This window comes from Mercenaria mercenaria, chromosome 7 (genome assembly GCF_021730395.1).
Source record: "Mercenaria mercenaria strain notata chromosome 7, MADL_Memer_1, whole genome shotgun sequence".
NCBI classification, from domain to species: Eukaryota; Metazoa; Mollusca; class Bivalvia; order Venerida; family Veneridae; genus Mercenaria; species Mercenaria mercenaria.
Window position 1 is genome coordinate 11,865,673 of NC_069367.1, and position 72,089 is coordinate 11,937,761.

Genomic DNA, 72,089 nt, shown 5'->3' on the forward strand with positions numbered 1-72,089 from the left:
TTCTGTTACGCAATGATACCATCAAAGTGAGCCATAACTTCTTGCAGTCTCGAATGCTGAGATTGGTATTTTTAATTTTTAAATACTGGATTTGTTAGAGACCCTCCAATGAAATATTTTGGGTCAGTATGGTAAAATTGAGGGAAGGGCAAACAGTGAATCAATGCCCGTATATTTTTAGTTTTGCCCTGCATATATTTTTATATGTAACTTTTGGAAGTTATTTAGATGCAAATCGGCATAGAGCTTATTCTCAAGATAACCTTCTGAATAAAGTATTTTGCCAAAACTTTTACACAAGATACTTGAAATTCCGGAATATATTAGATTTTATGAATTCAGAAAATGTCAAGGACTAGTAGCAGACTATATTCGTCTGCTGAACAAAGCCTGAAACTGATATTGAAGGCCGCAACAGAAGTGTGTCAGTCTACAGTTGTTGCTTGGAAGCAAGATATTTATTTTGGCTTTGAACAAATGTCACTTTCTACTGCAAATTATTGACACCTTACTTATCAAAGGCTGAAAAGCATCTGATCAATGTTCCCGAAACGGGACCTGTCTAGATATGAATACACAGGGTAAGGTAAACTTCTTAAATGCGACTAAGCCAGAATGATGCGGCATATGAAAAATTCGTTACCATTTCAAACAAACAAAATTTTCTTCCAAACCTCTTATCTATAGAAAAGTTGATGTTTCTTTCAGAGATCTAGTGATTACTAGTGACGTTCACCAAGTGATCCGAAAGACTGAATTTATCAAACGGACCTCTAAGTCCAAAAGTCAACATTAAGGACAGATGAAATTAAAATGAGCGACCTTTTTGTCTGGCGGAACTTTCGGAAAAACGGGTTTTCGGAGTTATTTATCTTCGAACTACTAACTCCTCGGACTCCTTGGTCTTTGGACCACTGGTTTGTATCAGTTATGAGATAGCTTCTACATATCGGTTTAAAACCGCAGTATTGGAACAAATCAATATCGAAAACTTGTCGGTCGAACAGGTCGCTTGTTAAAGCCTCTCCGAAATAGCACCTACTAACACCCCTACAGTATTTTAGTTTTTACAAACTTGAAAATTTTATGCTTTCTTCTTCGTCGACTAGTAACATAAACTATCACCAAAGTCATCATTGAGACAACATAATACTACAACATAACAAAGGGGGAAATACTGCAATTTTGATATTCGGTGTGTATCAGTTCAAACGTAGTACCAAGAGCGCTGGACAAATACGCGTGTAAAATTCCAAATATCACTATTTTTGTCAGTACCAATCCTTTCGTGATATGTGAACAATTCAACGACTAAGTAACTGTACCACAGACTTTCATTTCAAGCACTACAAAAGACCTATGATTGCCTTGAAATTAAGTTTGTTCTTTGCCTAGCAACTCACAATAATGTTGTTTACAATATATTGCTACTAATGCTTAAAACCAGCAATTTTTTGTCCTCAACTGAACATATGGCATGTGAGAGGCTGTTACACAACGTTGTTTACTGTATTGCTTGATTATGTTTACAAAAGAATTTTTAAAAGTCTCCGATAGACTTAAATTATCAACAAAATGTTAACTCCCTAACAAGACTCAGCAGACTGTTTAACTTGAGATTAAATGTAACTAATTTCCAAGGTTTGTTTTGGCACAAACTTTATGAATGTCATCATTTGACTTGACAAATAATAAAAACATTTGCATTGTAGATTAAAAGTCTTCGATTGCCAAGTCATTGTTCATTTTGATAGAGAACTGGAACAGTATTGGAACACTATTAATTAGAATTCTTCAGATTTTATAACTGTTAGACTGTGGAATTCAAAGATACGTTTCGGATTAACAACAGCATATAATTCTCTCCGTGATTTAAGCCAGAATTCCTGGCTGAAAACGATATTCAAGGGCGCGTAGTGAACATGACAAAAGCTGTTTTATTTCAACAAAGCAACGCATAGTAACGAAAGATGTATAATCTCATTTAATAGGGGCCTCCGTGGCCGAGTAGCTAAGATCGCAGACTTCAAATCACTTGCTCCTCACCGACGTGGGTTCGAGCCTCACTTGGGGCGTAGAATTCTTCATGTGAGGAAGCCATCTAGCGGAAGGCCGGTGGTTCTACCCAGGTACCAACTCGTGATGACATGATGCCCGGGGGTCTTCCTCAACAATGAAAAGCTGAAACTTCGCCATATGACCCATGACTGTGTCGGTGTAACGTTGAACCCAACAAAAACAAAAAATATCCTATTTGATAACATCTTTAAATGGAAACTGACACTGAAATCATGAAGTTTTATATGTAGCCTGATCTCAGTGTCTAATCTTAAATCCAACAAGTACAAATACATAGAGTGGCATAAATTTGTCGAATGCATGCCCACTCATCCCTTAGTGCAACTGCAAACTTATGAATGATTCTATGCATGCCGGGACTTTGACATAGCTAACGGTCTTTATTTTTCTTGGTATTGTTAATCCTAGAATGGCCTGCTTTGTGATGAATGGTTCTGGTTGCGGTTTCTGTACTCAATGCTTCAAGCGATTCCACTCTCAAGTGATTACAGTCAGGAAAACGCTATGGCTATTCCATATCAAGATATTATTACTATTTAAGAAGTTGGCTTGGACCAGGAACTGATCGTGGATTTTTTGTTAAGGGTTTCACAATTTCTAGGGTCCGGAGGTATGCCCGCTCGAAGGAGATGTTGGCAAGTGTATACCCCAATATGGTATAGTCTGATGAACATTTTAGTATATACGTATGTTATTAACACAATATGTTTTTTGATTAGTTAACTTTCAAAAAAATATTGTTGTCTTAGTTTGATTGTCTTCCGGTCCATACGCTACAAGAATTATACTCAGTACAAACTTAACGTAAACGATAGTTCAGTTTTGATCTAGACAATATGTGTGCTTGTCGAGAAGAGGGGAAGGGGTTGCACCACCCCGGAACCGGTCCTTGGGGACTCTGGCACGACGAGGTTGGGCTTTATCGTGTTATAAAATTAAATTATGACATCGTGGGTTGATCACAGATCTCGTTAGTTGATTAATGTATCTGGATGCAGTATTCTAAATACCATTATAATTCTTGGAGGCAGTTAACATTTTTCAGCAGCTTTTAGTGTTGAATCGGCCAGGGTCAAATTTACAAATAAAAGGCTCTTGACATATTTGAGAAATAATATATGCTAGAATTCAAGCTTCAGTGGAAAGATCTGAGTTTCGGATATGGAACAGAAATAAGTAGAACAGGCTAGACCTGGAACAGAAACAAGTAGAATAGGCTAGACCTTGAAATTGTGATGTAGTAACTTGCAGATGCGAATACATGTCTTCGTTGAGCTACCGTAAAATGGAGCTGTCATTTTGTCAAGAGCCTCAGGAAAATTGAAATAGTGAAAGTAACGGCACGTGTAGAACATACATTTGAGTTTATTTTCAGATTTAAGAGTGTTATTGGGGAAAGAAAACCGTGAAGCAGATGGTGCTACCACTTGCAGGGAATTTTAAGTAGCGATTAGAAAATTGGTAAATTTACCTTTTACTTTTAACGTCATCAGATTTCGCGACCGGGAGAGCAAATGATTCAGGGCTTGTAAACTGAAAACTAGATTTCACCTAGTTTCCTTTTTATAGGTTACGGACCGTTCCAAGGCGGTGCCCCTATTTTTCAATTTGTTTTCAGTACGTCTCGTACTTTGTGTTGTATATGTTGTCTTGTTTGTTGTTAGCGTTTATTTCCTCTTTCTCCTCACTACCCCCATTACACCCATCGCCCCATCCCATCCCTTTCCCTTACAATTATGCTCCCTTGAATTTGCTAGCTCTCTCCTTTTACCAAGAGTAAGTTATCGTGTCCGCCATAATTTTGACCGCCGGTCGTCCTAAGGCGGTGCCCTACTGTTGTGTTTCCTGCTTGCGTGTGTGTATTTGTGCGTGTTTGTTATGGATGGTGTCCCACAGTGTTGTTTTGTCTTACTTTTCTGTTTGTTTATCTGGTGTATGTTAGTTGTGGGTGTGCTTTGTACGTGCGTGTCTGCGACGTTGTAGGAATACTGCGTTTAAGGAACGTGGCTTTCCCTGTTGAATATTCATCCTTGCTTCACCTTCCCCCTACATCCGACCCTTTTATCTACCCTTTACCTACCCACCCCAACCTCATTTTTCTGTATTTTACAAATATTTATAATGTACTTATTGTTAAATTTTTGAAGCAACCCGTCTACAATATTTTTCCGTTACAGCTTCTTTTTGTTGTGGGCCTACTTTGCGATGCATGGTTCTATGGCTGTTTGGGTGCTCTGTGCTTCCGGGAAACCTACCCTTACATTTTATCTTTGATATTACAATGCTTTTGTTTTGGTTTGTGGTAATATACTATAGTGTGAGGTTTTGAAAGTCAAGTAGGCGACCCTAAAATATGTTGTATGCAGAAACAGCATTACCACACAATTCTACGTGTTCCATTTGACAAAAACTCCCTTCACATGAAGACAATAACTTGAAAAATAAACAATCTGCGTATATATCTCGTATTTTGTCTCTCTTATATTCTATACTTTTAACAAGGTGATTGAAGGAATGACTGGAGATGGCATCCAAGAGATCGAAATGTTTTTATGCCAATCATAAATCTGTAAGATAAACTGGAACTCCGGAAACCAATGGATTTTATGAATTCAGAAAATTTCAAGCACCAGTTGAAGACCGATTATTTTTTCAAATGATGAACTCGAAAATTCTAATGCCGGAGAGCGTAACAGAATTATCTCAGAAAAAAACGGTTGTTCACATTCTTGTCTTGAATGAAAAATCTATTACTATTTAAATGTAAGTAAGTTGACACCTTAGATTTAGAGTATAGAGAGTGGTCGCCAAATCGGTACATTTTAAAAATAGTTCTACAATGCGACTTAACGAGATGTGACAACTGAAAAACTTTATTCTTAGCAATTTTAAGAGTCGTTTCTCTCCATGTATTCTATAAGTAGGGTAGTTGTTACTATTTGCAAAGGGTTGGCAATTATTTGTGGTGTCCATTCAGTTTTCCAAAGACCTCCTAGTCAAATGGACCTCTGGTCCGAAAGTCAACATTCATTGAATATCAACATTCATTGAATATAAAAGTGAGACTCCTTGTTCGGGGACTATTAGTCTCTAGTTTGCTTTACAAATGTAGTACTTGAGATCCGTATGCATTGTTCGTAGTTAGCGACTTTCAACGTAAATTTCTACTCCGTAGAGTGGGTTTTAACAAAGATAAAATGTCAGTATTGTTTAGTTTATGTACAAACCCAAAAATCAAGACTTATTAGCTGTTCAATCCAAAAGTCTCGTGTTTAAGCCCATCTGTATCCATCTGTATAAGCATCCACACCAGCCCATAAATGAGACACCACCATGTATCGTAGTATTTCTCAAAAATAAAATGCTTGTTTCTTTCTTAATCTGCCGAACATTCTTTCGATGGTCACCTCCGATTCGAGTGGAGAAGTTGACAGTTACATGTAGAGAACAGATAAGTACTAGTACAGTGTTATTCACCGTTATACTAGTAAAATTGAAATTCTGCTGAAAAACAACAACAACAACAACAACAAAAGGTATTGTTCTGTAATACCAGCTTGAACCATCACCAAAACCACCCTAAATCACCCTTAAACCACACAAAATAGCCCGCCCGATTAGCTCGATAGGGCGAGCGCAGATCTACGGATGTCGGGGTTGTGAGTTCGATCCCCATGGCGGGGCGTATGTTCTCCGTAACTATTCTATAAAAGGCATTGTGTCTGAAATCATTCGTCCTCAACTTCTGATTCATGTGGGGAAGTTGGCGGAGAACAGGTTTGGTACAGAATCCATGAACCCATCCCAAAACAACAACAACAGCAGAAGAAAAAGAAGAAAAAAGAAGACAAATACTTTCAATTAATCATATATTCAGTCTGTAATATATCGAACGTACAATGTTCCTTACACCATGAATGTTGTAAGGTCTTAATCGAGCACAGCTTAATACTCATGTAATTCCATCATTCATTTATTGAAAATTCCACATACCCGTCTTCGTTGTCAACTTATAGGCGACATTTTAATTTCAACACCGGTAGGGATTGTCGGTTTATCACATATCTTGATTTTAATATAAATTCGAGTGTAGGTATTAAGTGCTGTCCTCAAATTGTCAACAATGTCCTTAAAAACTTGATAACTAATGTGCCCTCCACAAACATGTTATTGCTTTAAATGGATTTTCCAGATGATAGCGAAAATTTACAGGGTGCTTTTCAACAAACTTTGAAGATAAATGTAATTTACGTCGACGTTAACGCTCGTGAACAAATCATTGAGACACTTTACACAAGTGGCTATTTCTTTTTCACTTTTTTTGCATGTGCTAAGGCCAGAGGAATATCCGGTTCACAGTATCAAACAGTGTCGTCAAATGCACGTGCAGATTGTATACAAAGACGCGAACATCCTGATAAATGTCATTCGGTGATATGGGCAAACCTGAGAGCAGGTTACTTGCTGCCCGAAAAGACACCTTCATACAAAGAAAAAATGTTCAAGAAGAGATATGAACAGATAGTTACAGTTTGAAAAAGGGAAATAATTTGCCTTTCATTAGTAAACGCGGTATATATTGTCCGACTGGCGCAGAACTGCAGTGTTACATCGTAGTCTTGGCCTCGAATTCAGTTGTGGGCGGAATCTGCCGGATGTCTGCATATTCCGTATGTCGAAGATATTGTCTAGGAGATTAGGAAATCGACAACGAGCGCAGGTAACACTAGTTCCTACAAGTTTTTCTAAAGTCCATGTTAAATAAAATACATTTTGTCATAACTATGACTTTACACTGAAACATAAGCTATGATGCCTATGTGAAATTTCTCCCATAATTATGGACGAGTGCAAAACCTGTAGAAGAAAAAGATGTTTCTGTCTGGATCATCTAACTACCTCTACAAAGATTGTATCTTTGATTGAAATATTATTTGCTCTAAACAATGCGGTTTTTTTTTCACTTTCAAACATTCCTGAAATGCGCGATGTTCTTGCATGTCTGCCTGTCTGTTTGCTTTCCTTTTTGTCATATCTTCCGCATATCTGATACGTACAGGTTTTTCTTTAATTAGGTAAAAAGTCACACCGACACAAGTTAATAGAGGTCATATGGTGAATTTCAATATTTTGATGGTGGAGGAAGCTCGCCATAGTGCCTTCAGGCACGAGCGGGTGCCCAGATAGAACCATCGACCTTCCGTAAGCCGGATTCGAACCCATAGCGGCGAGAGGTAAGTGATTTAGAGCCAGCGGCCAAAACCAGGCCACGGAAGCCTCAGAAAGTTACAACGAATTCTAGTGGTAAGCGGTGTTTTGATACATACAAAATGATGTTGAAATTGCATGTGATAACTTTTATTGTTTCGTGGTACCTCAGTTATTCTACTAACAAACCATACTAGAGTAGCATCGTAATAGGTGGACGTTGTCAGAAGTGCGTCTTTTTTTTTTTACTCATTATATCATGTGGTTGAACTTCAATTGCTTTGTCTCTTAAAGTAAAGCTGTACTAAGGTTACCTGTCAATGTTTTTATTTTTCAACGGGAAACGTAGAAGTTTTGTTTTTAAAAAGAATTGCGTTTGAATTTTTAAAACTGTATAATTTTGGAATTAAGCGAATCATTTGCGATAGCTATAGGACAGTGAATGTAAAGTTATCAATATTACAAGTGAAAAGTTTATACCCCGATTATAAAAATACTCTTTTGAGATTTACAATGATAACTTTTTCAATTTTTTGAAGTTCAGATTTCAATATGAATCTTAAAAATAGAATATAATACCCTACTGATTTCTGACATCTTAAATAATTACAGTCTGTCTTTCTGGTGTCGAATTTAAAACTGGCTAAAGGGGGTCTCCACGTTCACAAACGAGCCGCGCCATGAGAAAACCAAAATAGTGCGTTTGCGACCAGCATGGATCCAGACCAGCCTCGATCCATGCTGTTCGCTTTCAAAGCATATTGCAATTAGAGAAACCGTTAGCAAAGAGCATAGATCCTGATCAGACTGCACGGATGCGCAAGCTGGTCTGGATCTATGCTGGTCGCAAACGCACTATGTTGGTTTTCTCATGGTGCGGCTCAAATGCTCTAATTATTGTTATTATATGGAGGCTCATGCACATTCATGTATATACAGACACCTTTATAGATAACGTTAGGAGTATTGTAAATCTTTATACATGCGTCCGAATAGAACGTTTTAAGTTATTTGCTTTAAAGTTTAAATATACACTCATGTAAACAAATAAAGCATTGAAAAGGCAAAGATTATACCTGCCCTTAAAGTAACCTGAAACTCAAAAACTTGATAAGTAAAGAATAAAGTCTTATCTTTGGTTTTTATCAACATGTAATTAAAATTCATATGAACCCTGTTGTAAATAGTTTATACATGTATGATATTTGTTGATTTGAAATTAGGGAATATTTTTCATTTATAAACTCTAATAATTTTCTCATGAAGTAGCTGTCTTATTCTTATCTCATTAAATTCTATTTTGTTCCCGTGACAAATAATTCGCTTAACACTTTTTATCTACCTCGCGGTCTAAAGATATAAGTTTTAAATTCTAGTAGTTTTCCCACAAGACCTGTTCCAGACAACGTGAGATCACGCAAGACTCCTAGGTACCTAAGACCAACTACGACCAGTTTGATCGCCGCCAGGGTTTTAAACTTGACCGGAAAACCTCTGCACGACTGAACTTGGCCGTATGACTACTCAAGATCATTGGGGACCAACCTGGACTTGTTTTCAGGACTTTTCTATGGTTCTTTGAGATGACTAGAGTTAAGAAGAATACGTAGCAACCATAATGCAGACACACATTATTCATAGCGTTATAATGGGAAGTAACTATAGAATGTTTTCTCTGCTTGATCGGAAAACCATTCAGACGTTGTCTACCCTTAACCCTTACCCTGCTAAATTTCTAAAATGGACTGGTCCATCATTCAATTTGGGCAATACCATTTATTATTCCAAGGGGTATTTACTGAAAATTTACTGACTGAATAGCGAACAGTGCAGACCATGATCAGACTGCACGGATGTGCAGGCTGATCTTGGTCTGCACTGGTCGCAAAGGCAAAATCATTTGCCGGCAGCAGGCTAAAGGTTAACTAAAGCCGATATGATAAAATATGATAAAGATGAGAGAGCGAGAAAAAGAAGCTTAAAAAAATAAACTTTGTTGGGAGAAAATGAGACACAACTGTTTGAAATTTTAAATGATTAGCATAAAAGTATCAGTATAATTAATCGAATCAGTCCATTTTGTGTTCACAATGAATGTTAGCTAAAAGGCATTCAATCTTTTTATCTAGTCATCAAAGCGTGATTAAGTGCGTCTTATCGTGGTGTATTCGGATATAAAACATACAAGTGTGATTTACATAAATACTTAAACCCCGTGGCGCTATAACGGTAAAACGGTTTATATGATTACGACACACATAAGTAACCACACTTATCAGTAATGGGGAAAACTTTTTTTTTTTCACTTTAGATTGAAAGTGTTCAATATAATTAAAAGAAATATTTTCAATCTAGTTAAAAGTATGGACTTCGCACACCGCGGGGTGTCTGGGCATTATCTGTTAAAGAAACCGTTCATTATCAAATTACTTAAGTAAATTTGCATAAGTTAAAAAAGGAAATGAAGGTATTCATTACGTATCTTTTCACTACATGTAACAAGATTCCACATATCGGAGTCAGGTTGTCTCCCAAGCTCTGCCAGTTAGTTAATATAGATTGACGTATCGAGGAGTGAGCATAATATTTTATCACTTAGGTCAGTTTTACGTTCAGCCCTTAATATTCTCCCCAACATGAATCAGAGTTGGGTTCTGAAAGACTTAAGACATGCCGTTCTGTGAAATCGTGGCAGGGATATTTTAAAGCCTCGCTCGGGGATCGAACTAGCATTACCTCAGAGCTCACCGGGCGATCTTTCACAGAATAACTGATTTGAAATACCTGTCAACCAACAAACTCCCAATTAGAACGTTCTCATGTTAGTCGAGTTGATATCTTTGATAGATGAAACCAACCCCAGACACAAGCAACCGGCTGTATACCTTACCGGCACAGGGTCAGTTCTTTCTGTTTGGCTAGGTTGTCAGTAGTGCTCTTGGAGACGGGAGCTACCGAGGAATATTTGATTCCTCTTCCATATACACCTACGTACAAGATTTTCTACAACTGCACCCCTCAGCTGAAAGAATACATTTTTGCCATTCAATCAATATGACGAAATATTTGTTTAAGTAGGTGCTTTAGAATTTGGCAAGTTTTGACAGTGACAAAAGTTTGAGGCTAATTACTGACAGCCTTCTGTTCAAAAATAAATTTTCAAATCAAACCAATATTGATCGATGTATGTTTACATTTTATATTAAAATTCAATTACCTATATTGACCTTACAGCGAACATATACATTCACTTTGTACCATTAAATGTAAGCCCACAAATATGTACAAACTTGAGATCGAAATGTGCATAAATTAACGACAAGGTGACTAAATCTTACCAGAATAATTTGCATAAAATCTATAGTCAACAAAAAACATCAAAAGTTTCACGTATCAAGCGATTTCCGCTGAAAACTGATACTTGCCTATACGTTATGTGAGGAAAAATGTGTCGTAAAATATGACCAACATAAATATAAAATATTTTCACCTAAACCAGCTATATTTCGCCCCTGGTCAAATGACAATGACCATTTTAGTGGCTGGACGGTGGATTTATGATACAAAATAATATTTCATATACAAATGATTATGCGACTTTATGAAGACAAAATATGGATTAACGTGTAATTAAATATCTTTATGTGATATACATCTAACTCAAGTGAAGAAACGAAAGTTGTATAGGTATTTAAAAGAGTATTTTGAACGTTTATTCTCTGTTAAGGAGATCTTAGAATATAAAAAAGGATTCATTAATGCAATACAACTCGTGACTTTGATTATAAACTTCAAGTAATGATTCGAAATTCATAGGCATGTTTTAATACCTACATAATAAGTGGTATATATAGGTATAGTTTATTTATAACGTTTGAAATACTGTCGCAATATCAATGATTTCAACTTTTCTATTCTTAAACCTAGGAAATCCCAGTTGTGATTTATTCCATTGTTAAATCGTTCATTAAGTTACAGTTTATCAAACCAGAAGTTTGAATGGTATCTATTAACTTATGTTTGTTTAACGGAGAGAGTAAAATTGATATTTCGGTTAAAGTATACAGGTATTTAACTTTTAAAGTGCCTATCTTATCTTTTAACGATAACAATAATAATAATCATAATAATAATGATAGAAATAATAGTAGTAGTAGTAATAAAGGATTTCTTTACATGTACGTTTATTTTTTTGCAATTCTAAAAAAAAACAAAGTTACAATTAATCTTATTTTGTGTTAAAGGCATTCTGTTTAGAACCTTCCTTACTATTATAAATATTAATTTAATCTACGATTATTAATTCATGACAAATCTGTAATATTACAGCACGCCTTTACATTAACGAATATCGGAAAAATCTTTTTGTAAATAGCGAGTGCTGGTGTTCTGATTGGTTAATGGAGTCACATGGCAAAATACCGGCTATTCAATACACTACGGTGCTATGGGAGGTTACGTTTATGTATAATGCATATCGTAAAACGTTACTTATATTTTGTATAGGTGGAATTTCATTCTATTAAAAGGTCGAGACATGTCTAGATAGGATTAAGTAAAAACGGATTAGTTCCAAGTTCGTTATTTGGTTAAACGTTACGCGGCGGAAGGAAAAAAATAGGTTAAATACACATCTCAGCTGTGTGATACATGTAGTTGATTGACAGTGAGAGCTTCAGATGCTGAATACTTGTGTTTTCTAACAGCGCGTGGGTTTATTTATAGCATCCGCTGTTGATTGTCACTTAATTGAAACAAACATCATTTATGGTATATATTTAGCTCTAATTTTTACAGGAATATTTTGTGTCGTTTTTCAACAAAAGCAAGATGACGGATCAGGAAAAGGAAGGAAAGGCTTTTATTAAGAATGGTAGCGGGAGTAATAATGGAAAAATGAACAATCTACACGCGGATTCTCAAATGGGGATTAAAAGACAAATTCGCCAGTTGAAGAGATACATGATCGGTTTGGCAGCTCTTTTAGCCTTAACTTTTGTTATTCTCGTCATCACATTTTCCGTTTTATTCGCGAATCTCAAATGGGACATTGAAAATCACGATCATCCCCCCAAAATTGGTGCTCAGATGAACAAAGTTTTAGAAAAGGAGGAATTGTGTTTGTTATGCAATGAAGTGCGTTTAGGTCCTAGTGTTGAAGAAGATCAAATGTTGGATTATTTTGTGCGAAAACCTGGAGTTAATGGCAGAAACGATGAGGAATGTTGTGTAGAAACACCAGCACAGTTACTCAAATTACTTCAGATGGTAAGTGTTTTTTCATTATTTCAAGTACCTACAAATATATGATTCAGAAATACATGTACTCTTTGCTTTTAAAGATATAGTAGACTTAGAGTTAGAAAAGTTTTTAGTTCATTTCCCAAGCCATAAGGCTCAGCCACCTAACGTTTAATGATGGACTGCTTAATGAAACCCTAGGTATCTTTAATTAGAAAAGAAGCAACACAGAATCGCAGACGAACCACCTCACGGGATACATGTTGATACAATTAGCGCACGTTATGAATTAGCGCACATTATGAGATTCCTCTCTTCCCCCCATATTAATCTATATGTCTGCAATTTTGTTATATGAATGTTCAAATAGATTCTGACACTTCAAAGAGAACAATTTCAAACACATTTCTTCCATTTATAAGACAATGCACATCTATCAGTGAACGTGGAGAGAGTTTTCTGAATATTTCATCGTGTTTTTACACGTACTTTATTCATCAATCATCGGGTTGTCCGTTTTCTCCCAGAAATATTTGACTTGGTTCTTCGAACGTTTGTCTGGTAATACAAGCACTCGGTTTTCTGTATACATATTTTTATAAATATCGAAGACGTGATGAGGAAACATATTTTGTCCGCAAATTGAAAAATAAGGCAACATATTTTGTCCGTAAATTGATAAATAAACTCTCAGGATATTTAATGTTGGTATATATAACCGGGAAATTGTGCTTTTTTTTTCATTTGAGGAAAATATTAAGTTTGATAAGTTATCAGAACCACTACACACAAAATCACATCAGTGATATTATTTCAAATTTTAATATCTTTATAGTTTTGAACTAGTAATAAAGTTTGTTTTGAACTGTGTTCGCTTCCCAGTACTCTAATTGAATCCCGGACCTTTTATCGTGACGTGGCTTAAATAAGTTATGGCATTCAAATAAGAAATATTAATAAGAATTTTTCCTATTGTTTATTCAACGCACCACTGTAGATATTAATGTTTTGATCAGGCAATGTTTGTCAATATGCCATTTAACAATGTTCAATTGCAAACAAGCGATTCGAGTCATCGGGTACTTATAGAAAGAAATAGATAAACATTAAATATGTATACTAAACGCAAGATACCATTATGTTTTATCCTTTTAAAGCATTAAAATACAGTACCGTATATATGAACATTGATTCTTTGTCCTTTATTTTAATTTGTATAGATCAAAACTTCAAGAGACTTGCCGTATTGTCATAATCCTCGAAACGCAAACTACTCTCAGAGAAAAATGTACAGTAACTGTGCTCTGAGGGGACATAATTCTTCCCTTTTCTTTTCTTCTTTTTTTTTCATTTTAAAGATTGAACAGTAAATGAATATTTCACAGTACGAAAGAGTTACAGTGTCATAAACCTACTCGTTCATTAACTATAGTTTCCATCCCCGACCGTATTTTGGGGGAAATTTTGGGAAAAACGGCGGTAGCTAATTACAGCACTGTTTCGTTGATGAATCGTCTCGGTATTGTTTTAAGTTTAAAACGTTTTCATGGTTATTAATCAAAAGTTCCGCAATCAATAACGGCGGTATTCCATCAAAATGAATTTTCTCAAAAAGTCGGAAATTTTCTCTATTAAGTTAAATATAATGACGAAAATTGAGAAATGACTCAGCAACAGGTTATAACGCTAAATCATAACACTTTTATGTGTGTAATACTAATCTTTCATTAATATCTTTTGTTCACTTTTTGGATGTACCGGTTGTATATATACAGGAGAGTCTGCCGGGCGGTTCCAGCAAAGGTTTCGTGTGCGAACCACACTAGCGCCTCGAATGACTGCCCAGAACCTTATTTATAAGTAAATTGATCGAACTTTCTAGAATATTTAAGTTTGCAAACGATTTCAAGAAAGTTTTACCTTTCTTTTCTCTTGAAAGAACGTATATTACAACATGAAAGTAATAAAATACATTTACGCGCATGCATCAGTAAAAATGCATCCGGTCCCATTCCAGCTTTTCTCATTAAAATGTCAAGATTTTGTAATTAACTTCAGGTAGATAAAACTTATTGAAGTCAATAAAATTTTAGATTGGTTTTATGATGTTCCTACAAGTTCATAAGGCGGTTTTGATTTGAAAAAAGAGCATGCGTGATAACATAAATACCCCCATTAATACGGCGTCAAAGTCTCGTATAAAATCCGTATTTAATCCGTACTGAAATTACATCAATATCTGCAATCAAAGTTTGAGCTTAATTTGATGGTTCCGAAAATTTGTATATTTATAATGAAGAGTGAGACTTCGGCTCGATACTATTCAAACGGTTCCCGAACGGTATTCCCAGCAAGGTCTTTTTAATAGATTGTTTTTGGGGTGGGGTGGGGGTTAACGCCGTTTTTCAACAGACTTTTCAATTATGTAACGACAGTTAACTTAACCAGTGTTTCTGGATTCTGTACCAGTACAAACCTGTTCTCCGCAAGTAACTGCCAACTTCTCCGCATGAATCAGAGGTGGAGGACGAATGATTTCAGGCTCGATCAAATCGTCACGGAGAACACAGGGTCCGCCCGGGGCCCGAACTCGCGACTCCGTGATCCGTAGATCTGCGATCTCCCTATTGAGCTAAAGGGGTGGGTTGTTTTAATAGGTAATCTTACTCTTTGTTACTGCATCGATATACTAGTACATGTCAGAAGCCATTTTTCCTTGGAAGAACGTGTGCTGGGGGAGACATTTAAGAGCTTCTCAGGAAATTCCAGTATCTTGGCTGTGATGGGATTCTGGACCTCTGAAATGACAGCCAAACGTGTTATTTTTGCACCCTTTAAAGGCATGTGATACTGTTTTCAAATATCACAGAAATCTAACTACTGAAAACAGAACTGGGTTACTTTTTTTTTTCTACGGTTACTATGTACGTTTATTTATTTTAGTTCGTCTTAATTCAACCACTGACCGAAAGTGTTTTTGAAAACAAGTTTACATGGTTAAGTCTAACATTATCAACAATCTACCTGACTTATCTGTTCAACCTCTGCCTGAACAAAAGATTTAATTAAAATTTTAATTCAGTACCTATCCATTGTCCAAATATATGTATATACTATTGTTGTATACATTTCCACTTCGAAAACATATCTATACAATGGCACTTAGTCTGTTGGACGGACTTAAGGTATTATCGGAATCCGAAATACCAACATTTTAGTCATTTTCTAGTATGTATGGCGTAGGTGACAAAGGTTTTATTCATTTCTTAATATCTTTATATATTTGAGATATATGTATGTTAAGAGAATCACATTACAGTTTTTATGACTATAATAAAGCCTTCATTGTCATCTTTTGGGTATTTCGACCCCGACTTTGATATAACATTATTATTTTTATATTTAGAAGATTTTGGGCGGAAAGTTATATTTTATAGTGGTTACATTTTCGTAATATTTCTATAAAAAGTAATTTTAGAATATACCTAAGGTAAAGTATTAAGTGAGTCTGATCTCATGATACGTATTAAATCCGTCTGTTTAACCCTAACCCTGCTAAAATTATAGAATGAACTTGTCTGTCTTTCAGTTTGGACAGTACCATTAACTGTTAAAAGGGGTGCTTGACTGAATGGCGAACAGTGAAGATCATGATCAGACTGCACTGATGTGCAGGCTGATCATGATCTACACTGGTCGCAAAGTCAGAATCACTTGCCGCCAGCAGGCTAAAGGTTAAATCCGTATGTTTAACTTGTGAAAAAGAGACAATTTTCATTCTGACATTTAGAATGGAGACATTTTCTTTCGGAGTCTGGCCATGTAACTTCGATTCCTCAGTAAAATTATTTTCGACAGACACAGTCTTACACGTGCTTTATAATATCTTTTTTTTTCGTTCGACAAACCCAGTGTGACAGTTAACAATGCATAAAACGATTTCCACGAAAAACTGTTGCAAGTAAAAACGAACACGAAGTTTCACTGTCGGACATTCTCGTGCGATTGTTTAAAAATGGACGGAAAAACCGCAAACAAGTCATGTATGCGTGATATAATACTTAAAGACCATTCAAATCAAGTGCTCTCAAATTGTCAACATCCTTAACAAATGAACTTAGTAAGGGTCAAAAACACAATGCTTGACCTCTGGGTGTCATCTAAATCAAGGTTAGTCAACAAAATTGGAATTAGTCATGATTCTTTGTAAACATCCAGCGTCCACTTGGGAAAAGAGCAAAGTTGTGGTGTTGTTGAAAATGGCGGTGAAGAACTACGATACTAAATGCTAACACACTGGTACATTTGTTGTTAATGATGACAGTAATAAAAATATGATGATGATGATGATGATATACTAAATGCTAACACACTGGTACATTTGTTGTTAACGATGACAGTAATAGAAATATGATGATGATGAAGATGATGTTGATGATATACTAAATGCTAACATACTGGTACATTTGTTGTTAATGATGACAGTAATAAAAATATGATGATGATGACGATGATGCTGATGATATACTAAATGCTAACATACTGGTACATTTGTTGTTAATGATGACAGTAATAAGAATATTATGATGATGACGATGATGCTGATGATATACTAAATGCTAACACACTGGTACATTTGTTGTTAATGATGACAGTAATAAAAATATGATGATGATGAAGATGATGTTGATGATATACTAAATGCTAACACACTGGTACATTTGTTGTTAATGATGACAGTAATAAAAATATGATGATGATGACGATGATGCTGATGATATACTAAATGCTAACATACTGGTACATTTGTTGTTAATGATGACAGTAATAAAAGTATTATGATGATGACGATGATGCTGATGATATACTAAATGCTAACACACTGGTACATTTGTTGTTAATGATGACAGTAATAAAAATATGATGATGATGAAGATGATGTTGATGATATACTAAATGCTAACACACTGGTACATTTGTTGTTAATGATGACAGTAATAAAAATATGATGATGATGAAGATGATGCTGATGATATACTAAATGCTAACATACTGGTACATTTGTTGTTAATGATGACAGTAATAAAAATATTATGATGATGATGATATACTAAATGCTAACACACTGATACATTTGTTGTTAATGATGACAGTAATAAAAAATATTATGATGATGACGATGAAGATGATGATATACTAGATGCTAACACACTGGTACATTTGTTGTTAATGATGACAGTTATAAAAATATGATGATGATGATGATATACTAAATGCTAACACACTGATACATTTGTTGTTAATGATGACAGTAATAAAAATATTATGATGATGATGATGATATACTAAATGCTAACACACTGGTACATTTGTTGTTAATGATGACAGTAATAAAAATATTATGATGATGACGATGATGATGATGACATACTAAATGCTAACACACTGGCTCATTTGTTGTTAATGATGACAGTAATAAAATACTATGATGATGACGATGATGATGATGACACAGTGGTAGTAAATGGTATATTAATACTTCCTCATGGTTCTATTACTGTTGCTGCTTCTGCTGCTGCTGCTGTTACGTTTGCTGCTGCTTTTGATGATGTGAACGTGAAAGTGATACATAGTAAACCATAAGAAAAATAAGCGACTACTACTGATGTCACTGATGATGACAGTGATGATGATGATGTTGTTGTTGTTGTTGTTGATAGCGAGGACGAAGACAATGATAATGACGACGATTATGATGATAATGCTTTGTTGATGATTACGACGACGAAGACAGTGATGATGATGACGACGAAGATGATGATGGTTGCTATTTTTGTTGATGATGATTACGACGACGACGACGATGATGATGATGATGATAATGATGATGACGACGACGACGACGACTACGATGATGATGAAGAAAGGTGGTGCAAATAACATTAGGAAAAAGTAGCAAATGGTGATAATGCTGAAGATAGCGGTGGTTGTTATCTTGTTTAATGTTCAGTACTTCAACTCCGAATGTGCAACCTTGAAAATTTGACAAAGAACTGCATAATTATGATACCTCATCGGCGCCCCCTGGTGAAAGACATCTGCTGCCTCTCATTATTCCCGAATGTTTTCAAAATCAAAACACAAGCTTCGTTTTGATGATGTTTTTTCTTATTTTTACTTTGTTTTTATTTTATTTTTGTGTCGTCTGCTTATGATATAATGTTGTTTCATTCTTGTCTCCCATAAATCGGTTCAGCTGAGCGTGGTAAACCATTTTATCAATTATCGTCTGCTAAATTGGAGGCTGTTATATCGCATCTGCCTTATCGAAACTATCTGACAATCAAAACTTAAAATTTTCAGTATGAAAAAAAGTTGATCACAAATGATAATTATCAGTAGCAATCAATATTTCAGTAAACAAACGTTTTGATGTTGAAGCAGACGACAGTTTGTAACAGATGAAGGCACGTGCCGTTTAGTTTCATACAATTTACAAACATCTCAAAACAGATGTAACGCTCACAAGTTATCTCTTTTATTCAGCACTAAAGGTGTTTAAAGTGTTCCTCTGATCCAAATTGTAATGTAAATTGTTTGAAAATTAGAAATAAAATTGTGCTTTTAATTTACACATTTCTTGAATTTATGTGCACGCCGAATGTAAATCCCACAGGCTCGCCGTTCCTGTTTTTAGCTAGATATGCAACAGACAACTAGCGTATATACACCTTTGAGCGAGGAAGGTGTTAATTTTACATTTGTATTAGTTTATACTAATTTACTGTAGCTCGATTGTGATGAAAGCTTCAAGCTTATTTGAACCACTCTTGAGTCCGCTTCCTGGAAAAACCAGTACTGGTGTCATATGAGAAGGCATGGTTGTGACCCAGTGGGACTCAAACCCACGACTCACGGGTTGAGCGGCCGACACCTTAACCACAAGGCCACCGCTCCCCATTTGAATTAATTAGAATGTACTTGAACAAACAGCAAATTTAGTCACAGTTTCTCAATTTAGAACTGTTCTGTCGCAAGGTTGGTAGTAGAACCAGCCCACTCGGGACTTGAAACAACGGGCTTGAGTTTAGAAACAACTCAGCCGGAAGTTGAAACAGCACAGTCAATACAATGAAACATTTGCAAGTGAATCGCAAAGTTTAATGAATGTATATATCCAGATTTTATTAGTTTGGACGTTTTTTCTTTTAATTGTGATAAATTGCGAAGGAAAAGGAGAAATTGAGTTTGAAATGACGTATTTCTCATAATTTGGATATTTCATCATTGCGTTTCATTTTATTGTAATTATGATAAATTTTACCCTAAAAGACAGATCTTTAGGTATAATGAAGTAGGCTGTTAAATATATTTATGAAATTATTCATAAAATATCACTTTTATATCACCGTTTTTTATTTTGATTTTACCTTTTTACATGTGCTCATTATAAAGTCATTCGTGCACCTGTCATTTTACTGAAAGCCATTCCTGCGCAACCGTATGAGAAAGTTTGTTTGTAAAATCCTGGTAGAAGCTTCTATCTATCAGTGCTTGTTTAAAGTTGAAGTATATGATATATACTGACAGATATATGAAAAATATACATGCTTATTATATAAACTTACATTTTAGTGAAACATTTGCTTTATTACGTACATTTAGCAAAAGTATGTTGTATATAAGTGAAACATGTATTAACACTTGACATAACTTCATAACTCGACCCTGTTGAAGATGTAAACAAACGATATTCATACCTCTTTAATATGCAAATTCGTCATTTAAGTGGATTAAATAGCATAAAGGACTTTCGGATGAGTAATAATCGGAAAGTTATCTTTTCTGTAGTTCTGATTGTGAAATATTTTGATTCATAATTATTTCCGAGTACATTCATCGGTCGGTAAATAAAAGGTCTCGTTTTTAGGGTATCAAATTAAAAAAAGCAGTGCTAAAAAGTAAATATTTTATGAAATATAAAGCTTGAATAGAAGTAATCGTCGGCACTGCACTAAATATGCATCCAATAGCCGACACGTGCACTACTGATATACTAAAAAGACACTTTTTAAGTCAAATATATAGATGTATTAACATGAAGCCGAAATACGAGTAAAATATTACACCGAACTTGATTTGACACAACGGAACGTTTCATTTGCTTCGTACAATTTTGTACAAAAGAACGTGACGAAAAGAAAGAGAACGAAAAAGTTTTAATAAGAATAGAACAAATTAAATGTTTCTAAAAGTGTTTGAACTTCTGAGAGTTTAAAGTTATTATTTCAAATAAAATGACTGTTTAACTGTCAGTATTCTCGCACACTATGACCTTTAAAGCATTTAAGAACAGATAAAATCTGTTAAAAAGTCGCAGAGGTTTAATAATTGCTGCCGATTTTTTCTTTACATAATCGATAATCAAGGAAAATAAGGAAATTGGAAACTTCAAAATGAATGAAACCCAATCGTACAAGTATACATACATAATAATGCGTTTATATACACCGCTTTTCATATTCTATACAAAACTGTCTTTTCGTTACGCATCATTTGTTTAACCTAGACAACGTATATATACTTATAAAACGTTTGATCAAGCTGACACGCGTAATTTGATTGATTTTCGGTTTTATATTGACAGTTTTTATTTATATCTCAGTTCAGTCATAAAGGTTTGTGTACTTTTTAAAATTCTTTATCGGATACGTGTACATACAATGTATATGAACTGATATACATGTACATACAATGTATAGAACATGCAACGTATATGAATTTATATACATGTACATGTATGTTTATTCTGTACCATTCAGAAATGTAGACCTCGTTTAATGACTATGTTGTATTCATCATCATCAAAATCATCATCATTTACATCACGATCACAATATATATGCAAATTATCATCAAAGTTATCATCATTTACATCATTATCACAGTATATTTGCAGATTATCATCAAAATTATCATCTGATATTTACATCATCACCACAGTAAAGTTGCAAATTATCATCAAATCATCATCATTTACATTATAACCACATTTTATATGCAATTTATCATCATATCATCACCATTTACATCATAACCGCAATTTATATGCAATTTATCATCATATCATCACCATTTGCAATTTATCATCATATCATCACCATTTGCAATTTAACCACATATCATCACCAATTTATCATCATATCATCACCATTTACATCATAACCGCAATTTATATGCAATTTATCATCATATCATCACCATTTACATCATAACCGCAATATATATGCAATTTATCATCATATCATCACCATTTACATCATAACCACAATTTATATGCAATTTATCATCATATCATCACCATTTACATCATAACCGCAATATATATGCAATTTATCATCATATCATCACCATTTACATCACAAACGCAATATATTTGCCAGTTATCATCAAAATCATCATAACAAAATATATATGCAAGTATCATCATTTCCATCATAACAACAATATATATGCAAATTATCATCAAATCATCATCATTTACATCATAACCACATTTTATATGCAAATTATCATCATATCATCGCCATTTACATCATAACCGCAATTTTTATGCAATTTATCATCATATCATCGCCATTTACATCATAACCGCAATTTATATGCAATTTATCATCATATCATCGCCATTTACGTCATAACCGCAATTTATATGCAATTAATCATCATATCATCGCCATTTACATCATAACCGCAATTTATATGCAATTTATCATCATATCATCGCCATTTACATCATAACCACAATTTATATGCAATTTATCATTATATCATCACCATTTACATCATAACCGCAATATATTTGCCAATCATCATCAAAATCATCATAACAACAATATATATGCAAGTATCATCATTTACATCATAACAACAATATATATGCAAATTACCATCAAAATCATCATTTACATCATAACCACTATATATATGCAAGTATCATCATTTACATCATTGCCACAATGTATTTGCTAATTATCATCATCATTTATATCATTATCAAATCCATTTGCAAATTATCATCAAAAGCATCGACATCTACCATTTTACCACATTCCATTTGCAAATCAGTGATGAATAAACTGTCATATTATCATTAATAAAAAAAAAAAACAACAACTGGACAACAACCAATGGTCATAGGATAATTATAAAGTATACCTTTTTATATATTCTGCTATAAATCGCCAGTCCCTAGTTTGTTCTGTTGCCCGGTTAATAGCTCGAGATTGAGACAAGAAAAAGGGTACGCGGAGTGTATTTTTCGTCGTGTGAATCCAAAATAGAAAAGGGGTTCAAATAAGCTTGAAAAATTCATCAGAATCGAGCTAAAATGAATCTTAAAACAAAAGAAAATTCTCGAAATTAGTATTTTGTCACGTGACCATGCATGCCATCAGTACCGCGAGCCTCATATGAGATTTCTCCAGGAAAGTTTCAGCTATGAAATTCAAGGAGAATTATTTATTAATAATGAGCCATGCCATGGAAAACCAACATAGTGGGTTTGCGACCAGCATGGATCCAGACCAGCCTGCGCATCCGCGCAGTCTGGTCAGGATCCATGCTGTTCGCTTTCAAAGACTATTATTATAAGAGAAATCATTAGCGAACAGCATGGATCCTGACCAGACTGCGCGGATGCGCAGGCTGGTCTGGATCCATGCTGGTCGCAAACCCACTATGTTGGTTTTCTCATGGCACGGTTCAATTCATTATGATAGCTCTGTTAATAAAGAGTCTTTTTCGCACAAAAGAATATTTCCCGTTTAATTTGAATTAAAGGGAGACATTATTAAACTAGATAAATTAACGCCGCTGTTTGTTCAAATGTTTTTATACATGAAACGTTTGAATTGCATGGAATCTTATCTCTCTATGCAATTTATTTTGATATATATCTTTAATAATGGTTAAGTTATTAATGAGAATTGTTGTTTAGAATGGTTTATAGACCTATGTCATGGATTTCGTTAAGGTATCAGTTAACCTTTATATTAATTTTCTCTAAACGGCGCGAGACGTTTTAAGGTATTTGAGTGTCACGTACTTGCAGGACAAGGTGTGCAACGGTTATATATATTTTTGTCACCAAAAATTGTGGCTGTTGCATGGAGGCCACATCATTTTGCAAACAGCTGCAGCGGTGAATACTTGGTTTTTACTCTCTGAATCGTTTCTAAAAAACGAACTCTAGCTGTCTCATATTGTTTAAAATTAAGATCTGTTGAAAGTGCTAAAGTATACTTTAGTCACTTTTAGACTGCAGTGACTCCGATTACTTCGAAACATCATAAGCTGCGCTTATACCGTACAGTATTATGCAAGTATCTTTTCTATGATACAGATGGTTTAGTCTTATACATTCTGTCTTGTACATGTTTGTCTAGCGACATAGTAGGTCAGAGTGTGTTATTTTGTTATGCATATCATAAGCAATTACACGATATATCAGTGTTATGAAGGAATTTCTGCCAGCGTGTACTAGATTAGTTTATATACAAGACTAATATCAACTCAAGATGTAGCGATACAAAAAATCTATATTTTCCCTGTTTCTTTATTGCTTTATTCTCAGTACCGTCAAACATTTGAAGTTTTTTACTAGCTGACAAGTAACAGAGCGGCGGAAAAAAACAAAAGTCATTTCGATGTGATGCACATATACCGGAGAAACAGCTTGTGGTCTGGAAACGATCAATATTTTCTAAAGTCACCATCTGTTTCACTATCAAAACTGTCAGGTCTATGAATACACAATATTTGTTCAGCAATACATAATTATCTCGGTGATTAATCAATAAAACACGAATTATTCTCAGACAAAAATCGTATAATTGCCGGTAATTAATCCCGTCCGAAGAATGCTACACTTTTATGTCTAAATTATATACATTTCATACGGCATTATTTCTTCTCGTTTGAAGATAGCAAATTGTTCCCTCTTGGCTTACGACAGTTTATGTACAATTTATTTATCTCGAAGTGGATGAGTTAGTACGTTCTATAAGTTTTGTTGTAATGATAGAATAATAAAAGGTAAAACACCTAAAGGAAAAAAGTCGTATTTAATAGCTCCCGTATTATTCTGTAGCTAATGACACTTCGTTATAAGTTCATAGGGAACTCCTTGTACTTAGTTCATGTAAATACAGAAAATTACGTTTTCATTCTTTCATAAAGAGGAGAATAAGATTATCTTTTAGAGTCTCCATATGTTAGACTGTTGTATGTGTCTAATAATGTCTAATGACTGTGTATGAAATCACAAGAAATAAAGCAATGTCGATCGCTTCTTTTTCACATGTAAAACGCCCATGATGTTGCGAAGCTATATGAAAGTGTAAATAAAAGAAACCATCGCCAGGTGATTTGCTTACACAGGAATTTCATAAAAGAACACAATCATCATCATCATCATCATCATCATCATCGTTACACCTACCACCACCACCACCACCATCATCATCATCATCATCATCATCGTTACACCTACCACCACCACCACCACCATCATCATCATCATCATCATCATCATCATCGTTACACCTACCACCGCCACCACCACCATCATCATCATCATCATCATCGTTACACCTACCACCGCCAGCACCACCATCATCATCATCATCATCGCCCACATCCTCATTACCACCATCGTCATCATCATTTGCGCTTGGTTTGACTGTCCTGGGTCCTTGCTAATTTGGCCCGCCCGCTTAGGTTAATAGGGAGAGCGCAGATCTACGGATCGCGGGGTCGCGAGTTCCAGCCCTGGGCGAGGCATATGTTCTCCTTCACGATTTGATAAAAGACATTGTGTCTGAAATCATTCGTCCTCCACCTGTGATTCATGTGGGGAAGTTGGCAGTTACTTGCGGAGAACAGGTTTGTACTGGTACAGAATCCAGGAACACTGGTTAGATTAATTGCCCGCCGTTACATAACTGAAATACTGTTGAAACACGGCGTTAAACCCAAAGCAACCAACCAACCTTGCTAATTTGGTTATCAGGGAATTACTAATGGAATAGACAAATTAATATTTATGAAATTGATAAAAGCATTTCTTAGTCTACAAATGGATTTTAACACTTTCTTAATGACCCGTATCAAGTTTGAATGTATAATATACACAGCATGTATGAAGAGTCGTGAGTTGATGGAAAACTCTTGTCAAAGATTACAGTGGGTGTAGGGCACTCAAGAAAAGCACAAGAAGATTCTCGAATTTACTCGATAAATAATTCAGAACATGAGAGATAAATTGACATTAAGAATCAAGTATTTCTGGTCCTTGTGTTTGTTTAGTTCAATCACTGTCATCGGTGGTTGACGCCGGCTTTATTTCACTGCTTGTCTGGAAATAAAAACAAACGAAAATCGTTAAAATGCATTAGTAAAGTCGATCGATGTAGTTAAAAGAGGGATTTCTAGGCTAAGGAAAGACTCGAGTGTTTCTCATGCAGTATCAATACTTTTACAAGTATAAATTTAGCTAGTGTGGCTCCGTGGTCAAGTGGTTAAGGCCGTTGCCTTCGAATCACTTGTCCCGCACCGGTATTGGTGTGAAACCTGACCCGGGGTGTAGATTTCACATGAGGAGCTGGCTTACGGAAGGTCGATGGCCCTACCCGTTTGCCCGACCATGCCTGAAACGGCACCTAGTGCCTCTTCTCCACCGTCAAAAGCTGGAACTGTCGCCGTATGACCTCAATTGTGTCTGTGTTAAACCAAATAAAATGAGTTTATCTGATTGGAGTAGTAAAGGAACGTGTAAATTGCGCTTCATTTATTGAAGTTGAACCACGTTGTCGATTTTAACGTTTTAGCAATTTCATAAAGTGTGTCACGCTGTATGTCATTATAAAGTCAAGGTTTTAAACGTCAGACATTTGTTAGTGCCATTTTCATTGATTTGATGCAGTTCGATGCTTTACACACCGGATTCATATCAAAATATATTCTTATATCCTCACAGACACCGACCCCGCAACTGTAATGAATTTCACAATTGACTTTTTCGCTTGCACATGTTCTCTTTACATTGAACTGGATATACAAACAAATGGACCATTAGCGGAATCTCTCTACATTGATCCTTTCTAAACTATCAATACATTTAACAAAACGCCGTTCTTTGATTTGTTGACAATGCATATTGATGTTACATTTTAAAGTGGTCTTATTCAATATCGATCTTTATTATTGTACATGTTAACAGTAAGCGATTAAGTATTGCTGACTGAATGACGTACCTGACTAATTATTACCGCTCCTGATATTTTTAAGTGATACGTTATAAAGATTTGAATGTGATAATATTTTTTATGACGATGCGAGGAAAGCAGCCATTTTATACCATTTTAATGGTCTTTTGTATTTAACTGTGAGGATATTATGTATGAAATCACCTTTTTGACAATTATAACTTATAATAATCGTTTTACTGTGTAACAAGTTTTACATGGATGATTACAAACATTTTGTAAAAAACTTTCAAGGTTATAAACCTTATCTTAAAAAGCTGAAGACTGTTTATACGATTTCGATCATGATTTATAACCAGTTTATGTGGTGTAATAATGTTTGTACATGTCAGTACTTCCGTATAAGACCTTTTTAAAAAATCATAGCGGGAAAAGGAGGTAAATGCAGATTATAGAGAAACATTGTTATAAGGGAGATAATCACATACACATGCACTTATACATTGGGCTTGCTTTCGGATCCCATATTGCATTTATTTGCCTATCTAGGACCCTCCTCCAGGCTGTGTTTCATCGGTTGTCTGTTTGAAACCTTTGTTATTGTTTCATTAAGTACATGTCCTGCAGACATTTATTTCTCATGTGTATGTATTTTGTCTTCATGTCTGCTGCGGTTAGGTCGTCAAACGAAATGCTTATACCAATGCATGCTAGCCAGATCCTATGGTCAGGAGGTGACAGAAACATTACGTGACAACAGTTTTTGTCCCTGTAAGAACTCAAGATAGAAAAAAAGCATTGCGAGTTCATGATCCACTCACCGATGTAGGCCGCCAATATAGTTTTTCTTTACACTGAAATATAGATACATGCTGTCTTCATAAAGTGTTTACGGCATTTCCCTACAAAGAAAATTTGTCAAAATTGAATCGATTTTCAAATGTCTGTTTAAACATTTTTATAATCAGATAAAAAAGTAAATGCTTTTAACGACCGCCTAATTACGTTAAATCAAGTGCCGTGGCGTGGCGACATTGTGGCGCTGTGACATAGTCTCCGTGGTACATTTTTTTTATGTTGTCGTATATTTTGACTGAAAGAGCCAATTATGTTTTGGCACCTTACGTTAATATGAAATTGACCGCTTTGAGTTTTGAAAAGCAAACTCTAATTTCATAATGTTACAGCATATGCAGTTCCGCATTTGTTTTCCCAAACACTGTTAAATATTATTTTCCTATATGCAATTAAAGAAATCATAGAAAAATGAAGTCAGTTCTGTTTTATTTCTCGTATCGGTTCTCTTCTATTCCATTCTAATCTTTTCTGTTTTGTTACTTCATTTTTCGTCTTTTGACACTGTTCCATTCTGTTCTGTTCTCTTTAATTTCTTTCCATTGAATTGCAAAGAAACAAATATTTTTCTAGAAACACACATTTGAAACTCACAAATTACCGTGTTCGTACAAATGCATTCTCCGATTTAATATTAAAAGACATCTGATTCCTTATTTGACGGCAAACTTCCGTTGTATGGCAGAAAATTAATAAGTATGCTTTACGACCTGAAATTTACCTCTGTACATATTAAGAACAGTTGGTGTCATATTCTAGTTATGTATGTCTTTCCGCTGTCAAATAGATATTGTCTTGCGAGAGGGAGAAATTCTATAAACGCAACATGACTTAAATTTCTATATTCATTTAAAAGAATAAACGTAATATCCTCTTGAAACGTGATTATGAAATTAAAGGAATTCTTTCTTTCACTAATTACATTTTTGAGCCGCCGCTCTAATCAAAAACGGATCGTAATTAAAACGGATCGTGTCGTATTCCGGGCAACATTTTCGCTTTGGTATGACGTTAAAATTTAGTTGAAATCATAGATTTCTTTTGTTTAGGGGAGATACTGTTTTGGTTTTAGTTAACATACATAAGCTTTGAGTATACCCGAGGATATGATTTGGGGACGGAATAAGAATTGAATTTTAAGATTTAGTAAAAGTCGAGCTTTTCAAAAATCCAACCATTTAATCTTTAAGTTCATTACTCACACATTCAAATATATGCCAAAATAAACGCCTTTCTTGTTCCACAGTCCAGATTGACTCCAAAACCCAATTATGGTCTGTAATATTATTGTCGAGGAACTCACAACGCTGTTTGGACAAAGATTCGCCGACAATATGTTAATCAATGCGAATAATGCGCGTCGCATGATGTAGATGGTGAAGTCCATTATCTAAAACGATTTTAGTTGTCAGTTACCGCTAAAACTTGTCAAGCTGATTTCATTAACAGCCTAAACAATGACCGGTTTATCTCATAAAGCATTGTCATAAACTTGAACGGTATTTTAAACAAAATGAGACTTTCTGCTGTGATAGGCCAATCAAATTATGTGCGTTTATTGTCTCGCTTGTTCAGAAAATGTTTGGTCACAAACTTTACGGTTTTAAAAGCCATTTAAACTGGACATTTTGTGATGCTACGTCTTAAGCATATTATATAAAAACATTCTGTTTGGTTGTGATTTACAAACTCTGTAATTTCTTTGAATCCTTCCATCTCCACAGACGTCTTTCTTGCTATCTGTTTGATAAGACGTATCTGGTGCTTCTGACTGGAACTATAGGGTTTTAATTGATACGGCAATATGTTTTGGAATCTTGTTGGATTATTTGGTAGTTAGAATACATGTAGTACTTAAAATGCAAAAAAAAAAAAGAAAAAAAAAATCTGTATTGCATATCTATAAATTGGTATAATGTGGGTACATTGATCCCGGGTTAATTATCTTCCCACGCATTGGCATTAGCAATAAATACATGATAAAAATAAAGTCATGTACATGATGATCAGAATCCTCGTGGTTTCATATCTAATAAAAGGCCCGTCTTATCTCGTATCTATACATTAACGACGACACTGATGGACCAAATTGACAAGTTCTATCGTGTTTTCTCGCAGCCAACTCGTGGCAAACTTGGCGCTGCGAACAGCAAAAATCACCGGGGTGCACTGAGAAAAAACATAAGGTTAACATCAATTCTGAGATAATTCAATGGTTCGCGACGTGATTGTTTTACTGTAGCACTCGATCATTCTGATGATAAAATGGAATTTCGTTCAGGTTTTGTATTAAAGAGAAATGACTGAACCTGTATCTTTAATCTATCAGTATGTTATTCCATTTTATTTTAACAGGAAATTTTATTTCTGTAAATATAATAAATCATCTGCTTATCTTTGGACAGGCGCTAATAGCTCTACTTTGTAATTTTTGTACCGTTTTATGAGCGCCACAAGGGCGTTTACTCGTGTATAAATTCAAAGGGAGGTAATACCGCGTATTCTGAAAATAGTCAAATATTTGTATTTACGTAAGACTGACGGAAGTGTTACGTTGATCCACATTAAAGGGGCATTTGCTTTTATTGTTTGTGAAGGGATTTAAGTTTTATTAAAATATGACATATTCATATTCATACCTGCAATTAGATGTAATACCTATGTATTTAAGCCGACAGTGTCCTAAATCATTTTAATAGAGTTATACACTCTCAGGAAAAGATTAGGTCGATAGGTTCTTGAACCTGTCCCAATGTTTGTTTGGCAGTGTCATTGAAATATTTAAACAGTGGCAGAGTGTTTGTTTATAAGCCATAGATTGTTTACTTCTTTGAGTTGATTTAAGATTGCAGAAGTACGTATGACTTTTCATTTTGATAACGTGAATATCATCTCTCGTGAATGTCTGCACTTTCATAATGCGGAGAGAGAATCTCTCCTGCATGTCTTTAAGTCGTTATGTAGAATATATATTTTCCAGAAATCCCCTATGCATCGTTATAATCATATAATATTCTGTCATAGAAATATATGTAATAATCAGACATGCGTTTATGTTTGTTTTTGCGTTTTTACCTATATTCCGCCGAGTCTGCATGTTTAAAAGGTATAACGTAGAGGAATAAATAGTTTCCTACAAACCAGGTTTGTTTCCCCTTAAAATATATATCTTTTGGAAAGACCATGTGACAACGTAAATTCTGAATTTTCAGCCTCCAGACAAATCTGTATATAGCGAAGAATATTTTATGGTGTCTCCGTTTATTCTGAAGGTATAAAACTGTTCCTTTTCATGATGGAATAATGAAAAAAAAAGGTGTTTCTTATTTTGATCTATACTATGTTACGTTTTTATATCAATTAATATTTTATGACATTTCCTTCTTTTTCAGTTTGTTGAAAAGAAATACAGGGAAGAAATGGCTCACGGTAAAAACCTTTACATTATTTTTCTTTTAATAATCATTAATAGTTGGATGTCTGGATGCTAATTCCTGTACATTTTGATTTGAGGAACCTTCATCATCATTTCCATATAAGCAGCAAATTACCACATGATCTCCTTCACGCCCACAAGAAGTAAATTTGTGAAAAAGTAGCACAAAGTTTTAGTCAGTGTAATCTTTCAGGGTAAGAGCCTATCGCACAGATGTATCCACAAAGTCAGAGGCCTATCTTCCCATATTCATGAACGTTTAAAAACAGAACCTTAGGCGTATGAACGCTAAATGTTCAAATTTGCCAGAAACTCGTAAGGTAACGAGATTTTGCTGAGGTATCTGTAGCTACCGAGGGAATATTCATGCAAAGTTTCTTAGCAGTATGTGGTATTGTGACAATCGCAGAGAAAAAAACATTTTAAAGTTTAAGTGCAGATTTCAGGCTTGAAACGTTGATGAATAAAAGCCTTATAGGACTATTGAATGTTCCATGAATATTTTAAATCCCTGGAGCTCTATGGCAGTTTCTATATTTTTATACAGTAAGGTATATGCTGTCAGGTGCATACACTCGATATCTGTTAGAGAAATAAAAACCTGTTTATACATTCATGTAAATGAGAAAAAAATATGAGGCAGTACAGTGATTATTGGTAACATATACACTCTAGTTCTCACTCTAGCTATCAGGCAACTACACTAATGTCTGTATTTGTAATAAGCATACAGTAATTTGCTGCCGAAATATCAAAACAATTATTTGCAAATAACATAGATGTTTTTATAGGGCAGTGTACTTAGCTGCCAAGAGAAAATATTGGTATGATTATATATACGCGTGTTGTATAGCGCTGATTTCACCGTACATGTATCATTCCCGTTGTAAGACGGAATTTTAGCTTATCCCAAAGGACGAGTTTTATACATATTTCCTCGCATTTTGTCCTGTTTTTGCCCGTCATCGTGTTCGTTATTTAGAATAGGGAGAAGTAATGAATATAACAGCCGTGTTACAAGATTTTCACTTGTATATTAGGACTTACATGTGACTAGTTATGCGACCTTGTCATCAGTATTCACGAGAACAACGTGCAATCCAATTAAGTTGCATGTTTGTACGTCAGTTTTGGTGTAGGAACATTTTTTTTAGGGATCATTTCTAAAGTAAATAGACAGGAACGATTCCAGTAAATAGTTTTGTCATAGAAAGGCGTTTTGTACATATCTTATATTCTAGCGGCGTTCAGAAAATGCGTTCACAAAACGAAAAAAAAAAAGGTTTCTCATTTTTGTAAGGGGAGAGGAATGCGTTTTTTCCTCATTTCTAAACATTTTGACACACACATGTAAACATCAGACAATTACGCCTTGAAATTTTGCTCACAGCTTTTTTCGCAACATTTCACGGATATACAATATTGACATTTGAAATATCTTGAATGTGAGATCACTAAAGTCATGTCGAAATCAAAACAAAACCAGAAGTGTTTCATTTTTAGTTTGTTTTTAAGTATTCAAGCAATACTCTGTGCCTTCCGTAATAATGTAAGCTTAAATAACAAGATTCAAATGTTCTTTGTTATGTTTATAGTAGTCCAGATAATACGACGTTTCGGGACAGCGTGATAACTTTTGACTGTCGCCTTATGGCAACTATAAAATATCAGATCATAAAATAAGTCATCCCGATAAGCCAAATGACTAAGGCCATGTTTATAGGTACAGAAATTCTGGGGATCTTTAGGACTAAAATGAGTTATGAATTTAGCTTTCTGAATAAACACTGTCTCTGGAAAAGATGTAACACATTTTGGACACTTCGTAAAATTTCATTATCAAGTTTGTATTCTTGTGGCAAAAAACGTCGTGTGTTTCCATTAACGTTATTAGTTTTACCGCCATGTGGTTTCCATAATGTCACAAGTTTTTTTGTAGAGTTTATTCGATTACTGTGGAATTGTATTTTTACATTTTATTACAAGCAAAAATCAAGTTTTTTTTTATTCATGCTGTCGCGTTTAATTGGATGACGAACGAGTTGCACTTGCCAATGCTAAAATCACAAAAATTAAACATTCCATCCATTAAATACTCTTGATCAATTATATATATTCTGGCAACATTTTCTAAAACGGTTTCGGACGGAGTATTCGTGAGCCGCCGAAAGATGGCCATGTGCCGTCACTTTGACAGCTATTTTACTGAATCTGTACAATTTATGCTGCATATACGTACACTTATGATAAGCCCATTATTTATCTTACCTTTTCAAAAGTGTTTATATCTTACAACCAATAACAACAATGTTAAATATTGCTAATTCAGTTTACCCTCTTGCCTGGTCATATATTTATGTAAAATATAAATGCACATATTATTCATAAGTGTGTTCGTTAAGCGGAGAAAACACGTACTTTTTTGTTATGAATTGAGCAAGCATAAACGACAGCAAGATGCTTTTTGGATTATTCAGGAACTTGACAAAATGCCTTTCTATTATTGTACTGGCAGTAAACTCGCCGCACACTGAAGTGTCCATGTCATGATTTGGGAGAAGTCTGGGTAGGGAAGATGAACCAATTGTCCGATAATTCAGTACCATCATTAGTTATGAATTAGTATTATAAGTTATAAATGCCGTGTCAATATGATTATAATAAAACGTTTTAAAGTCCCAAAAGGCTTTTATTTTTCATGTTAAAAACAGATAAAGCAGCTTTCGTAATTGATGTTATGTATAATTACATGTAAATGGTTACAAAAACAACAACACTATTATAGATAGTACAAATGAACTCAAACATTTAGAGCAATAAAGGGAGGTAATCAAACCAAAGAGTTCTGAAATATTTCCTATGATATTAATCAATATTCAAACCTTTGGCAAATACTTGAGGAAACAAATACCAAAAAATAGGATTTAGCAAGAAACAGAGATATTTTATGTTCAAAACAAAAAATATGAGAGCCTTATCATAGAATGTAATTAATGATAGTGTGGTTCGTGAGAGTGATTCATTTCTCCTCTCTAACCTTGTTCGTATTTCTCGGCACTTTTTAATGTAATTGATCATTATTTTTGGTTACTGAATTCATCACATTTCCTGGTTTAATTTTAGATTTAATTAAATCAAATCTCTGCAAATTTCTCTTGGTGTATCAACAGAAACATCCATCATTTCAAGACTCGGTGCGAAAATGCGTTAAGTTGGTATTTGAAGATTAATTAGCTAAAGCAGTCTGTCGATAAACCCATCATTTTCTTGTTAACTTTTTCTCCCAGAATATTGATAAAAATCAGAAATAAGAAGACAAATATCGGCCTCGATCTGATTTTTGTCTCGTCAAAACCAACAGATAATAAAAACGAAAAATGTACGTATTTGTCGATGTTAACAGTGGCTTCTTGTTTCGGAAAAAAACGGAATAATGTTTTGCAAATTCTATGAACCGTGTGTGTTTAGATTTCTGTATAAAAGCATTATATATTTGTGCTCTAATAATTTGGTGCAAAACTTGCCTATCTGTACGCGCGAAAAATAGTTATACCAAGATAGATTGTTGAAACTAGTTCTAACGTATATTCTCCTTACTTTTTTTTTTTTTTTGAATATTTAGCCGTAAAGTCATTTTAAAATTGGACACAAAACTTGGCAATTCGTAAAGGAAAGAACGGGCTAAATCCATGATAGGGAACGGTTAAGATGTCAGTCAGCGAGAAAGGGTTAATTTGTCAACTTATTAGGGGGTCATCGTTTAACCCCGTGAACTTTACATTTGATAAATTTTCGTGCACTTCAAATATGATGTGTCTTTTGTCATTACTTTTATTTGAACAGACAATGACAATAGAAAAATCCACCCATTACCTCGTGTCAGGACCTCAAAAAGATATAATAGAATTTTATCTCTATTAATGAACACTGCCTAAGAGCATTTCGAACGAGTTATCAAGGGCCCATCTTTAATCCCCTAAAATTTGTCGAAAACACAAAGAACAAAAAAAAGAGCCAAGACTAAATAGAAATGTATTGATGTGAATAGATCCGATGACAACCAGTACGAATATTTAATCAGCTGATGGGCCAGATAAGTGATGAATAAATGAATAATTTTCTACCTTTTCTGCATGCATTTGGATACCGACAAAAACACACACACAACAAGACAGAAATAACAGTCAATATTTGTACTGTTTTAAGTACTGATGTTTTGCCCACATTGTAAACTTATATGCAGAATTTTATGGCTCTGTGTACTTTATAATTCTTATTTAAAAGCACCATTTAAAGCCAATTGCCATCCAGTGTCTCACACATCCATGGAATCGCCATCCCATTATGACAGTGGGTTTAAAAATCAGAGCTTAGGTAAGATAATAAACTAAAGTCGTCAAGTCTTTAAAACGCCTGACAGAAAGCTAGCGAAAATACGGAAGCAGTGCACGCCACCAACGAGCCTGATTCGTTTACTTGGTCAGTATAGCCAAGATATATTAATTGCTAAAATATACCACACTTCCTTTCGTCACAATGGAATGGCTTATTTAAGTATACGCGAAATATATGTAATAATTACATTATAATAATGATTAAGGTCTTAGTTTCTAAGACATAAGCAGAGGCTATCCGACTGAAATCTTATTACCCTGAAGCAGAATAGTCGCTATAATGACAAACAAGTTCAAGGGAAATGAATGTGTTCGATTAGAAAAGCGTTTCACAACTAGAATTTTGTTCATGTTACATCCGATTTTACCGTGTTTACTAAAGAAATTCCATTGCCAAGCTATTCATAATAATGATTTTAATTTCTATTTCCACCACTGACGTACGAACATAAAAGATGGATTTTCAAGAACGCAGTTAATGCAAGCAGTACAAACAGCGCTTGACGCTTGACAGGGAGCTTGAGGGAGATCGCCTTTCCATTACCCCTCATGAACAAACCCAGTCAAACCGAATCTGCTGTTATTCAGCTTGTCCGCATTCTGTGCCTCCAAAAGATCTTTCATTAACTATCACTCTAGCAGTTTTTAGGTGCGTAGCAGTTTTAAAAATTCTCCTGGCTCCTGGGCTCCCTGTTTTTATGTGTTGACCTTTTGATCATGGGGTCCTTTAAGTTATAATGTAATAGACTTTCACTTAATGCGGTGCTGGGAGATAAGGGTGTCAGGTATGTATGTGCAATTTCGTTACATCATGAACAGACCAGTCAAACCAAGTCTTAATTAAATTAAAACGTTGCGTTCTATGTCAAAACCATTTAAGCTAGAAATTGTTCGTCATGGACCAACCTTTATAGCAGCAATAATCACATCCTGGGATGACTTGGGCGGAACTATGTTTCAAGTTTCGCCAGTTATGCTTAGTATATACATGATTATACAATGTTAGACATAAAGTATCACACTAAGCCTGAATTTGAAACACAAGTGGAAAATTTGTCGGCGAAAAGTGTGAATTATTGACATTTATATCAGGTTATGTTATCACAAACGTTAATAAAATCCAGAACTAGTATTTTGGTGCGGCATTTTAAAGAAATAACGATTCAGAAATGCTCTATTTAAATTCAGTTTTCATCGCGACATTTTTAGGAGTTTTTAACATGTGAAATAGAAATTGCGAATCATCCGGTATCTATATATTTGTTTTCAATGACAACTGACAGATGTATACTATATTGTGGTTATACTGCCTAAAGAATATAACGTATCGGTAAGCTGAAGCTTCCACGTAATACGTACAACGGGTATATTGTTACGCACAACGGGTAGATCATTACGTACAACGGGTTGATTCCCGAAGGAGCTACTGTAATTATCACCAATTCGCTGCAGACGGTTATCGTATACTTTCTATTGATTAACCGTGTGTTAATTGTCGCATCACGCGCTATAGGTAATAAGCAAACATTGTTTTATCATACAATTAGTGAACGTATTCTGTTATTAGCGCCCACTGGGTGATTATTAGAGATATTGCACGAGTCAATAGAATACAACTATCTTCATCAGTATTTATAAATCTACCCTCGACTGGTTAATATGGACGTTTGCCTGAGCATTTACCAAAGTTGTTACAGGCTGGCCCTACTGGAAAATGAACACATTGTGGCGGGTACCAACTTGATAGTCAAGAAATTTTGCGGTGTCAACGATTGACGTTGCTGTATTTATAACATAACTCAATTTTACTAAATGAAATCGTACAGATTTTATGTATGTTAAAAAGTAATAAGAAAAAAAAAAACAAACTGTTTTTGGAGCAACTTTTCTAATTAAGACTGCAAAGGAACAACTCGATTTCTGTCAGACTGTTATCATCTAGCGGTCCTTTATTAGCCTTTTTGTTGCCTGTCCGATTATTTGAGGCATTATGAAGAGCGCTGCAAAAAGCTTCAGTAAAAACAAATATACCCATTTCAATCTTCATAGAAAACACTGGAATGCACAAAAAACCTAGGCTCTACATGATATCTGAATTTCAAATTCAGAAGATAACGGTTAAAATCGATCGGGGATCATTACCGCGTGAGTGACAGTTCAGCATGCACCTGTCAGGAAAGGGCGAAGACAAATTACTTTGAATGCATGCTCGTGCACTCTGAATGCACAGGTGGTTTGTTTCTTTATTTATTTCCTGGATGCCGTTCTTCAACATGCCTTACATACAGGAGATAGACTAGATGAAAACAACGTCACAAATGCGGATGTTAATTCATGCACGTTCACACAAATGATAATTCATGTATACTTAAATACAAGAAAATATAGATATTTAATCTATCATTCTAGCTTTTAGAGTTTAAAAATATTTAGATATCACAATATCGTTAAATATACATGTTGATTTTATGCTTTATCAGGTATCCCTAATGTTGTCAAACCATTGAAGTCAGCACCGTAATTTTAACACTCTTTAGTGTCCAAAATGTATGAAATTTACAATGCAAAAAGGCTTCAGAATGATTTTTCATGATTAATTAAAAAACTAATAAGTCTGTCTTAGTAAGTTCCTATTACCACCGTTTGTATTCTTCTAAATGATGAATAACATAGACAACATTTCCACCATTTTGACAAAAATATGTGATTAATGATTAACTGGTGGTCTTATATTGAATCTATAGGCAAATGAGACAAGTGTCTACAACGCCCGAACGTAAAAGCATCGATCTTGACATCTTACGCCAGTAACTTCTATTAATTTTCAGAATTTCTGATACATATCAAAACTAAGGGTTGAAACTTCAAATGCAATTAATTGTAAATTTCTGTTTTTGTCTTGGAATAAAGAACACACCCTGCATCTTGAAAGAATACAGAAATGGGCTGATAGAATTCTGAACTTTAAAAATAAAATTTATATGAATTTTGCTGTGATTTAAATTGTCTGTTACAATTCTGAAGTTAAAAACAAGTCAAATTTATATAAAATTTTGCTATAATCTAAAATGATACGAGAGCGATCAGAGGTTCAAGGCAGGTTTTATTCTAAAAAGTATTTATTGTATCTGAGTTTTGACAGTGACAGAATTTTGGTTCAGTTGGAAAAGGTTTTTTATGATAACAATAATACTCAAACGTGATTCGTCATATTAAAATAAAATGATGCCAGCCAAGGCATTAAAAAGTTTAACTGGTAAGCACATGACAAATGGAAAATATGATATACATGTATGTTGATACAAATAGAAAACTAAATGCTGCCAAAATTTCAGTGTTCAGAAAAGATAACTTTCAAAGGCTCTTAGAGTGTTAGACTGTGTCTTTTATAGTCTAATCTTAAGTAGTTTTAAAAAGTTAACTGTATCCCAAATATTCCGAAGTCGTAAACGAAATTTGCGTTATCATAAACTGTATTGAAAATTTTAAGCGTTTGTCTGTTCTAATAATGGCAATTCGTATATCTACATGCGAGATAAAACTGACATAATTCCACAGAAATAGAAAAGGCAGGCTGCAGAAGTAATCAAGTAAGCACTTCCTGGTCGCATTTCAGTTTTCATACTTTTAACAGAGATAGTTTTATTCATGTATGTGGAACAAAACAAACAGAAGACTTTCCTCTCTACACTAAAATGTCTAAATATAATTGAGACGCGCCATGAGAAAACCAACATAGTGCGTTTGCGACCAGCATGGATCCAGACCAGCTGCGCATCCGCGTCTGGTCAGGATCCATACTGTTTGCTAACAGTTTCTCTAATTGCAATAGGCTTTGAAAGCGAACAGCATGTATCCTGACCAGACTTCGCGGACGTGCAGGCTGGTCTGGATCCATGCTGGTCACAAACGCACTATGTTGATTTTCACATGGCGCGGCTCATTTATAGTAATCAGTCAAACGAAACTGACTAAGGTAAGAAGGACTATATTGCCTTGGATGGAGCGAACTATCGTTAGACTCGGTTGGCACCATGGTAGAACCACCGACCTCATGTAAGCCAGCTTGAGGATCCTCATATGAAACGTTTCTACAACCTAAGCGTAATTTCGACCCCACAGCGGTGATAGACAAGTGATTCTGTCGAAAATTTTTATTCGCAAAGCTGACTTAAAAGGAATGCTTTTAATAAAAAAAAAATATTCACCTATTCACTGGTCCACAACATGGTCTGTTAAACAATGCTAGTTTCTGTAGAGATAAAGCTATAGTGTGAATTCCTGGCAAGAATTTCTTCTATTATGTTACATTTCTTATTATGACATGACTCTGGGAGAAGAACTGTATAATCTTAGGACAAAACTGTATGCTATATCGATATATGACATTATAAATCAATAATGGCTAATCAATACAAATACAAGAAGCTAATGTTCGGGTTAATGCACGTAATTACAGCCACTTAGACTAGCAAATCCATTAAATGAAAGTAACTACAGATTATTCCCAGCATTTTATCGATAATCAACAACAGAAAATATTCCAGTCCAGCTTTATTGGTGTAATTACTAAAGAAGTGTTTTGATTGCAAGAACTACGTCACAAGTGTCTTGAACGCAGAGAAGTCTGTTTTTATATGTTTTACCGTAATAACATAATAATTAAGATGCACTAACACAGTAATTAAGATGCACAACAGGACAAGAAACAAGACCATTATACTTGTAGTTGTCTTTAAAGTTGGATAGATTACGTGACTACATGTGCAAGACACCAGTCGTAGAATCATCAATTTTCTAAAATTCACGTGTGTAATCAGTATCCATGTACAAACATAAATACAAGTGGGTGAAAAAGACATACAGAAATTTTGTTTGATGATGACAAATGTGTTTTCTAGTTCCAAATGAGTAAAGCACGGCTAAATCATTTCGATATTTCGTACGTTATTGAAATAAATCTAAACTGGTAGCACGGAGAAAAATGTATTAATTGAAATCTGAGTGTAATCAGAGATATAAGAACTGGAAATCCGTGCCTTTATTTCACTTTGACAACATTTTGGTAGCACAATTCTATACCATATATATTTAAAGCAAATTTTCCCTCACCTCGTTTAAGCAAATGGAAATCTTTTGTTTCTTCCTTGTCTGTGAATATGTGTGAACTAATTATTTGTGTGAGTCTCAAACATGAAACAATTCTATCCATAACCGCATATTTCACTTCATATCAGACTCCCCTACTGGATTAGTGAAAAAAGGAAAGAATTGTAGTGTAAAACCTAACCAGTACTAACAAAGCTGGTTCCAAAAGAGTTAGAATAATTCAACCAACACGATTGATTCTGCCTTTGCGACCAGTGCAGATCATGATCAGCCTGCACGTCCATGCAGTCTGATCATGATCTGCACTGTTCGCCATTCAGTCAGTAACTTTTTGGTATGCACCCATTTTAACAGTTAATTTTACTGTTCAAATTGAAAGATGGACAAGTTCATTATAGAAACTTATCAGGGTATGTAGGGTTGAGTGCAAACAGATTGCTACTTAGCTAAGTGTGCTCTTTTACATACATTCAAGACGGTATTTTACCTTCCCCTACTTTTACATACATTCAAGAAGATGTTTTACAGACCCTTACATTTTCTCGTCTCCCTCATACAAAATTCAAAGCAATTCATATCAATAGAAAGTTAAGAGCATATTCCACATTGAACGTTACAGCTGATGGATATTGATTGGAGAATTATCAAAGCTCTGTGTCTCACAGTTTATTGAACTCAGTAAAATTGTCATTGTGCATATGATTGCATTTTCCTCCTCAAATGTGATAAAGCAACCCTAATGAACCCATTAAACCATCGCAAGTTTTCACTTAAATTAACTTTTACATGCGTAACTAGTTACACACGAACCAACGGAAGACAAAACAGAAATTTGTAGCGCAAACAACTCTAGTACTTTTTATGAAAATCAATCGCTGGCCTATATTAATTGTGTTCATGAACTGTTTTATTGAATTTTGAGATACGTTTTTTCTCCAGTGACGTTTTGGGGAATAGAAAAAAATATAATTTTTCTCTTTACCACCAGTAGTGTTCCTTTAATATTGAACTGCCAGGACTTGGCTTGATTTCGCCAACATATCTGATTTAATTCCTTATATCGTGAGTAAAAATGCTATGTCTCTTTCTGGTAACAGTTCTTGCCCATTCAATAAGACATGATCAATTTGTGCCTAAAATTATTTTCTGTGTGTTTAGCAATTAACGTTTCGCGGAGAGTTCTACAATAATTTACGACTTACCGCCAATGGTTTCCTCGAATTGGCTTTTTCTGCTCGCGATGGAAAATCTGTTATTTAGAGGGAAGATCGATGGCAATTTCCCCACTCAATTATGCCTCAATTAGGAAATGGCACGTGAAACTTATCTATAAGACCACAAATTTGTCATCCGTTGTGTGTTGCTACGACCTTATTCCTGATACAATTCTTAAGAAATATTTCAGTCGATAGACTGGATTTTAAACTGAATAATATAAACAAAATTTCTCGAGAACAGAAAATATACTTCATTTGGGGCTAGGTGGACGTTCCCAATATTGGCCCAAGGAATGGATGTCGATAATTTTGAGAGCTGCGATAGTTGGGTAATACATGTATTGTACTGAATGAAAGATTCGAACCAGACTGGTGTTGACGGTTAGTAAAGGCCACCAGTCTCATAAAACTTAACATACAAACAAGTGTGTGGAACTAGTGTTCTATTAGTTTATGGTTTTGCATGAACCCTTTTCTGTAGCAAGAATTGTCGAAGGTAAAATCATCCAACCATATCAGAACCTGTTACATGTGAGGAAGTTGTCACTTAATGGTACCGGTTTAAATTCAAGACGCACTGGTTGCAGTGTACTCTAAATTAAAGTACAGTTACTTGCTGAACGAAACTGTTAAGAGTATTCTTATTCATCTAGCCTGTATTTTAAAACTTCCTTATGTATCTTTTTTATACTTATAAACTAATGTGTTTAGAGTAATTCCCATATTAACGCTTTAAATCCTGTTTAATAATATACTAAACCGGATGTTGGTGTAATAGAGATTTGATATTTCCTGTGCTCTATGACCTTACTGATATTTTAAACATTTACGTACAGTAAATTGTAACAAAATTTATATACATCATAAGTGGAAACAAGATATCGTGTTTGAATAAATTATTTTTTTATGTATTTGCATCAGTAAAAAACCGTTTCCTGTGTTTTGTATTATTTATGGCTAATGATAAAATTAAATATGTAAAACATATATAGCATATATACTTAGTTTCTAGTTGTTTAGAAAGTAAATATCCATTACTACAAGCTACGTTCCAGGAGCCCAGTCCCCTCAAAGCGTAACGCTATAGCTGCTTACGTGTAACATGGACAACGTTTGTTTGTTTGTTTGTTTTGGGTTTAACGCCGTTTTTCAACAGTATTTCAGTCATGTAACGGCGGGCAGTTAACCTAACCAGTGTTCCTGGATTCTGTACCAGTACAAACCTGTTCTCCGCAAGTAACTGCCAACTTCCCCACATGAATCAGAGGTGGAGGACTAATGATTTCAGGCACAATGTCGTTTATCAAATAGTCACGGAGAACATACGCCCCGCCCGAGGATCGAACTCACGACCCCGCGATCCGTAGACCGACGCTCTACCTACTGAGCTAAGCGGGCGGGCTAACATGGACAACGTAAGCGAAACTAGTATTAACGTGAACAGTCAGTGACAGACGTTTACGCAGGTTAAATAAAAGCCCCCACTGTTCCAACGTTACCGACAGTGTAAATAAAAGCTATCCCGTCCAGTTGAATCCCTTAAACGGTTACTGGTAACAAACGTCACGCGATGTGACACACAGAAATGTTCCAATAGAAAACCGAACGAACCGCATTCGTACGGGTTCCATGACTTTGCAGAAGGCAAGACAACAAAAGAAACGCTATTTAGGGCCCAACGAAAATGTCACCATATCTCATAGATTACGCGGCAAAATAGTTCTGTTAATAACCCCTATTTCACATACTTTTCAAGATATCAGAAGAAATATGCAATGCTGTTATATAGTTATTTTATTCGATATACCGAACAATGTCACCCTGTGTGTTTTTCTTCTGAGTAATTTAATGGTTTCTCTTTTATTTTGATGGACGTCATATTTTGAATAATGTGAATAACTTTAAAAATATACATCTCACATTTTAGGGGGTATAGGACATGTCTGTGTGGTATCAGATGACCGTATGTATCATATTTCTTCATTAAATATGCCCCTACCGCTTTCATCATAATAATCATATTCTGAATTGAAATAAGATAATCTCATTAATATTCATTAAGGTACAAAACTTACTGGCTTTGAAAATTTCGAAATTTGTATGATTTTGATGATTACGGATCAGTTTTCTGTAATGATATTCTTTGTATAATACTCCCACCTGTTAAAAATCTTTTGAAAGTGAAATAACAGGTTTTGATATACTGATGCGTTCATAAAAAATTAGTAAATTTGTTATGGCTTTTTATTTATTTGCAAGGTCTTATTTCAAAAACGAATTGACTTTTTTATGTTTTTAAGCTAGATAGGTATTTGGCGTTAATTTAGCTCCCCTAGTATTTGAAATAAATGAAAGGACAGTACTGTTGTAATTCTTATATTTATGTATGTAGAAAAATCTGCCGTTTGGTCTTAACTTTGCTTCCCAAGGGAACGACACTGATAGGTGCCATGATTACACGCGTATACAATTACGAAGTGATATTTTTAAAATGATAGAAAAATAGCACAATTATGCGCCTTTATTACAAATATAATGTCACGAGACACAAAAAATATAAACGGTCTTTTGTTTGCTTTGTAAAAATATGTCAAGCCGATGTTCTAGTATACATTAACATAAACTAGCAAGAAAATGGGAACCATACAGATCTGATAAAGGAATGGCATTAATCAGAAAACAGGTTAGACAAAAAGAATAAAAATGTCTTAAGTGATTGTCGACGTTAAAATCGGCAATAACTCGACCGGCACTGGACTGACTCGGCCAATGTCGTATTTCTTTAATTTGATTGTTTAATCCACTCGGCCAGAATCAGGATCTTTTTATCTTGACCAGTACAGTAGTCCAAATAAAAAAGTCAATATGAAGTAACATAATAGCATTATAATAATATCTTAATATATAGAGAGTTATTACATCTTAATGACCGCTGTGACGCGAAAACAAAACTATTTAGAGATTCCTGAATAAACTTTATGTAAGAAAAAAAAAAGAAATTCAGTTTCATGATTTGATATCAAACATGTATAAAGCAAATAAATACAAAATTCCATACACATCTGTACGTATAAGATAGATAAACCAATTTTCTTGTATTCCCTAAGGTCATAATATGCTCCCATACAAAGACAGAATAACAAATAGCGATTTAATTATTTGTCAATATTTATGTACAGCAGTTTTTATCAGGAATGTGTTACCCCTTTGAAAATGCGTTGATCTTTCTATCGACGAGATCAAATAAATTGGATATTGCCTACATGTGACAATATTTGCATAAGATTGGAATAAATCCTGGTGAACTTAAAGGGATACAATGACTATAAAAAGAAGAATAAACTGGACGTCATTGAAAAAATGGCCAACCGTAATCATGCATTTCTGAAGAGGCCGTACTTAAGATTATATTAATGAAATAAAGAAATTATTTTACCATTAAAGCAATAGATCGTAATGACAATCGTCAAATTACGTATTCCTCGTATTAGATTTCGGCAGTCTCCGGTATGTGCGCGTTGAGGAACAATAGTACTAAATAGGTAATCAAGCAGCACTTCGGATAATGGCGGAAAGAAAAAATCCTCAATCTTTTCCCAGCTAAAGTGGCATTTTCATGTTTTACATAAGTCAGTCCCTGTTTTAATTTCATTGTGGACCTATACTTGACATTTTGGTAGCATTTTCAAGGAGATTTTATGCATTTATAGAAATGTTCATACCCACATTTTAGCTGTCAGTTTGAATGATATTCCATAGCGGTGACATGTCAGACAAAAAATCTCTCTTAGAAGACACATGACCCCTACTTTTCTTGGTGTTTTGGGTGGTTTATAGGTCATTTAAGAAGATAAGGCTAGTAATTCTTTTTTTTTAAAATGGGCCTGGCTATGTGTTACAGCTCTCAGAAGTTTGTTAATTTTATATAGAACGTATAGCAAATTTATTTACTACTGTATAACCTTGAGCTGCTTTTTTGCCCGAAGAACTCCGAATTGCCTGTCGAGAATACGCAATCGCACGGAAGTTGCCGAGTGTCATTCCGTGTCCACTCCTTTAAAATAAAACTCAGATGTTGTATTCAAGAGGTCAGTGTGCTGTATTTATTTCTAACTGTTTACTTTGTTATGAAACTGGATAAGAGTAATGTTTCACAAACACAGTGTTAAGTGCATCTTCCGCACTTGAATATTTGTTTTATATAATCATTTTTCGGTTTTCGTTTCAAGAACGTAGGAAACCGACATTGAACATCACTATAGAGACAAATATCTGAAGTAGGTCACTTTACATATTACTTAAGCAAATGACCGTACAATCAAAATGTTATGAAGTCTTAAATTCGATTTGACCGGACGTGCATTTTAGGCGGAATTTGACTTTTGTGTGTGTGTGTGTGTGTGAAAATAAGTATTAATGAACTATACTGTTTTAAAGCCGATACACGACCAACATTCGATACTGTATAGACAGGTGTATTCATCTTATATGATGAAATATTACGTATTTTCTCATTAATCAATTCTTTCCCTGAATCATTCATTGTAGAATTAATGTTATTTTAGGGCTAATTTGACAAAAGTATTGCCAAAATGATGTTCAAATTTGACAGTATCATCAGTAAAGGCGTTGTCAGATTTTATCAATTGTTTCTTACATGTTTTTTTTTATATTGACTGTAGAAGTAATGTCAAACATCTTTAATACCCGATAAATTAGTATCTGTTCTTTTATTGTCTCTCACCTGTTCTATGTCGGTGCGACTTTCGGCATATCTACCAGTCTGTTAGCACCACCTGCTCAAAGAATGCAAAGACAAAAACAAAGTTTGTTGTCTGCTTCGTCTGTCAAGCTTTTGTTCAAAAGATCTTTCGGCACTTTTGACGGTTCTGTATGATATAAAAAGCCTGTTTTTTATGTCAAAAAGGAAACCTATTTGTAGACTGGTATAAATCAAGCATGCATAGTAACGTTTGAATGTAAAAAAAGCAGTGGTTAAACTTTATTCTAAAATTTTAGAGTACTCGTATATAATAATCAAATTAATGTATGAAATCTATAAAGGTCCTCCGGAAGCATGGAACGTAACCAAGCAAAATTAAAGCAGAGTCAATTCATGTGCGGTAGATGGATGTGCCAAATCTCTAAGGCACGTAGCTGCGGCGCGTGATTGCATTATGCGTAAAATATTTAGTAGACGCCATGATCCCAAAGGACTAGAATATTTTTTATCAACATTGCATGTCGTATAACAGATTTTGCAGTTGGAGAGATCATATTTTGTTTTGTCTTCGGATAGAGAAGTTTGGTAAACTGTCTGTAACTTATTCTATGAGTACTTTCTATATAATGACGTTGATTGTAGGTCTTCACCAAACTTAAACATTCGATTTAAATTAATGTCAGAAAGTGGCATATGTTAGAAATGCTTTGCTTGATATGGTATTTTGGATTGCTTCAACCTTCTCTCCTATTTTGAATGAAGTTTTTGCCTCTCAGTAACAGTACAGAATCGTCATTACTCATAGGTTTTATCTACATTAGTATATAATCTTCTGTAAACATTATCTGGAAGACACATTCTATATGTCATCATTAGAGAGGAGTTCAAAGTTACCGTTTAATTGATATTAATTTACACAAATTCTGGATTCGTTACCTCATTAGAGATGTCAGTGAACTACCGGTAATACTTTTTTCTCAAGGTATGGTTCATCATTACTCATTTAGATATCAGTAGGTTAATTCACTAACAAAGATTTGCGTGAAACAGTAGATAAAGTAGGCCTTCTGTAACAAAATTAAATTGCAGTCTTCTGTATAAAAAAAGGACAGCGATGTTCGAAGGACGCAGTCTCTCTATTTCAAAATATCTAAACAATGTATGTATTTTGAATTTTAAAATGTTAAACGAAGGACATGATTATACATAAAATAAACTAACAAAGTATTATTAAACAGATAATAACAATGACAAAACAACGCAGTAGGGCGCCTTGGACCAGTCCTTGGCGAGTTTGAACCAGTTTATTGCAACAAACACTCTCTTCATCGCCACAATGTGCAAAGTTACAACACACGCAAAGCCGACAAAGGTAACGAAAGAGATCGTATATTTATTAAAACTGTCTCATGTAAAAATGTAAAGAACACATACGAACTACATACACATGTACGCCCTTGATGTGCACATGAGGTCAGCCGTGTTATCAGATTGGCGATTTCGGCCGCTTGTCAGTCCGTGCCTAAGGATGTACATCAAAGTGATTTATTCCGAAACATGCTATATGACCAGGTCAATTATAATTTATCTACATCTACTCACTGGCCAAAAGGTTGGGAACGTGTATGACCGGTATGAAGAAATGAACATTTATGGGAAAGGAATGATAAAATGCTTACTATATCGTTATATTGTACATCAAGGTAAATGAGTACGGGAAATATCTATTTGTCGTTTTTGCTATTAATTAAGTCTCAAGTTTGATACTTGCTTCCCTGAAACATATGGGGCTGTGGAGAAGACGAGCTTTGAGAATTGTGGAAGCAAATCAGTTTAAAGAAAAGATTTGACTGAAATAACGAATGTAAAATTGGAGGGAGTCGTATTATAAAATATAAAATGTTTTACATTCATCAAAAGTTCAGACACTCGGGGTCAGGACCCCCACTCTCCTCCATCCCTGCCAACTGCTAGCCAGTATTTTTAGCAATATAACACGTACTCCGCGTAAGTGACGATCAAAAAATGGATTTTGTTACAATTTCAGCAGGTTTTAAAAATGCAGTCGTTTTTTTCGTACTATGATTCATATTTCAGGACGTGTGTATATTAGTATATTATATAAGAGATTTTTCTGCTCTTAAAATAACCAACAGAATCTGTACTTTGGTACATGTTATTATTATAAAGAGGTCAAAGAAATATTTCTATTAAACATATAGTAACATTTTACTGAAGTAATAACAATGTGTTTGCTACATGCTGCTTTTATGCTGAAGTAATTTAAGAAATATGTTCTGAGTGTGTTTTGTGATAATAATAATATAGGCACATTAAACAACTCATTATATCTGTATAAACAAACACATTTTCTCTCTTTGTATTGGTTGTGTTTATTTATAATTTGTATCAATTCTTTACAGTCTAACATCAAAGGTGTATTTATTCCAGAATAATTCCTTCATTATCGTAATGCAACCGGTACAATTTCTAAATATTTGTTTATGTTAGGAAATCACAGGGTATCAAGTTTGTAACATTTTAGGAGTACATCTAAAATCAAGGTATATCCATCTGTTCTAGCTGAGCGGGAGTTGATAAAAAAACATGCTGTTCAGTGTTTATAGAGCCACCGCTATTACGGTGATAGTATCAGAAGAAAGGTTTTACAACGCCTCTGTTTTTGTTCCCTTTGAAATAGGTCTTTAATACATATAACAAAAGACGAAATGTGGTGTTCATTAGGCATTGCACAAAGGCTGTAGTCTACTAAATCGTATTCTTCATAGAGTAGGGAGAAATGGGTGTTCTTTAAAGCTGCAAGGTTCCGGATTTATGTCAATTTTTCCGAAATTTAGAAAATGCTTTCAATAGAAAGGAAATATAAAGTGATTCAGTGAATTTTAGGAACTTTTTATATATAAAAAAACTCTTTTAATTATTGAAATTTGTTGAAAACTCTCTAAAGCGTTAGTCACACTATTGAAATTTGATGACATTATGATGTCATGTTAACTGACGTCATGACGTCATACAAATGTTTAATTTATAATAAGAAACGCGTTGCAAACTTGAGTTGTAATCTTTCTTTAACCATATTAAGCAAGGTAGAAGGAATTTATATTATACTCATTAAACTATCTACTTAATACAGTACTGGTTTATCAATTACGGTAATTAATATCAATTCATAGATGTTTTATTTTATTGAAAGATTGAAATTTTATTTTTCATTTGAAGGCATGTGCCTTTAATGTTGTAGATTTTCCAATATTTGTCCCTTAAATATACTGAATCAGTTTTAAGCGTAACTTGCTGTGAACATTACTTTGTTTTGAGTCTAATAACCTTAACTATTTTTTTTTTGTAATTTCAAATGATCAACTGGACTTAAAGGAAATTGCAGAATTTGTAATATCTTAGTATTGGAGGCGTGTATTGCAAGACAATAGACATACAGTTAAATCAGTATTGATGGAAATAAAGCAGACTGAATGTAAAATGTATTTGTTCCCCATTCCTTTTATTCCCATCTAACATTTCAGTTTTGAAGCAAGTTTAATGTTCCAGAAATATTATTAAATAAGTGTTCAGTATATACAACAAAACACATTCTACGAAGATCATACCAAACACCTGACAAAACCCAGACATTTCTAGTTCCAGGCAGTATCAGAAATAATTTCTTGAGGTACGAAAGAAGAAATATTAATTTGTTTCAGTGTATAATCTTGCCTGTAAGCTCTCACAGTTTGATTACACAGGTGGAAGACACGGAAACATGCATACACGTGTTAAATACATGTATAATGAGAAATACATTCTCTGTTTGAGTGCAGATTGTAAAATTGATGCTTAGAAAAAAACTTGTCTTAATACGTATCTTTCCATCTCTATTTCCTTGTAACAAACTGTTCGTATTTTTTTAGCGTTGTTCAAGTCATACCATAGTCAATGACATGATTGTATTGAAAAAATGATTCAGTGACTTTCAGGCACGATGTTGATTAATAAAGAAATAATAAGTTCTCAAACGTGGTTTGTCGTAGAATAACCTGAGTTTTGAGTTCTTATGCGTAAGAATATATCACGAAGCCGTAGGCCTGAGTGATATATTGTTTCGCATAAGAACGAAAAACTCGGGTTATTCTACGATAAATCACACTTGGGAACTTATTATTTCGATTCTAACACGACATACTAGTATCAAAAATGTTAGAAAAAAGTGGTAACTACTTTTTACGACCGTACTACGCACCTGGATCCGATGACGTCATTGCACGCGAGTGGTATATTGCAGAATAACCCGAGATGGATTTTGCTCTACATGTATATAGGTTATTTGCTGGTCGTGTTAGAATTTTTAACTCGTGCTGCACGAAGTTTCAGTGTACCATGCATATATTCAAGCCACAGGAGAATGACTTGGTGCCACTACGGCCATCTTATTTTCTATTTTTCAAAGCACTATAACGGAAGACGGGAAAATCAATGAATGTCACGTAGTCATCATTTGCGGGACAAGAAAGAAGTTAAGTTGACTTTTTGTATAATTTCAGGAAACATCAAGATAGACTCGAGTACAGATACAGGTCCTGGCGAGATGAAACCGGCAGCACACTTAATGGGATCAGTCCGTAAACCAGAGCAACCAACAGGTGTGTTCTAAAATAAAACATGTTATTGTTTATATATGATTTAGTTAACATCAGCTGCTTGCAGTTGTTTGCTCTTCACCCTGGGTTAAGAAACTCTTAGTGTATACTATATTAGTCGTGTGAGGTTTTCTATCGACTTAACAACAGTCCGATGGACAATTTTTTAAGATGTTTTTAAACGTTGCAAACTACCATAAACTCGTTATCGAAACTGATACATTGATACAACGCAATGTATATTTATTAATTTTATTTTGTTGGGTTTAACGTCGCACCGACACAATTATGGGTAATATGGTGACTTTCAAGCTTTGATGGTGGAGGAAGACCCCTAGTGCCCCTCCGTGCATTATTTCGTCACACGCTGGCACCTTAGTAGAGCCGCCGACCTTCTGTAAGCCAGCTGGGTAGCTTCCTCACAAGAAGAATTAACGCTCCGAGTGAGGCTCGAACCCACATCGATGAGGGGAAGTTATTTGAAGTCAGCGACCTTAACCACTCGACCATGGAGGTCCCGCAATGTATATGAAAAGAAAAGAAAACATATGACTAACATTATCATAATATCAGTTATCCAGGTTGCTGGAATTGAGTAAGAAAATATCATACCCCGTTTATATACCTGGACTCCTGCTGTAACAGACGACTCGAATATGTCAGTCAAATTAATATTTGTAAATATTTATTTTCAGTTCCTGGACGACAGTTCCCTATCTCACACTGGATCAGCCAGGAAGACCTTGCCTTTACAAGCAAGGTACAATACCGACATGGCCGAATTGTCATTCTGGAAGAGGGCCTGTACTATGTCTACAGCCAGTTATCCTTCTTGGAAGTGTTTGATAATCCGAATAGTATCGAGACTGGTTCCCAGTCTCTCTCGCATTACATATACCGATATAACATAATATATCCACACGGCGGAGAAGAAGCTATGATACAAAATAGTATCACAAAGTGCTGGGGCCAGAACAAAGCCTTTGGGGAGTACACGAGTTATCTAGGTGCCGTATTCCATCTAAGACAGGGCGATGAATTGTTTGTTAAGGTTTCAAACTTGACATTGATTGTCAGGGAGCCAAAATTAAATTATTTTGGTCTATTTAAAGTGAACTAATCAAAGTGCTTCGATTTTATTCCACAGAAATTATTCCAAGTGTACGAAAGTTCCAAAATTGGCGTTTAGGATGGTGTTCCCGTTACAAAAAAAAATCATGCCAAAACAGTATAACTGAGATGATTAATGCAGTAAATAAAACATAAGTAATTTTGATAATTTAAAGCACATTGTTGGCAAAACACCTTCATTCCTTAAGGTTGTAGAAGCATTTGTAACGCCAGAGAGTGAGCATGTTTGATTAAAGCCATTGTTAAAGCCTTTAAAATTACATGTAATCGTTACATCAGTCATTTTATATTCAGTATCTTAAGATCTCATGTATAACATGTTCTAGAGAGAATGTTTACAATTGTGATTTGGTTCCAGTATGTCTCATGGATATATTCTTTATTATTCCCTCATATTCAAATGACCTTCAGTGATCAAGATGAAGCATGTGAAACAATCTGCCTGAAACTCTGCCTGGGATTGTTTATAATGGGACTGTTATGCTCCGGAACATATAAAACTATGCTTTTTATGATTTACTGTAAACAAGGTGGTTATAATTTTGAAATCTAGGTACTAAATGGTTGCCATTATTATTGAATGAAATACCCAGTTTGGTAGATATTAAAGTTGTTGACTTTAGGTTCAATGTATTCAGTGTCATTTAACAAGATGGGCCTGTTTTTCGAATCAGGATAATTTCAACAGTATCAATTTGTAGGTTTAACTACGGTATCATTTTTGTGTGTGGTGTACCTGTACGTTTAGTTGGCATAGGAAATGGAACCAAATAACATTTTGTTTTATACTTGTGAAATGCGATGTGTAAGTGGTATCTCTAGATAAACTAGATGATACATAAATGTTACATTTTGGTCATACAAAGGCTTAAAAAGTCACATACCTTCATAAACACAATTACTATGTCTAGAAAGGGATTAATGTAACAATATTTTGTAAAGTTGTATTTTGTATTTTCATGATTTTAGATGATTACATTTCCGTTTTAAAACAAGTTATTATGAAAGTGAAGTTTTCTGTATTTCTAACCGCAAACATGTGGTATTTCTGTTTTAAAAAGCTGTACAGTTCTTTAAACACAACAGCAAGCGTGTCACCCTTACTTATTGTCAATAAACATTCCTACTTTTGTGTAAACCAAACACCCATGATTATTGATTACATAATATTATGTGTAAACTTCGTATTTATAAAAGTGTACATATGTGTATAGATTCAACACGCAGTTTGTGTCACAGAGAGCAAGTGGATTCTACAAAACTATAGATTGTCCAACCTTCGTGGTTCCTAAGTTGTGGGAAATGTTCGATACGTTTGCGGCATTTTATGTGGTACATTGTATTTTAAACTATTATTTGTGCGTTTTATCTGATAGTTGTACAGATCATTTGATCCTTTGGAACGGTCGAAAGTGTCTTCACCAGAGTCTGTCAAATCTATTTATAGTTTCAGTATCAAAATTATCTATTATGACCGCATGTTTCCACATACATCATGTAAAGGAAGACTTTCGAAATTCAGCTACAGTAAATAGGCTCGATTACTATCACTGAATTTGCCGGCATAATTGTTTTTGAACTTAAAAAAAAGCATTGTTTAACTTTTATTTTGTGTTGTACATATTTGTAAGTAGATTATTATTATATTCCAATTTTTACCCGTTGTTATATAATCGTTAAAATGTGCTTATTATTTAAGTTCGTTTTTGTTCTTAATTGCCAAATGTTACATAGTAAATGTGCTCTTAAATGAAATCTCATAGTTTCAAATTGTTAAATTGTTATATGATTACATATTTCTACCATGTGCTTAGTTTTGTACATTTAAAATCATATGGCATATGCATTTCCAGTCCGAGATAAACAAGAACCAATTGAAGGCTTAGAGCGAAACTGGTCTATCTATAAGCCCTCGAAATCGTATTCCATCTGTACATGCCTAAAGACCGCCCATCATATGCTGCATTTTTTTCTTACTATAAACGTTCTTGATATAAGTGAGTGCAGATTTTAACATTTTGGGCGTCTTTCCATTGAATGTTAATTCATATTCCAAGTTGTATTTATTCAAGAAAATGACATATATGATCATTGTTCTGAAATGTTGTTTTGTTCAGTTAATCAGTTTGTATAATTGCCCTGCCATATGCCACCATTCTACTTATCATTATTGTAACATCAGGAAAATGCTTTAAAGTAGCCAGGGCTTTTCTGTTTTACTGCATTTGAAATATGTAAAATATCATTTGTGAAAAGAACATTTAAGGCAGAGCGAGTAGAAGATTTTAACTTTCACTAGTTCGGAGTTAGTTGTTTATTTTGAAATTGTTGGTCGTGATTTCTTTAAATTTATCGGTATAAAAGGTATGAGTAATCTTTAAATTTACATTCATTCATCGTATACAATGTCATTTCTTTGTACGGTTCGAAATTGCTGCCAATGTATTATGTAAAATAATTTTGGAAGGAATGTTAAAAAATTGAAAAATGACGATTATGCGTTTTAAAGCGTTTCTTTTCAGAAGAGCCGTTAATGTTTTCAATTCCTGCGGATATAGCAATGGGTATTTTTAAGTTTTCACTGAGTCTTGTTCTAGTACATGTAGCCTGAAGTACCATTAAAATGTTTTGCGTGCTTAACCTATGTAATTGGAAAATGGCGCTTTACAATTCAGCTAGAAAGTCATTGCATATTCGCTCTGCTGCTAAAAGGTGTTGATTTCCCACCTGGGTTAAATAGGTTGCTTTTATTGTATTGAACATTGGTAAAAAAAAAAGTGAATTTGTTGAAGGTTGCTGGGAAACGTGATTTCAAATAATATTATAGATTATAGAGCGGTGTATTAGGAAACTTTCATACTAATATAATACTTAATTGTTTGAAAAGCATGGTATGTCAATTTGATTGTAATGAAACTACAAATTAGAAAAAAAGGAACACACTTGTGCTGATTTATGTTTTTAATTATTTTTAAGTTATATTTAAAAGTTTGTTGTATTTTTATTGATGTTTTGTTGCTATGTTGGTAATGCTGCGAATTTTGTATTATAGAAAATGTTTTAGTTAGCGAGTCCGTTTGAACAAATGCACAGTTTTAGTTTAGTTAGGAGTAGCAAAGTTGTCAGTTCTTGACCTGATTGTGTCCATGTTTGTTCAGCACAATGTTTTATACTGCATGGGCGTAGGAACAGGGTGTAGGGGGTGGGGCGAGGGTGGAGGAACAGCAACTTTCGACCCCATAAAACTGACTTTTCACAGAAATAAGACCGTACTAAGAGGAAAGTTGCCAATGTGAGGGAGTATTTAGATGTACAAATATGTCTTTTATCAATCATGGGAAGAACAAAAACTTTGGTTGTCCAAAAAAAAAAAATCAGGATAAAAATGGATAGGTTTGAGGGGTTACCCACCCTTCCGTCCAGCTCGTTTGCCCCCCCCCCCCCCCCACCCCGCCCACGTAAAACTGTTTTCTGTTTTTGTTTTGATATTTAACAAATGAAAATTAATGGTTATATAGTATAATAAGTCTACAAATATTTTGTCTCGGATTACATATTTTTACACTTTGCCAAACAATTGAAAATACACTTTGAAGTATTAATATCTGTAAAATAGTCAGAATACATGTGTTCCAAATCATGTCATTTTCAGCTAATTATTCATGGTTGGCATCAATAACATGCATGAATTTCCATGTTCAACATTTAGCACAACATTCATAATATTATATTCATTTATTCATTGTGAAAAATTAGTCTGCCTTTTTCAATAAATTGCGGAAATTGATATATGTTGCTGTAGAAGGATGCTTTAACCTTTACCCTGCTATTTTTCTAAAATGGATTGGTCCATCTTTCAATTTGGGCGGTACCACTTGTTTATCAAAGGGGTGTTCATTTAAACCTTACTGACTGAATAGCGAACAGTGCAGACCATGATCAGACTGCCCGGATGTGCAGGCTGATCTTGGTCTGCACTGGACGCAAAGGCAGAATCGCTTGCCGCCAGCAGGCTAACGGTTCATGTATTTACACATTATTGTGGACTAAAGGTGGTTATATCATACTACATGTAATGTCTTACTCTTTCTTAAAATAATTTTGTTTAAATGAGAAGAATGAAAATGCTTTTTTGTGTTTGCATTTTGTTTTGATATAACATTCGATGTGCACATTTTTGTGCGTTTCATGTTTATCTTTGCTAGTATGATTAAATTGTTTTCTTGTATGAAAGTTAATTTGGAATCAGTAAACTCAATCTTTTACTAGATTTGACCGTTCCGAAATTGTCATTTTAACCGAAGTGAAATTATTTCAGGTCATTTATTAAGCATTTTTAAAATTTATTTTTATGTTTTTCTGTCAATAGAGTAAAAGTTATAAAACTGAAAGCATGCAGTTGGAATATTTTGACATTTTTGCACGCTTGTAAAATAACTCAGTTCCGAAACATTACAAAAGTAGTTATTCATAACCTGTAGTTGGTTTTCGTTTACTTTATTCAGTTAGAACTTGGTTAGAATCTCAGTTTAATCTCAGATAGAGATTGCAGTGCAGATGTACTCATGATTTACTTAAGAAATAATATACTCATCCAGTGATTTGTCGTTGAATAAATCATTGTTTGGAGTTCAGATGCGAAGGAATTATATCACAAGGGCGCAGTCCGAGTGATATAATAATACGCATCTGAACGACAAACAATGATTTATTCAAGAGCAAATCACTAATTGAGATATGTTATTTCGATTCTAACACGTTACCAAGGATTTTAAAGTACATCCTTGACGACATTCGTTAAATATTTGCCCGTTTTCAATCGGTTTCTTTTCCAGCGCACCGCTATGCCGTTTGACGCCATGACGTAATAATTGTGACGTCAGAACAGTGATTTGTTGTATAATAATTCACTGTTTTCTGCTTTCTTTGTTTAATAGGAAAATAAATCGGATCGTGTTAGAACGTTTTTTAGTTTCAGTAGATAATCATTTGTCAGAATTTGAATTTGATCACTCACGGAAGCAAGCTTAAAGTACATTTTTGAACATCAGTATGAAATATATGTTAGAAGCGGTAAAATTTGACTGAATTATTTAGTTTTGGTTTATAGTATATTTTAGTTATTGGTGGAGTCGGTTTTTGTGTTACTAAATTTGCTAACATTACATAGGGAGTCATCTTGTATAATTTAGTTTCTGTGAAATGACGATTACATTAACAGTGTGATTATTTTTGAATGTTTGTTTATTGTTACTTGATTGCTTGCAAAAATTTTAGCACATCGGGAGCGAATATCTTCTAAATCAAGATTTTAATGCTAGAGCAGAAACATGTTTTTTTTTTAAAGGAAGCAGATGTCGCGCAACTTGACGTATTTTATTCAGTAGATTAAACACTAGACGGACTTTCTGAATTCTTTTACTCTGTCTAAATAAAAAGCTTTTCATTTTGTAAAATTAAATTTCACTTCTGTTAAACTCCCAACATTAGTCTTGACATTTTAAAAAAGGGATATTTGTATAAATATAGTCCAACATTTTCTATATTTCCTTCTCTTAACATCAATGTTTTTCTCGCATCTTCCGATCATGTGTGCTGTGCTTACCAATTCAGTTCTTTTATGATGTTTAAGAAAATTGTACATTGCGCTTTTCATGAAGCAATGTGATATTTTTGTAACAAAAATGTGATACATCGACTTAATAAAGTTGATTCAATTGATATTTACAGTGTTTGTCTTCACTTTTATCGTAAATCTTTTACCCTGTGGTACCAAAGCTACGCCAGCGGTAGGTGGGTACTGACATCCTTCAACGTTCGTGGTGTACGAAGGTGCTTCAAAACGTTTTGTTACTGATACGCTTCAGTATATAAGTACATGGTTTTCATGTTTAATACTCTGCTCGAAAAGCCCGTGGAAATCGGGGAAGAAATGAAGCAAGTTACACGCATTTGAAATAGTGACAATTGTATACACTGCCTATTATCTGTATGTTGACACGGCCAAGACAGTGAAAAGTGAAATACGGGCCTGTATCAAAGGGCGTGTTGCTTTCGCTTAGAATTCCAGCAAAACAAATTTTTAATGAACTGAATATGTCGTAAAGGTCGACCTCAGACATCGTTATCATCTAAGAATATTGATGCTGTCAAATATATGCCGCCAGCTTCTGGCCGCTCGGTCGCCAACTTCAGCAACATTAACATTTTTTGTTGCGACAGATAGGAGGTATTCTGTGGAAGAGAAAGCGAGAAGGGCGGAAATAACAGTTCACACTATTCTGACTAAACAAACAGGTCTCCAAAATGTCTGTGCCAGGCGGACCTCTCTCATTTATTGACCCCTGATCAGCAGAAGACTAGATTACAATTTTTCAGAAACCTGCTTAAACAATTAAAAAAAGTGACGGAAGAAAACTAATTTACGAATAGGAGAAGAAACTTGGGTAGATATGAGCCGTGCCATGAGAAAACCAACATAGTGGCTTTGCGACCAGCATGGATCCAGACCAGCCTGCGCATCCGGGATCCATGCTGTTCGCTTTCAAAGTATATTGCAATTAGAGAAACTGTTAGCGAACGGCATGGATCCTGACCAGACAGCGCGGATGCGCAGGCTGGTCTGGATCCATGCTGGTCGCAAAGCCACTATGTTGGTTTTCTCATGGCGCGGCTCATATTTTTGAACCTCAAAGGCGATCTGAAAACAAGCAACTGAGGAGAAAATATGAAAAACGCCAGGCAGTAGCACGTCAAAACGTTTCGTAATACAAATCTCTTTAATTCTTGTGGCCCAGTTGTGCAGATTCCCGGTCAAACAAGAAAATCTCTTCAAGAGCACAGTGCTAGCATGTAGTTCCATCAAGTAATTCTATCAGAAAAAGCGCCCGTGTACTGGTTTGAAAGGCAATTCCTCCTTCACGGAAATACGCCAGTACAAAAAAGTAGAGTCGTCATCAACTTTCTGCACAACGAAAAAGGTTAAAATTCTTCAACACCCACCATATTCTCTAGATTTAAGTCAGTTGGATTTTTTTCTATTTCCTTGCCTCAAGAAAATGTTGTTTGGCGACGAATGACAGTGAAAGTGGCCTTGGAAGCACAATCTACCAGTGCTTGAAACAGTTACCAAAGGCAGACTTCCATGACGCTTTCAGGCAATGGCTATCGTGTCTACAAAAATGCATTTCATTTAATGGGGAACACTTTGAAGAGTTTGTATAGGTCTTGTTTACATAAATTTTCTCTTTTACATTTTTGGGCCCAGTAACAGACATTTTTGAAGCACCTTCGTATCATTGGCTGATATGACCAGGTTTGTTGTGTCCGTCGAGCATATTCTTTTTGTATGCGTACAAGCCACATTGCTAGAAGATATTGAAGACATCGTTGTATGGAAAACATTGCACCAGTAACACTGAAGTTATGAAACAGAAAAAGTGGAATACAAAGATCAACAACACGACATAAACGAAAATGTTGCAGACTCGGTTTGATTGAACCTGTTCACGGACGGTAGTGGAAATGCAAGCTACCGTTCACGCCCTCTAGCCCCGGATTGAGCAGAACTCAACATTTACACATGTTATACGTACAGGAATATAATTTAGAGACGCCCGCGAATGTATTCATTCAACCTTCAACGGTACACGGAGTTCAATTCCATGAAAAGCGGCGTATGTTCCTCATTTAAAATAAAGGTGTTGCCCTAAACGAGATTCTTTTATGGTCGATCAATGAAATTTTATTTTGTAACTTAGCTATGTTTTCAAAAAATCAACGTACCCAATTCCTTTGGACCTCTGTTTTATAGTTTCCTTTACTTATGAACATGATTATGCATTTATGTGATTGTAACGAAAATGTATTCATCTTTGCGATAAATATAATCAGAGGTACGAAATTAGCAAGGGAAGAATTTACAAGAGTATTTTTTGGATCAGGTTCCAGGATCACATTTTCTATAATTAAAAGTCATTGTTTTCTTTCAGCATTTTTAAAAAGTCGTAATATTTTATGTCAGTTATCGTTAAGCGATCTGAGAATTACTTTTGTTTCATCCGAACAAAAGATGGACTTGAAGTAGTTGATTGTATCTTAAATTTAAGTGCAAGGTAAATGCGTCGCTTGTTGAATGTCTAAAGAACATGCAAAACGCGATCGGATTGATTAAAATGCTTTAAGTGTTCGTAATTAAAGTTTCTGTTCTCTACATATATCAACAATACAAGAAATAATGCATTATAACTGTTATTATTGTAAATGCTTGCTGTTTGGTATGGAAGAATCGTTATTTTCAACATTTAAACGCCCGCCTTAGATGCTCTGATTTTTGACAAAATAATATGCTGAAATGTACCAGTCATGTTGTTTATAATCCTGAAGAAAAAATCATAACTATTTTTTAATAGTTCGGGTAACAATCTTAGATTCTATTATTCAAATTAATTTTAGTGACACTAGAACATATACCTTTTATTGTTTACTTAAATAATGCGGCTTGTATCATATAATATTCTGAGATACAGATACCCTTAGCTTTGTGTGCGTTTAATTTATGATAAACTACAGTATCATTAACTAACAAATGTATACAAACCACAATTCATCCACAACAATGTGTACCATTGTCTTTTTTTTTCTTTTCATACTAATATGATGTCATGTTCACGTGGTATGAAGTTCCTAAGCAAAGAAAACTCAAGCTCCTGGTACAAAGAGGACTTTGGCGAACGACAGGATACTTTTCGATTATTCTGAAAATGATTAAAACACAGTTTCTGTCGCACTAATCGCGTCGCACCGAAGCGCCCATTTGGGAGAAATTTGCGAGAGAAAATTCGTATTCGTAGACAAATCAGTTATTTGCAACTCATAGAGGCACCGTCAGTAAAGTTTTCATAAAATGTTAGAAGAAGAACGAAAATTTGTGATATTTGTCTCGATACATTGCAGGATTTAGACAAATCAAACTTCTTTTTTTCTCTCGGACTCGCCCTTAAATGGCTCCAAGTTTGTAATAAAAATGATTCGGTAAGGAAGTATGCAGAAAACTCAATCATTCTCTAACTAACATTTCCAATCAGGATATTGATACCTTAAATATAGTGATGCAATTGTCATTTTTTATTGCTTTTTATCATGTCAAATCGAATGAAAGACGCATGCATTTTTGCTTCTTCTTTAGAAGTAACAAACTACTGTTTGGCAGATTCTGCAAATTTTGGGTATTTATATTAATACTTTAATATTAAGATTAAATGTATATATTTAGTGGTTCGGAATTCAATACGATATCAACTTGACACGTATTAAAATAGGGATTTCGCGATTTGTGCGCCAAAAGGAAAGGGAAAAATTAAGATGTCAGGTATCGAGAAAGCGTTTAGTTCCGCCGCAATTTGTCAGTTTATTAGGGGTCATAGTTTAACCATGTGAACATTCAATTTACACATGTTCACTCACTTCCAACCAGATATGCCCTTTGTCATTACTTTCTTTTTTGAACAAGCAAGGACAATAGCAAAATCTTTCCATTATCTCGGGTCAAGACCTTGAAAGTTATAAAAGAATTTAATCGCTATTTATGAACACAGCAAAAAAGCATTTCGAGCAATAATACATCTAAAATCCCTTAAAATTGATATAAAGGCAAATCACAAATCCAAGTCCGAATAGGGACAAAATGATGTTAAGAGGCCGAATGACAATCCTTTTTAACGCGGTATGAATATGTTATCAGCTGAATGACCTGATAAGTGATGAGTAAAGGAAAGAAAATTTACTTAGCTGGTAAGTATGCAACTCAAAAGGTGCTTATCAATTAAAAAAAAAAAAAAAAAGAAAGAAATAACACCCATTTACTTTTTTACTTTTGGTATTGTTTGAAGGAATTTTAACTTTAACGTTGAGTTCAATGGTACATAATACTAAAATTTAAGAGTCAAATCCTTTAAAACAGAGACTAAAACCAATTACAATGGAACCATCAACATTGGAATGTGCAAATTTCCGTAGTCTTGGCCGAAGCTAAAGAATTCAGGGACATAATTCAGCTAAACACATACACCACTGAAGTCGGAAAGTCATTAAAACGCTTGAGAGAAAGCTTTCAAGTGACAGGAAGAGTAAATACGGAACCAGTGCACGCGATCAGCGAGCGAGACTTATTTATCTGCTTGATCAATATATCCAACATATAGTCTGTTGGTCTAAAACATCGCTAGTCTTTACAGCACTGTCTACTCTTTATCTTAGCTCGAAAAGTTGAAGAACATGTAGCCTATGCATCCAACCAATTCATCCGCATCGGAGTTCGCGTCCGCGTCCGCGTCCACGTCCCGATTTGGTTAAGTTTTGTATGTAAGCTGGTATCTCGATAACCACTAATGGGAATATTTTGAAACTCCTCACAGTTGTTGACTGTGAAAATAGTGATATTCTAACACGCAGTGCACAGGTTCCATAACTATATTTTGCATTTTTACAAAATTATTCCCCTTTTCGACATAACAATTGTATGGAAGCTGATACCTCAGTATTTTCTGATGGGAATGGACCGAAACTTCACACACTGGTTGACACATTCAGAAAAAGACCAAAGATGTTCCGACCAAAATTCTAAGGCGTTGTAGAATTTTATAATTCTTTAATCAAATTCCTATTAAAACATCTCTCTTTCATTGAAAATGTTGTTTGTGTTGAACATTACTTTTTTACTGCAAAACGTTTTTCTGCATTAATTTGTTTTTCATTATTGTCAGCATTCGTTTTAATCTGATTTGCCACTACTTAAAATCTTAAGATTTCAAAGATTTAATGAAATCCAAAATTCAAAAGCAGTTTGTTTTTCAAATTGATTTAACAAAACCCTTTCCTTAGTCCAAGGTTTCTTTCGGGATTTCACATATTTCTATGCTACGAGATGCCTACGTTTGATGTAAATGTCAACTTTGAGCAGGCCATATATTTACGAACATACATAAAAACTGGAGTAGAATTTACAGCGACACAAAAACATGACTGCACTTTCGGTTCTGAAGTACATTTTCATAACCATTCAAATACAACGTATGAGCCAAATCAGCTGGCAAATCAAACTACATTTTATTGCTAGTGCAACAGCAATCTAACAAAGAAATTCATTATTTTATTCCGTCGCTTTTTTCTGAACATAACTACAATGATAATATTTACAATTTTTGAGTTCCAGCCCTTTTTCTTCAACTCAGTTGAAGAACAAATGCCAAGATTAGATGCATTTCTTTTCAAACATCCCTCGTATAAGCAGAGAATATCCGGCTAAAATGTTGTTACCCCGAAGCAAAATAGTCGCTTTAATGACGAGCAGTCTCAAAGGAAACGAATATGTTAGATTAGAAAAACGTTTCACAGCTAAAATATCGGTCTTTTTTTTTCATGAAGCGATTTTACCATGTTTACCCATCTAATAAAACAGTACTGTTGCTAGCCTCATAAAATGTAATTTTGATTCTAATTTCAATCAAAGACGTACGAATGAGAAAAGGCGGAATGCAGGCTTATTTATTAACTTGATCAATATGTTAAGACCATGGATGTAATCATTAGTCATTTTAAAAAGTACTCATCGTAGTATACATTAAAGTCTTAACCCTTATCATGCGACCAGTGCAGTGCAGATCAGATCACGATCAGCATGATCTACACTGTTCGCCATTATTTCAGTATATTTTTGGTATGTACCCCTTTTAACAGTTAAACGGTACTGTCCAAACTGAAAGATGAACAAGTTATTTGCAAGTTATACGCAGAGGATATCCGACTTAAGTCTTTTTACCCTCAAGCAAAAGAGGCACTATAATGACAAAGCAATCTCAGGGGAAGTGAATGTGTTTGATATGGAACACCGTTTCACAGCTAGAATACTGTTTATGTAGCTACAGATTTTACCACGTTTACTGACCTGAAAAAAATATACTGTTTTGATTTTTCTTTCTTTTTTTTTCTTTCTCACTACTGAAGTACACATTAGGAAGACCACAATGATTGCCAAGGCCAAAGATAAGAAAGACAACACTAACACTGTTTAGTGAGAGGCGGTGTAAGTTTCATTATCTCACATGAACAGAGAAATGAACATGCATTTTTTTGTAAACTTTCTTGAAAATGCAATTTAGTTGTCTTATCAGTTATATACATACGATCCTAATCCGCAGAGTTTCGGAAATTAATGCTCCTTGCATTTTTGATCGTACATAATAGGAAAGCCAGACTTTCGGATAAATGAGATAAGAAACTATACAGTCTAAATTGTCCAATTTTGTCTGAAATGTTCAATATATGAATTATTGTACATTTACAAGACATTAAATAACACATGACGATGATCTGAATGCATGAATGTGAAAATTTGTCGGCGGAATTTGTGAATTATTGACATTCATATCAGGTTATATTATCATATACATTTATCAAGTCTGCTACTTTTCTGGTGTTTTAGTGTGGCATGTTTAAGCATATAAGCAATATGGAGAAAATCTGCTCTATCCATTTTGTAAATTCAATTTTCATAGCGACATTATAAATGAAATTATTTTATATGTCAGCTGGGAGTTTATGTTAATTTTTTGTATAATGGTTATCAATGCTTGTGTTTTCAGTGACAGCTGGCAGACGACAGACCACGGACGCAAAGTTTTGCTTATACTGGCTAAAGCATATATCAACTTCAATGTAAAGTCAAACATAAAGCTTCGCCGACTCAGAGTAACAATAACAAAAATTGGTAATTTGAAGCATTCTGTATGATAGAAATTACATTGAACGTGCAGATTCCCTAAGGAACTATTTTGATTTCTACACTAATTATCACCTCTTCTAAGCAGACGGTTATCGTATACTTACTATCGATTAATCGGCTGCTAAGTGTCGCAGCACACGCTATAGATAATAATTAGCAGCGACTGTATTAGAGGTACAAATGTTCTTCAATAGAATACAGCGATCTTTATCGGTATTTATCATTTTATGGAACAACACTGGGTTGATTAATCTATGGAAAAAGAAACTCTTTAAACACATTTCCAGCATAGATCTACGCATTTTAACCTACTTTCTAACGCCACCCGATTTATTTTCCTATTAAAACAAAGAAGGTTGAAAGTTGTGTGTTATTATACAACAAAACATTTTTCTGACATCACAACTATTGCGTCATAGCATCAAACGGCAAAGCAGCGGGTTAGAAAAGAACCCAACAGAAAATAAGATAATATTTGGTGGATGTCATCAAGGATGTACTAAAAATCCTTGTCGTTGGGATGCGTATCTTATCACTCAGGCTACGCCCTCTTGATATAATTCTTTCGCATCTGAACTCCTAGTCTGGCTACCGACTAGATAATCTTTTTTTTAGAAAAAAAAAAATAATTCTTTTAGGCCTATATATTTTGACTTCATCAGTCTTGGCTCTGATTATAAAAGGGACATAATGATACAAAATTTGTATTGCCTCAGGAGTTATCTCCTGTGAACAAAACATATGGTCTGAACACAGACTACTGAACTCCGAACAATGATTTTATTCATTTTTTTTTTTTTTTTTTTTTTTTTGGATTTAACGTCGCACCGACACATGATAGGTCATATGGCGACTTTCCAGCTTTAATGGTGGAGGAAGACCCCAGGTGCCCCTCCGTGCATTATTTCATCACGAGCGGGCACCTGGGTAGAACCACCGACCTTCCGTAAGCCAGCTGGATGGCTTCCTCACATGAAGAATTCAACGCCCCGAGTGAGGCTCGAACCCACATCGATGAGTGATTTTATTCAACGACAAATCACAAAATGAGATATTGTATTTGTGACTGTTTTAAACCTGATGGTCACACGCCTTGCCTAATACAATGTACCTCGTATCTTACTAAACAGGTAGGTTATTATATTAGATACTGTAGTACTTCGTAAGAATTTTTGACCAGCATAAACTTAGATATGACATGCTGTATTACGTATTAATGCGCCTGTCAAAATACTCTTTTTGCATGCAGTGTGTTTTACACTTCCAGAGATCTAACGATTGCTGCAAAAGCTTCTAAAAGGTAGACTTCATAAAAAGGATTGACTAGCTCAAAAACAGGTACGGCATGTTTATCAATTTAATATTTAGAAGATGGCGGCTACAACCGATATGAGATAATAAACTTGACTTCCCAAATGCGGATGATATTTTGTGGACTTTCAAACAAATACTTACGTCTGTATACTTGTACAAAATGTTTTAAGAACGGTTGATTTTTCTCTACACCATCGATAAACTTCTGGCCGATATAAATTTCCAAAAACTTGAAAAATAAATTGTAACAGTATCATTACATAAGCATGCTGATTTTATGCTTATAAAACAGGTGAATTAAACAAAAATCTTGTGCTGAATCTGTGCAAAATGAGTTATGTGTCTACAGCGCTCAAATCAAAAGCATATCATTCATAATCTTATTCCTTTAAATTCAATTAATTTTTTCCTAATTTCTGATTCATATCAAAACTAAGGTTCAGAACTTCTGCAAGTAATTACAAAGTTCTGTTATTTTCTTAGACTGAAGAACACACGCTAGTTTTGAAACATCTTGAAAGAATATAGAACGCCCAGGCTGATAATGATTCTGAAATTCAAAAATAAAAGTAATATTAAGTTTTGCTATAATTTAAATGGATACAAAGCAACGCGCCTAAAAGCTACCTTAGGCTCAATGAAACGTTTACTCCAAATCTGGACAAGTTATTTTAGTAAAAGTATCCGTAAAGCAATCATGCTAGATATCTTTATGTAGCTATAATTATTTTTGATACAAGTATTTAGTATATCTACCTGTAAAGTATGACTGAATTTGGTTTAATTAAAAAGGGAATAAGATGATGCAAACCAAGGAATTTTTACAGTTTAAAAAGATTATTTAGGAACGACAAATGACAAAGGGAACATATGATATACAAATTTGGTAGAAAGAGAAAACTAAATGATGCAAGTTATTAAGTGATCACAAACGATAGCATTTAACAAGTAATGTTTTTTTTTTTAAAAATTGCTTTCTAAATACTGCATACGTTCAAATATCCATTTTTCATCAGTTTTGTGAAAATGTCCTTAAGAAACTAAACGTGCGACCTCTACCAGGTTTGATTCCTTCAAACAGCTAACATATTACCAATGCAATGAATCTCGATAGAGAAAGAACTAAAGATAAATATAATAACAAGAAATATCTTTAAAAAAAAGATGGTCGGCAAGTTGTAATAAGACATATCATTTGTCTATCTAACATTTTGCAAATAGCGAAACTAATCAAGACACTTTAACAATTTAAATGGGTCTCTTTTAATTTTTCACACACAAAAGGTTTCGTAGGGGTGCAATTTTGTTTCGTTTTATTTTTACGACAATGGTCTGGAAGACACGACTTTAATCGATCGGCTAATCACACCCTTATTCATGTGATACGCAGACCGTATTCAGCTCTCTCTGTCAATTGATATCTGTTGGTATTTGAATAGGTTTTTATTACATTTACTAAACTCACTTATCACTTTAGATATAACAACATTCTTGCTAAATATACTGAGCCAAACGTAGCTTTAAAACTGAAAACAGCGGCATTAAGGGTAAACGCTTTGACTGACATTTCACTCAGCGTTGTACATTCAGCAGAGTGAAAAAACACTTTCATTTTGATAAATTATCTATAATGCATTATCAAGTAATCTGATTTGCAAACAACTTAAGTAACGTGGCATGAGTTAGTCCAGGTCACGAATCCGTTCTTAGACGGCGTTCGCCGAAAAAAGATCAAGTTACTCAAGACTGGAACATTCCAAGAAAGCGCTCTCCTAAAGCACAATACTAAATCAATGCATGTATTGGTGTGTACTAAAGAAATATGTACATGGAAATCCATAGAGAATATGGATTTTCTATTATAACTCCTAGTTTTGATACAGTTGAAAAATTGTAATGACCTGAATTGTTTAATGTTGGTAAGTAACACTACCATAATAGCCCAGTTTTCAGTTATCTTGTCGCAAACATATCTTTCTTTTCTACATGCTCTAGCAAAAATATATGATTATAGATAACATTCTGAAAAGGTATATCACATTTGAATTCTAGAAAACATTTACTAATATTGACTAAATATTAATCTCTCATACTGTATATTTTATATGAATGATTGTGTACAGAATAATGTATACCTGAAAGAATGCCAAAGTATCCAAAACATTAGTTTTATTTATTTTGAGCTCTTTGAGATAAATGGTCCTGATCATTGGAATAAAAACTAATTAAATATTGTTCAAAGTAGTGTCCGTTATTGTTAAATGCAGAAACAACGTCCTATTGCTCATCTTGAGAAAACTCTGTGTATGTTTTGGCAAAACAAACAGTTCTGCGACTAATGTAAAACAGTTAGTCCCAACAGAAATATCATTTACCCGTTGGAAAATTGCATTTTCATACTCGACAGAAAAAGTGATGGCTTCATCGACCTCATCACAGGTCCACAATGTAAACTATTAAGCAGTGCTGCAATAGAAAGAAGTGTTACTGAAATTATCTGCCAGCAATACTTTTCTAGGTCTGACATGATGGCATTACATAATAAAAGTAGCATAACGTCTCTCCTAGCCCTTAAGATAATAGCCCGAGCAGGCACTCGGCAATTTCCGTGTGATAACATATTTTCGGTAGGCAATTGGATATTCTTCGGACTTAAAGTAGTTTAACCCGCAGATATGTATCCGAAATAACCAAAGAAGCAGTAATTGCGTGCGGAGAATATGTGATTTGCCGACCCTCATCCTCTACCTTACACAGGTTTCGAAAAGATGTGTAGCGCTAAAACTAGAGTACAGAAAAGTTTCTATGAAAAAAAGATGAAATACCTCTTAAATTAATAAGCCCACATATGTAAATTATCGGTACATGGCATTACGACAAATCAATACAAACGCAAGAAGCTAATGTGCGGGATTACTGCCACGTAAAGGAGCAAATCCATTAATTGAAAGTAACTGCAGATTATTTCTAGGACTTCTGCGATAATCAACGACATAATATGTTCCATTCCATTATTGTTATGTAATTACTAATGAAGTGTTTTATTGCTAGGGCTGCATCGTAAATGTCATGAACAGAAAGAACGGAGAGAAGCCTGTAGAGCGTAAAATTGTAATAAAAACTATGACAGCATGTTCTGAAGCAAGGACAGCATTGTAGTTTTTAAAGCTAGAAAGCAATTCGCAAATGGACACACGAGCGGGACTCGTTAATGATTTGATCATAGAAACATTTCTCATTCGATTATCGGAGGCTAGAGTACCAGGGCTGAATCGATGATTGACGGCTAGAGTATCAGCAGGGCTTATTCGATCATTGATTAGTAGTGTATCAAGACAGATTTGACCGTTGATGGCTGGAGTACCAGGGCTGGAACGATCATCGATGGCTGGAGTAAAAGGACTGGAATGATCATATGTGACGAGAGTACTCGGGCTGCAACAATCATTGATGGCTGGAGTACTCGGGCTGAAACGATCATCGATGGCTGGAGTACCAAGGCTGGAACGATCATCGATGGTGGGAGTACCAGGGCTGGAACGATCATCGATGGCTGGAGTATAAGGGCTGGAACGATTATCGATGATGGGAGTATCAGCGCTTGCACGATCATCGATGGTGGGAGTACCAGGGCTTGAACGTTCATCGATGGCTGGAGTACCTGGGCTGGAACGATCATCGATGGCTCGAGTACCAGGGCTGGAACGATCATCGATGGTTGGTGTACCAGGGCTGAAACGATCATCGATGACTGGAGTACCAGGGCTGGAACAGTCATCGATTGCTGGAGCACCAGAGATGGAACGTGTATCGATGGCTTGAGTATCGGGGGCGGACCGACCATCGATAGCGGGAATACCAGGGTATGACACGAAAAGTTGGTATACTTTCCGGCCGCTTCAGTTTTATTCCCTCGAAAGCCTGGAAAATTCGAACATTCTGTCCATCCCAATATTCGAGCAATTACTGTTTAAGTGACACAATATACAACAGCTGTTTTGTTTGATGAGGACTACATTTATATTTTTGCCACCAATGATCAATAATACTTGGCCTTGGAAGGTTAAACTTTCTGATATTCTAAACAGTATACGAGTTAGTTAAATTATGCACATGATTTTTATCTAAACAGGTAACGCAATGATATAAGGTGTACTTTGTCTTCATTTTTGCAGGAAATATTACAGTAAACGAATATATTTCTGATGTTTTAACTACCTCTAAAGTGCAATAAGAGAAGTAAGAACTAGATTTCAGTGCTTTTATTTAGTTCTGGCAGCATCTTGGTTGCACAATTATGTAATGTATGATATGTAAGAAATTTTCTGTTTGTTTCAGCAAATTAGACAAATTTTTCTAGATCCAAAACGTGATGAGCATGTATGAAATCATATGAGCCGCACCATGAGAAAACCAACATAGTGCGTTTGCCCTGCATTCGCGCAGTCTGGTCAGGATCCATGCTGTTCGCTTTCAAAGCCTATTGGAATTAGAGAAACCTTAAGCGAACATCATGGATCCTGACCAGACTGCGCGGATGCACAGGCTGGTCTGGATCCATGCTGGTCGCAAAGCCACTATGTTAGTTTTCTTATGGCGCGGCTCATATATTTATGTTGAAATAAATCTCGACCTTAATTGTTGACAGGGTCAAAGTAAGGGGCTGGGCAATATTTGTACAATAAATAACGATGACTACCCATAAGTGTTAGAATACATTTAATTGTTCGACAAATTCATCAACAGAATTATAGAATTATCACTTGTAACAAGGGAAGACTCTCCACGGTATCTTTATATACATAGAAGAAAAGTTTTACCATCCCTATGCACTTCCTTACTTCATTCACGTAGTCGTGTCTAATCAAAGCCTTTGTGAATCGTTCTTTAATCAAAACTCAAAGCAATTCATATTAATGAGCATTCTAGAGAGTATTCCACATTGAATATTATAACTTATTGATTGCAGACTTGTCAAAGCTCTGCGTCTCGCAATTTGCCTTTGTTCACACCATTATGTTTTCTATTTTTAATGTGATGAAAATCGCTAAAACTCTCTCATTCAAGCGGTCTTTAATGAAAAGTCTACTCAATCCCAGTGACGAACATTTCTGGCTAGCATTCCTCGCACCCTTTGGTTATTTTATTTAGGTTTAACCAAGTTGTTTAGCAGTAATTTTCCTAAATCAAATCTTGCCATTGGTTGACAAATTGATTGAAAGTTAGGTTTCTCGTTTCAGTTTCACTTCCTTATTTAAGCATAGCTGAGTAACAAATTACCACCAACCTGTTTCTTAAATAACATATTTTATTTTGTACCGTGAAAAGAGAATGTAATTAGCATGTTTATTTTATGTTAACTGATGAAATACTGTGTTTTATCAGTGAGATATAATCCATATCACTCACTGCATATCACTCACTGTAAGCCCCATGTGGTTCTGTGTATGAAAAGAATTGGAACCATTGCCTTACCCTTGCATGATCGTAAGAGGCGACTAATAGGGTCTTAACACTTGGTTTTGCAGTAACTTGTAGTCCTGTTTGGCGCCATAACCTATACTGTGTTGGTGCGCCGTAAAACCTAAATAAATAAATAAATAAATCACTCACTGTAAATGATATAGCTTTGCCGATCTACTTGTACATTGTGTATAAATTTTAATTTATTTGCTTAAA

General features: G+C 34.7%; 1 protein-coding gene across 2 annotated transcripts; it reads left to right on the top strand.

Annotated features, from left to right (window-relative positions):
* Window positions 1–10,782: 10,782 nt before the first annotated feature.
* LOC123554920 (tumor necrosis factor ligand superfamily member 10-like) lies at window positions 10,783–58,038 on the top strand. 2 transcript variants are annotated; one of them, XM_045345353.2, is made up of 5 exons: window positions 10,783–10,974; window positions 12,085–12,555; window positions 31,043–31,079; window positions 51,089–51,187; window positions 51,880–58,038. In XM_045345353.2, exons 2-5 carry the CDS (start codon window positions 12,118–12,120, stop codon window positions 52,302–52,304), a joined length of 999 nt encoding a protein of 332 aa, XP_045201288.2. In that variant the 5' UTR covers window positions 10,783–10,974; window positions 12,085–12,117; the 3' UTR covers window positions 52,305–58,038. The 2 variants fall into 2 exon arrangements, with proteins under 2 accessions (XP_045201288.2, XP_045201285.2); XM_045345350.2 differs by lacking the exon at window positions 10,783–10,974 and adding an exon at window positions 11,215–11,354.
* Window positions 58,039–72,089: the final 14,051 nt, after the last annotated feature.

Coding starts and splice junctions, on each gene's coding strand:
- LOC123554920 (XM_045345353.2), top strand. CDS start 12,118: ATGACGGATCAGGAAAAGGAAGGAAAGGCTTTTATTAAGAATGGTAGC. Junction 12,556..31,042: donor TACTCAAATTACTTCAGATG/GTAAGTGTTTTT, acceptor CTTCTTTTTCAG/TTTGTTGAAAAGAAATACAG. Junction 51,188..51,879: donor TAAACCAGAGCAACCAACAG/GTGTGTTCTAAA, acceptor ATTTATTTTCAG/TTCCTGGACGACAGTTCCCT.